The 72,089-nt window shown below is 37.5% G+C and overlaps 1 protein-coding gene across 1 annotated transcript; it reads right to left on the bottom strand.

Annotated features, from left to right (window-relative positions):
* Window positions 1–33,036: 33,036 nt before the first annotated feature.
* On the bottom strand, window positions 33,037–45,482 carry FGF20 (fibroblast growth factor 20). The gene is made up of 3 exons (XM_006893556.1): window positions 45,197–45,482; window positions 35,702–35,805; window positions 33,037–33,282 (listed from the first exon to the last, which is right to left on the bottom strand). The coding sequence occupies exons 1-3, from the start codon at window positions 45,480–45,482 to the stop codon at window positions 33,037–33,039; spliced, it is 636 nt and encodes a 211-aa protein (XP_006893618.1).
* Between the last annotated feature and the right edge of the window lie 26,607 nt (window positions 45,483–72,089).

Raw genomic sequence — 72,089 nt, 5'->3', positions numbered from 1 at the left:
CTTACCTGTGTGTAAAAAGACTAAAAATTCTTAATAAATTAGCTGTTATTGCCATGTGCCATCACTCTACTAAGTGATCTACCAGGATTATGTCATTTTATTTGAGTAACTCTCTTGAGAAGTGGATGTGGCATCTTTCCCATTTTACATACGAAGACTCAGGTAAGAAAAGGTGCAAAACTTTATATTTCTATATCTTAACACATCATACAGAGAGTCATTGTACCAAAAAGAATTGGTCGATAGTAAAACATTTCAGGAAGTAGAATATGATTAAGAACCAGCGGTAATGAAGGAAGATGTTCAAGCTGCACTGAAGGCTTAGGCAAAAATAAGGCCCCAGGAATTGATGGAACAGTAATTGACGTTTCAGTAAACAAATACAGCCCTTAATGTGCTAAACAGTCTATACTAAGAAATTTGGAAGGCATCTCCCTGGACAAGTGACTGGAAGACATCCCTATTTGCCTCCACTCCAAAAAAAGGTGATCTAACAGAAGGTGAACATTACTGGAAAATGTCATTAATATCACATGTACATAAAATCCTGATAAAAATAACTCAAAAATACCTGGACTAGTACTTCAACAGAAAACTGACAGATATTCAAGTTGTATTTAGTAGAGGTTGTGGCATCCACTTTGAGTTAACTATATCTAGACCTATTATTTTATATGCCTTCTCTGTAGTTATGTATAGTTGAATTTATAGTTAAACTTCTGCTCTGCATTCCTACTTCTTTCACAACTTTACTCTCCTTTTACTTAATCATTTTCCCTGATTATTGCTAGAAATCTACTAATAGTTAATGTATAATTTCATATGATTAATTTTTTAAGTCCACAAATATTTTTAAAAACGAATGCACATCCACAGAGAACTGCCGGAAATGCATGCTGAATTCAGAATAGAGTGTGGATGGAGGGTTATTCTTGTTGATGTCAGATGGATAATGGTTGAAAGCAAAGAATTCAAGAAAGATGTTTACTAGTATTATATTCAATTGCAATGCAACTGAACTGTGTGGATTATAATAAATCACTGATAATACTGCAAAAAATACACTTATAAATGTGAATTATGTGATAAAAAATTTTCATCTTCTATTACTATTAGTTGGACCACAAAGTACTATAACATACTTGAGAATGAGAAATGGCTTTGATGATAATAAAGCTTATTTGTGTTCAATTGTCTCATCCTCCTGACCATCTTCATGTTACTCCCAGGAAGTTTAAATTGCATTGTTGCAACAGGAGATGTTAAGTAACCTAGTAATGTTGAAGGATAGATGATCCAATATTTTAGTTTTTTACGTGATAGTTGGTTATTTTCCTTTCCACTGTGGGGTTTAGTATCCTAAAGAAGACTTGGATTTCCTTGACCCTATAGCTTTGTGACAAGTTAGCTCTGAATTGATGACTTTCTAGGGTTAGGACAATAGAGTTTCTTTAAAGGTTAATACTCCCCCCATTTTTATGACCCTCTCCTACCCTAATTTCTACTTCTCACCTTTCAGTTTTGTTTTCCCTATGTGCTCTCTGGCCTATCTACAAGAAATTTTGGGAACTTGTTTTTTTATAAGAAATATGTGTTTGAACAAAGTGAAGGTGGTCTACTAGCAATTTGTTAGTCTAGCTTAGAGTTCGGTTAGATGTGATGGAAGGTGTTACTCAATACAGCTCTCTGCTTTGCTGCTTTCCTAATTTATCAGACAATAATTCAACCTGTAATCACCTGATTTATCACCACCCAAAAGCATTCCTTGAAAGCAGCACTCAGGTGAATCTCCTTTTCAAATGGGTAGGAGCAAGAGTAAATCAGCTTGTGGGGTCTGCCACATAAAATAGCCGTACTTACAGTTGCCAAGTCTCCCCAAATGATCTTCTTTGTTTAAGGAACTCTGCTTAAAATACGTGGAAAAGTAAGAATCTTAAATGCAAATGACATTTCAACAATTTCTGTGATTCAGAAAGCACAGAAATCTTTATGTAAGCCCCAATAAATTTAGATTTGAGAATGAGAATTCATGAAAATCATTAATAGCCTGTCTTTGAGAATGGAATTATGTGTAAATAACAGTGACATTAGCTCAAATATATGGGTAAAATTACAAATTATCAATGATATGTCAGTTCATTATAGACTTAATTTCATTTGTTGTTGTTTAGAAGGTTACAATTTTTTCTATTCTTTTACCATTCAGTATTTAAGCAATTATATTTGCAGTATTCCTTAAGGAAATTATAAAAAAATAAAATTAAAATGAAGGAAGGTAATGATATTCTGGGATTCCTATTCGTCTCAATATTAGCAATAATTTTTTATGATCCACATAATTAAACACCTTTGCATAATCAAATGCATAGGAGTTGCACCGCCAGCCCAAAAAGCACATGGTTCGAATCCACCAGCTGCTCCAAAGGAGAAAGATGGGCACTCTCTGCCCATGTGATTACCTGTCTCTGAAAACCCAGAGGAAAGTCAGTTACGAGTTGGTTCTGACTTGAAAGTACGTAACTACAACAACAGTATGAAAAGATACTGGAAACAGTGGCATGCACCTGTAGTCCCTGCTGCCCAAGAAGCAGAGCCTAGAGAATGGCTTCTGTCCAGGAATTCTGGCCTGTCATACTCTATGCCAGCTTGGTGTCTGCACTAAATTCAGCATCAATATGGTGACCTCCTGGGAGCAGGGAACCACCTGGTTCCCAAAGGAGTATGAAAGGTTTTCTAACATATAGGATTAAAAATAAGTACAAAATCAGCAGATAAATATCTCCAATGGTAATTAAATAAAATGTCGTTTGAGAAGGACCTAATATATAAGCAATTGTTTTGGCTGCCTGTCCTGAGGGAACTTAGGAATAATACCCAAGAGGAGACTGGGGGGAGATTTTTACACTATGTGGGGTGTTTGTGACATTTTTTTAAATTTTATTTTATTAATTTTGATGAACATTTACAGAGATTTTGGATTTCCATTCATTCATTGTTGCACTTTTCTCCCTGCCCACCCCGCTCCCCACCCCGTTTGTGACATTTTAAGATTTTCCTTTAGGGAGATGAAACAGAAAACTTAGGGCTTTTAGTTTTTTAATTCAAAGCAGTTTAAAGTATTATATTTCATTTGCATGTTTCATGTTATAATTATTCACATATATAAGATGTATTCTGCATATGCTAGGTACTGCTCTAAGAATTTTAATTTTATTTATAATTTAATTATCTTAATATAAAATAGACATCATTATTATCCTTATGGAAATTAAATCTGTATGCAGAATCAATCATTGAAGAAATTGTACTATATGAAGAAGAATGTGGCATCAGGATCAGAGGAAGACTCATCAACAACCGGTGTTACACATAACCTTCCTTGCTAAATGCAGAACATTTGAAATACTTGCTGCAGAGGATCAAATGCTATAGCCTTTAATATGGATTAGATCTCAACATCAAGAGTGGGGGGAAACTCTCTCACCACTGGGCCAAAAAACAACAACATGACAGATGGAGAAAAGATAGAAATTTTCAATGATTTCACCTTGCTTGGATTCACAATAAACTTCCTTGGCACCAGTAGTCAGGAAATCAAAAGGTCTATTGTGTTGGGAGAATCTGCTGTCAGAGATTTCTCCAAAGTGTTGAAGAGCAAAATTGTCACTCTGAAGACTAAGGCACACCTGAGCCAAACTATAATCTTTTCAATTACTTTCTATGTCCTGAAAGTTGGACAGTGAATAAGGATGACAGGAGATGAATCTATACCTTTGAGTTTTGAAGTTGGAAAAGTGTGCTGAACATTCCAGGGACTGCAAAAGGACAAGCAAATGGATAAAGTCTTTAAAATGTACAGCCATGATGCTCCTGGGAGTCAAGGATAGAGAAACTTCATCTCACATAAGTTGGACATGTTGTGAGGCAGGACCAGTCCTTGGAAAGGATATCATACCTGGAAAACTGGAGGGTCAGCAAAGCAGGGTAAGACCTTCAAAGAGAAGGGTTGACATAGTGATTGTAATAGTGGGCTTGAGTATGTCAGAGATGATGAGGTTGGCAATGTTTAGATCCATTTTTCATAGGATTGCTGTGAGTTGTAGTTGACTCAGAGGCATTTAAAAGCAATAGTAACAATATGCAAATATAGTGTTTTGATAGGCTACTGGTAAGATGTTGCTTGTAATCCCAAAGGCATATGATTTGAATCTATTAGCTCCTCCACAGAAGAATGGGCAATCTCCTCCTGTGTAACTTACTGCCTCTGAAAACTTGAGGAGGATTAGCTTCAACCCCACAGTGTACAACTGACAGTGTACTCCATTCTGTGTTGCACTGTTAACCAACAAGTCAAGCATCTCTAGTAGTTTGAATCCACCAGTGCCTCCTTAGGAGAAAGATGAGCAGTCTTCTCCCATTATTGTGGGCAATCTCAAAATATTTAGTTTTACATATAGTGCTTTTGAATTTTGATCATAAACAGAAGGCAGCATTAAGTACTTTCATAGGTGAGGAAACTGGAGCAAAAAGCTAATGTGTCCTGCCAGATACACAATTAAATAAATAAATTTTGACAGATGTTATTGTTATTGTTATTGTTGTTATTGTTAGGTGCCATTAAGTTGACTATGACTCTTAGTGATCCTGTAAACACCAATCTGAACCTTGCTTTATTTGAACTTGCACCATCCTCACAAGCTCTGATATGTTCTATCACATTGTTTCAATCACTGTATTAATCCAACTTGTGGACAGTCTTCCTCTTTTTCTCTGACACTCCATTTATCCATGTAAGATTTTTTCCCCCAAGTGTTGGCTTCTCCTGGCAACATATCCAAAGTATATAAAATGAAATTTCACCATCCGTGCCTCCAAGGAGCATCCTGGTTGCATTTATTCCAAGGCAAACTTATTTGCTTTTTTGGCAGCCAACAGTATGTTCACTACTCTTCTCCAACACCTAACTCAAAGATCCAAAGTATGTAAAATGAAATTTCACCATATATGCCTCGAAGGAACAGCATGGTTGCATTTCTTCCAAGAGAAACTTACTGGTTCTTTTGGCAGTCCACAGTATCTTCACTGCTCTTCTCCAACACACAACTCAAGGGCATAAATGCTTCTACTGTCATCTTAATTTATTGGCCAACTTTCAGATGCATAGGAAATAACTGAAAAGACCATGGCTTGGATCAGTTGCACTTTAGTCTTTAAACTGACATCCTGACTCTTTAGAACATTGGAGAAGTCCTTGATAGAAGATTTTCCCAAATGTAAAATATCTTTTTATTTCCTGACTGCTTCACTTGTTATGCATCTGAGAACTGGATAATTAATAAGGATAACTGAAGAATCAACGCCTTTCAGTTGTGGTATTAGAGAACAAGAACTAAACATCCCATGGACTGGGGGGGGGGGAAACCCAAACCAAAACACCGCCAGATATGCCTTGGGAAAAGTACAGGCAGAGTGCTTTTTGGAGGCAAGGATGGCAAAAATTCCTCTCACCTATTTTTGGGTATGTTTCAGGGAGAGGTTATTCCTTGGAAAGCAATACTATGCTTGGAAAGGTAGAAGGTTAGTGAAATAAAGAAAAACCTTTAACAAGATAGAATGACACAGTGACTGCAGCAGTGGGATTAAGTGTGTCAGGTATGATTAGGATGCCATGTTCATAAGGTCTTTATGAGTCATACTCAAGTTGACCACACCTAACAACAATATCACAATCTTGAAGATTTCATTGACAACTTAAATATTTTATCTGTCTATTGTGCTGTTAGCTACTGTTCCAGTGGTAAATATTTTTATTATTGATGGAGTACCAATTAGCGTGTTTCAACAAATAGTTGCAGCCCTGAACATGCTTACTAGTCTATGCTAAGAAGAGAGCTACCTGACAAACTGACTAGAAGAGATCTATATTTGTTCCCATTTCAAAAAAAAGTAATCTAAAAGAGTGTAAAAGTTGTCAAACAATGTGCATGCAAGTAAAAATCTTGCTGAAGATTGTTCAATAATGACTAGAACAATTCATCAACAAGAACTGCCACAAATTCAGGCTAAATTCAGAAGAGGCCGTGGCACAAGGGATAGCATTGCTACTGTTGGATGGATCTTGGCTGAAAGCAGTGAATGCCTCAAAGATGTTTATTTGTAGTTCATTATCTATACAAAATCACTTGACTATGTGGATCATAACAAATTATGAATAACATTGAGAAGTATGGGAATCCCAGAACACTTAATTGTGCTCAAGTGAAACCTACACCTAGACCAAGAATCTGTTGTCCATTCAGAACTGGGGAACTCTGTATGGTTTAAAATCAGAAAGGGTGTGTGTCAGGGTTGTATCCTTTCTCCATATCTATCCAATCTTAATGCTGAGCAAATCATTCCAGAAGCTGGAACTTATAAAAATTAATGGGAAAGAATAGGATTGGAAGAAGATTCCGATCAACAACAAAGGTTATGCAGATGACAAAATCTTGCTTGCTGAAAGTGAAGAAAACTTGAGAAATTTGCTGCAGAAGATCAAAGACTACAGCTTCAATATGGATTACATCTCAACATCAAAAAAATCAAAAAATCTTCACCACTGGATCATTAGGCAGCATCATGATAAATGGAAACAAGACTGAATATGACACTGTTGTTTGTCCTAGTTAGCTACTCTGTATCTTCACAACATTGTGTATTTCTAACCATTAAACAAAATGAAATTGTAATACTCTACTAAAAATTGGCTTTCTGCCATGGTCTATTCAATATTTCTTTGATTGTCTTAGTTCCTTTCCTTTAGTCTAAATGTGAAATTACATGGTAATAAAATCCCTAGTTAAGGTTTCCTGAAGTGGTCAGTTATCAAATAGTTGAGCCACCTGCCTACAGTATTTTTAGGGACTGCTTATCATTCCAGTAGAATTGGCTTGGTAAAATCAACATTTAATCTTCATGTGTAACTGTTGGCTAAAAGCCAATGGAATCAAAAGGGCAGGTCTGAACAACACAGAAAGCAGACAAGTGGAGACCAGCACAGAAACAAAACCTTCCCTCGGTCGATGCAATAGAAAGTGCATTCTGTTCTCTAGGAAATAATCCTTGTTTAGTAAATCCCTGACTGTGTCTCCATGTACCTGACTTCAACCCTGAGAGTGTTAATTAATTTGACTAAGTAGTTTTTTATTGTTCTGATTTTAGCAAAAGTTTACAGGAGGGAAGTGTTTTCATTCATTCGCTGATACACATTTTCCTGCTTCCTCTTGTAATTCATTTTGTAATTCCTGTCTTGTTCCAGATTGTCAATTGCTATCCAGACAATGTCTAACCATCCATTCCCTTCAGGTATTACCTCCCTTCTCCCATTTCATCTATCCATTCTGTCTCTGCTCTCCCCTCTCCCATATTCACCCTTTTCTTTTAATAACAGTACTATGCCATATTTGTCTTTTTGTGACTGAGATATTTCACTCAGCATAGCATTGTACAGTGTCTTGCAAGTTCATTGTTTTTTTCAGGGCTATGTAATATTCCATTCTGTGGATGTACCACAGGGTTTTTTGTTTGTTTGTTGATAGGCTGTTGGACTGCTTCCATCTCTTGGCTATTGTGAATAATGCTTCAATAACCACAAGTGTACATAAGTCTGTCTACACCATGGCTCCACTTTCTTTAGAGTATATTCCCAGTAATGGGATATTTGGGTCAGATGTTATTTCTAATTCCAACCTTTAGAGAAAATTTCAGACTTCTTTCCGTAGTGATTGTACCATTTTATAGTCCTAGTAGTAATGAATTCTTACACATTTAATAAGCATTTGTTTTTTCCTGTCCTGTTGAACTTTGCTACTGTTGCTGGGGTGAGATAAAATCTCATTATTGTTTTAATTTGCATCTTTCTGACAACTAAGGCTTTTGAAAATTTTTTCATATGAATCTCTTTGGTGAAGTATGTATCCATTTTGTGATTGAGTTGTTTGCCTTTTTCTTATTGAGATAAACCCTATAAATTTTAGATTAGTCCCTTGTCAGATATGTCATTGACAAATATTTCTTTCCAATTTGGGGGTTTCCTTTTTACCCTGTTCAAGAAATTGTTTGATGTGCATGGGAATTTGATTTTGAGAACAACCCATTCATTTATTTTATCCTCTCCTGGCTGCAGGTTTTTCATTATTCTTGGAATAATTCTATTCACACCATAGAACTCTTATCAAACTCAGTGTTTTAGTGGTTAAAGTATTAAGCTGTTAGTAAGAGGTTGATGGCTTTAGTCCACAAGTCACTATATGAGAAGATGATGGAGTCTGCTTCTGTGTGGATTACAGCCTTGGCAACTGTAGAGACAGTTCTATTCTCTCATCCAAGGTCACAATGAGTTAGAATTGACTCAATAGTCGTGGATTTTAATCTTTGATGAATTAAATGAAAACATAAGAAAAAGTATACTTTACAAAGTTGTTAGCAGTTTAGTTGAAATATACATAGAATACATTTTACAGTGTCTTAATATGTAAAATAAGATATCTTGTTGGTGTTGCTATTTTGGATAGTAAAATTTTTCTCTATGCCTCTGGAAACTATGAATGTTGATGAACGATGATAGTTATAGAAAGGCTTCAGGCCTTTTGTCCATAGATTGCTATGAGTCATGTTCTACTTGATGGCAAGCAACAACAACAAAGTAACTGCCCATTATCAATACTGGGGTGTTGAAATAATAACCTCAAAACTATTCTGTTAACTATGATAATGTTTTATTTAGAATGCTAAAGTTATATTTAATCTAGACTAGGAGGGAGATATGGGTTCATATGTGTAAAATGCTCTCTTGGTATATGTGTTGTGAAGTTGGAACTGACTCATAGCTGACTCTCCAGGGGGTTCTCAAAGGCTATAAATCACATGGTAAGACAGTGCTTGTCTTTCTCCTGAGGAGCAACTTGTGGATTCAAACGGGTTGTCTTTGGGTTGGCCATGCAACTTCTTACCCCTAAGGCACCAGAACTCTTATTGTTGTTGTTGTTAGGTGCTTTTGAGTAGAGTATGACCCATAGTGACCTTATGAACAATACGTTTGAACCCTGTCCCGGCTTGTGCCATCCTTACACTTCCTGACATTCTAGGGCCTATTGTGGAAGTTACTGTGTCAATCCATCAGGTTGAAGGTCTTCTGCTGCTTAGCTAACCCTCTGCCTTTCCAAGAATGATGTCCCTCTCCAAGGACTAGCCTCTCCTAGCAACATGCCCAAAGTATGTTAAACAAAGCTTCAACATCTTAGCCTCCAAGGAGGACTCTGACTGTACTTTCACCAGGACATATATGTTTGCATCAGATCTGTTATTGTGATCTTATTCTTTGTTCTTTTGACAGTGCACAGAATGTTCAGTACTCACAGCTCAAAGGCATCAATTCTTCTTCAGTTATCCTTATTCATTGTCCAGCTCTTAGATGCAGAGCAAGTGATCAGAAAGACCATAGCCTGAATTAGACACACTTTAGCACTCAAGCTGACATCATTATTCCTCAATAATTTGGTGAAGTCTCTGACTGCAGACTTTCCCAGTGCAATACATCCCCTGATTTACTGTTGGTACCAACGGTGTTGATCATAGATCTAACTAAGATAATGTTGCTGACAGTTCTAAATCTTTCTCCATCAATCATGATGCAGTCCAGTGGTAAGAGTTTTTGTTTTCTTGATGTTGAGATGCAATCTATATTGAAAGCTGTATTCTCTGATCTTCTGCAACAAGTGTTTTACGTCCTCCTCATTTTCAGCAAGCAAAGTTGTGTCATCTGTATAATGTAGATTATTTATAACTTGATCTAGGATAAACCAATTGCCCTCTTCTCTAATGGTGTAGTCTGTAAGGAGTTTCATTACTAACTCAAAGGCTGAGTCTTCTCAACAAGTTCAAAGATGAGTAATCTCCTATTCTAATTACAGCCTCAGAAACCCATCAGAGGGTCAGCCATGGCTCAGTTCTTTATCTACAACAATGGTAAATGAAAGAGAAACCAATTACATATCAAGAAGAATAAGATCACAATAACAGATCTGATGCAAAGCATTACTGAGTGTTGTGGGTTCTTCCCTCCCTGTATCTTCTCTCTCTCTGGATGACTATTCCTCTTCTATTTGACCAGGTAGAACTTTCACGGCTTTTTCTCTGGTGGCCTAGTAGTAAGGAATTGTGTTGCCAACCCAAAGGCAGGTGGTTCAAATTCTCCAGCTGCTCCTCAGGAGAAAGATGGTCCTCCTGTGCTATCTATGACCTCTGAAAATCCACTGGAAGATCATTTATATGTTAGTTCTGAATTTACAGCACATAATAAATACTGCCATCTGGAAGTTTGTAATTACAAAATTGTATCTGTAGCTCAGATCTATGTGTTCAATTGCTTATTTAATCACTTGTTCTCTCTCTGATATCTCAAAACTCTTATATTCCCCAAAATTATTTCTTATTCATTCATCTTTTGTTTCAATAAATTATACATCATTCTGACAATTATCTCTAGCCAAAAATAAGTATATCTTATTACATCACGTTTATCTCATCATCTTCATTACTAGATCCACCTACAAATGATACAATGTGCACTAAACTCATCCAATACTTTCTATTTCCTGCCACCATCTTTCTAATCTGTTTTATGCAGTTTTTTCCTAACAATATCTTCTTCCACTATTGATCGAGTCCAACCTAATACCTACAACAAGCATCACTCTCTTTATTAAAATTAACTTCCATTGCACTTAAAATAGGACTGAAACAACTCACTGTGACCTATAAGACCCTGCAAGATGTGATTCATCCTGCCAACCTCTTCCTTTTTATCTCACACAACTATTCGCCTTACCAACTATATTCTAGTCATTTTGGTCTTCTTTTAGTTTCTTGAACAAATCACTCCCTTTCCAACTGAATAACCTCTTTCATATTGTTCTCACTGTCTGGATGCATACCATGCCTCCCACACACAAACTGCATAGATCCTTTGTCAGTCAAACACCTTTTCATTCTCAGATAATCCTTTTCTGGTAATGATAAATAAAGAAGATGTCTCATTGCTATTTCTTTTTTTTATTTTATTTTATTTTTTTTAATTTAGGTTGTTTATTCTTCATTTCAATATTTCTTTCTGTAATTTTGTTTTTACCATGACTTTAAAGAAAGCTTATAGAAAGGCTGGCTTTTCATTCATTCACTGTTGTATATTTTCCTCCCTCCCCCAGGCCACTTTGCAATGCACTCCTTGCTGTCATGCATACAATGCTAATCATGTACTCCTTTTGATAGTCTTTCTTACAGCACCTTTCTTGCTCTTTTCCATCACAGTGCTTACTACAATCTGTAATTCTGAAATTTATTTTTATTTTAAAAATAAATTACTAGTGTGTTCTCTACTTTACTTTCAAAGAAATGACCCATCTCATTCTCTGGGACCTATCTTTTCTAATAAAATTGTTTTCCCTTTCACCTTCAAAAATATAAATTATCAATTTATATGACTAGTAAATATGTTTAGCTGTTTAAATTGAGTGTGAATTTGAGTATTTATTAATTACATTACCTATTTGCTATGCATCAGAGAGCTGGACAATGACTAGGGATGATAGAAGGAGAATTGATGCCTTTGAGCTGTGGTGCTGGAGAAGAGTATTGAATATATACCATGGACTGCTAGGAGAACAAACAGTTTTGTCCTAGAGAGGGTGAAGCCAGGCTATTCCTTGGAGGCAAGGATTCTGAAGCTTCGTCTGACATAACATACTTTGGACAAGTTGCAAGGCAGGATCAGTCCTTGAAGAGGGACGTCATGCTTGGGAGGGTGGAAGGACAGCGCAGGAGAGGAAGAACCTCGATGACACGGATTGATTCAGTCACTGCGGTAATGAGGATATGTGTGTCAGAGACAATAAAATTGGCAGGGGATAGAATAGTGTTTAGGGCTGTTGTACATAGGGTCATTGTGAGTCGCAGGTGACTCGACAACACATAACAACTTGCATAGGGAGCTGTAGTGGCCTACTGGCAAGAAGCTGAGCTGCAATCCCTAATTGCAGTTTTAATTCAGCAACTGCTTCTTAAGAGAAGGATGGATAGTCTCCTCTCCTGTGATTAACTGCCTCTGAAAACCCCTCTGAGGGGTCAGCTATAGGTCAGTTCAGACTTACACAAAAACGTACTTGTATAGATTTTTCTGTTCTCTCTTTTTTTTTTTATTTTTCAGGGAACTATCCTTGGTGGCTAGTAAGCAAAGAGTTATGGTGCTGACTGAAAGGCCATGCCTCAGTGGCTCTTTGAATCCCCCAACAGCTCTGGAGAATGATGGACAATCTCCTCCCTGGGAATTTACAGTCTTCAAACACCTACTCGGGAATCAACTATAAATTTGTTTTGGCCCAACAGCAGTGAGAGAGGGAGAGAAAATTTTTATACCTAAAACTATTGTTGGCGAGCTCTGGTGGCCTAGTGGCAAGAAGCTGCACTGCAATCCCAGAGATGCGTGGTTCGAATCCACCAGATTATCTGCTAGAGGAGAGACAATCTCCTGTAACAGTCATATCCGATTTGACAGTACACACATAAAAAATAATTAAAATAATAACAATAATTTTTTTTTAAAACCAAGTAAACGGCTGTTGTTGTGTACCATAGAGTTGAACTGACCCAGAGCTGATCCTCTGGAGGATTTTCAGAGGCAGTTAATCGATCGGGAGGAGATTGCCCATCCTTCTCCTGTGGAGAAAATAACTAAACTCTTCTAATCCCTTTAGAGCTACTATTACAAGAAAGTACACATACAATATAAGAGTATGTAGAAGTTGTTTTAATTTGGAGGAATTATTTTTAAATTCTAAAATTAGCTCACATAACTAAAGGTTTCAATTAACTGCTTTTGTCTAACAAAACTCAGCCTCGATAAAACTTCATTCTTAAAAACATTTGATAATAAAAAAGAAAATACGAGCTCAATTTTCTCCAACTTCAAACTTCAGTATCATTGAAATGAGAAATCTCTAATCCATCTAAACCTATTTTATTTACCAACAAAAATACCTCTATGTACTTATGGACTTCTGTTTTACTTCTGATTGTAATTTATTAAAATGTATCAATTTATCAATGTTAATTATTTTATAACCAATAATATTAATAACATTTTGTCTTTAACTTCTAAAATAGGAAATCCCCATTAGTGCAATAAATAATATAACTGTGGCAGGGAATTGGCAAGCCACTGTAATCAGAAAACTTCCTGGCTGACAATCACACAAAATTGAGACCACAAAGCATATCTTACATGTTTCAGCACTTGGATTTTCCTAAATACTGTCTTTTAAGTTCTTTCTGAACAACTTGCACAAAGATCAAAACATGCTAATTTCATCATTCCTGGCCAACATCATAAAAAGAATCGCATGAAAGCATATGGACACATTTACTGACTTATAAACAACAAAAAGTTTCATGGCTTTATTGAAAATAGTCAATGACATAAAAGGTTTTCTTATTTTAAAAATTAAGAACTAAACAATGCATAGGAAATCTTCAAACTTTAAAAACTATAATCTTTCCTATTAGAATAAATAATATCTATTTTCCTCTTCCCACAATGAGAAGTAATGCATTTGTTGTTGTTAGGTACATTAAGCCGATTTTAACTCATAGCAACCCTATAAACAACTAATCAAAACCTAGCCTTATTCTGTACCACCTTCATGGTCAAGTCCATTAGTGTAGGCACTATACTAATCCATCTCATTGAGGTTCTTCCTTTCTTTTGTTGACTCTCTGCTTTTCACAACAATGAACAATAACAGTATATGTTATTTACATGTTTAGTCATATATAGATTTTCCTTTTATATTTATTAATGGGTTGTTACATTGAACTTGAATACTATGAGTAGAAGGCTCAATCTTGTTTCTTGAGAATTATAAGGGTAAATGTCCTTAGTGTTAACAAGCAGTCAGTTTAGTAGGCTAGGTAATATATCTATTATCTCCTTTTATGTTCTCTTCTCCAATTTCTCCACTGTTCTATTATACATATGTGTACATACATGTACACAACACTACTACAAGCATGTTCTTTGTGAATGTAACTATTTCTAATCTATAAATAAGGATCTTGGGTGTTATAAAAGGTCTGTGCTCAACTAATAACATAAAACATAATAGTTTGTCCTCAGTAGTACTACAGAAGAAAGTCCTCATAATCACCCTCTGTAAAGTTCACAGCCAAGAAAATCCTAGAGAAAAACTCCGTCCTGTAACACACATCTGGTCAGAATCAATTTGGCAGTGGTAAGTTTGGTTTGATCCTTGTTGTTGTTTGGCAGACTTTGTGGTCTGTTTTAATCTGTTTAGACCAACAGAAGATATTAAAAAAAGTGAAAACAACCACCCTTCAGGAATCCATCCATATGTTTCCCCCAACAGCTCAAGTAGAGCTGCAGCTCTGTGAAGAAACTATGTTCACACACTTGTGCATAGCCCTTGGAAATGGTGCTGAAAGTAACAGAGTTAAAATTAAAAAAGCAAAAAACAAACTTCTCCTATGCAAACAATTAATTGCCCAGGGCTGTCAGGCCCAAGTTAAACCTTTGGCATTTGAATCAGAGGTTTCAGTCATGGAAAAAGATACCAAAAAAAATTTACAGCCAATGCCCGGGGTAAAATCACACACAGAGAGTACTAAAGCAAGGTCATGTCATTTGCAATGTTTAGAATGTGTGTGTGTGTGTGTGTGTGTGTGTGTGTGTGTGTGTGTACAAAATTCGAATACATTGATTTTGAGAACAGATTCTTTCAATTTCCCTCACCCCACTCCCATCAAATCATACAACTCTGTGACTAATCCCCTCCTCCCACTGCACATCCTCTTCCCTCTCCTTCCACCCTCCCCCACTCCCCTTGGATCCTTATGCTCATTCTACAATAAATGGTCTTATATATTATTTGTCCTTGTGTGACTGAGTTCACTAAGCATAATGCTCTCCAGTATCTCCCAAGTTAAGGAAAAAGTTTACAAAATCATTGTTCCTGCGTGCTGCATAGTATTCCATTGTATGAATGTATCATAATTTCTCAATCCATTCATTTGTGGTTGGACTTTGGGATGTTTCCATGTTCTTGCGATGGTGAATAATGATGCTATGAACATTGGTGTACAAATCTCAATTTGTGCCTCAGTTCTTATTTTCTCAGGTTATATTTCAAGTAGTGGAATATCTGAGTCATATGGAATGTCTATGTTCAGTATTTTAAGGAAGCACCAAACTGCCTTCCAGAATAGTTAATACCATTTTACAATCCCACCGACAATGTTTAAGAGTTACTTTCTCGCCACATCCTCTCCAACATTTATTACTTGCTGTCGTGTTAAACGTTGCCACAGTTACTAGTGTGACATGTTACCTCATTGTGGTTTTGATTTGCATCTGTCTTATTACCAGTGATTTTGAGCTTTTCTTCATGTATCTGTTTGCCATTCGAATATCTTCCTCTTTGAAACTTTTGGCATGTTCCAGAGCTTGACTCCTGGACACTCAATGATTTTTGTGGCCAAAATTTCCCATCATGAGTTGTGTCCTATTCGCTCATCAGCTCACAAGAAGAACAGGTCCAGCCACTAGCCATCAAATGACAGAGAGGTACATCTAAAAGTAGATCAAAAGGCACAAGCAAGCTATATAAGCAAAGGCACAGACCTCCTTGCCATCTACCCTTGTGGTTTCAGTAACGCTTCCTCAGTATACCTGATGAAGAAGAAAAATGTCCCCAGACTAGTATACAGATTGGCCATCTCAGCATGTGAGTACAAGATACTCTAGCTTATTTCAGAGAACATCCTCACAAAAGGCATATTGTGTGTAGTGCATCACATCATCCACTTTGTTTTACAGAAGAAGTGACCTGAGATTAGCATTTACGCCTTTGGATTGTGATGCTATTGAGGAATATTGAGTACACCATGGACTGCAGAAAGAACAAGTAAATCTATCCAGAAAGAAGTGGAGTCATAGTGCTTCCTCAAAATACGGATGGTAAGACTTTTTCGAGGGGCCAGTGCCTAGAGGAAGACACAATGCTTAGTAAAGTAGAGGGTCTGCAAAAATTAGGAAGATTCTCAAGGCGATAAATTGACAATTGTTACAATAATGAGCTCAAACACCATGGTGATTGTGAGGATGGCAGAAAACAAGACAGTCATTAATTCTGTTGCACATCTGGTCACTACGAGTCAGAATCAGTTCAATAGCACCTAATAACAACTATGAGTCTGACAAATTTCCTGACCAGGTGATCAAAGTCCTAGAATAAGAAGATTGAAAATCAGAGACAAAGAAGTCTGGCAGAAACAAATATGTATGTATAAATGGGAGTTGGCATAAAGTGTGAAGACCTAGCCAGAGAGTATCCATGATGGAAGAGGGACCAAGCAACCAAGTACACAGAACGGCACAACTAGTTTACGTTGTTGTTGTTGTTATTATGTGCTATCGAGTCACTTCGACTCATAGCAACCCTATGTACAAGAGCTCTATACGCTCTTCTATCCTGTGCCAACCTAGCCATCTCAAACGCACTTATTCCCACCTCTCCAGTCACAGAATCAATCCATCTCATCAAAGGTCTTCCTCCCCTTCGCCACCCCTCCACTCTGCCAAACATGATGTCCCTCTCCAAGGACCAGTCCCTCCTTGCAACATGCCCAAAATATGTCAGACGAAGCTTCAGAATCCTTGACTCCTGGGAACATTCTGGCTTCACCCTCTCCAGGACAAACCTGTTTGTTCTCCTAGCAGTCCAACAGTATATTCAACACTTTTCCCCAGCACCACAGCTCAAAGGCATCAATTCTCTTTCTATCAACCCTATTCACTGTCCAACTCTCTGATGAATAGCACATAATTGCAAAGACTATAGCCTGGATCAGTTTTAACAGTTTTCATTTACTTGACTCCACAGTCAACACTCTTGGTAACACCAGCCAGGAAATCAAGAGATGAATTGTATTGGAAAAGTCGGCTGTGAGGCACCTCTCAAGAGTACTGAAGAGAGTTTGCGTTATCCAATCTCTATCACTGGGCCACAATAGCGCTAGCGCAACGGATACATTTTAAAAGTGGCCATGGTGACAGAGACAAAAATTAGACATCAGTATGGCAATATTGGAAGCAGGAGTGACATCCATTTAACATGCCTCTGGAAACTCTATGAACTTTGAGAAATGACGATAGTTATAGAAAGGCTTCAGGTATTTTGTTCATAGGGTTGCTATGAGTCATGTTCAACTCGACAGTAATCATCAACAATAACACGGCAATATGAACTCCTACTTGTCATGACCTATCTAATTATCGCTGTCCCTGAGAATCCAATCAGCCAGAAATGAAAGCAGCACTGCAAAACCAGTGTAACTGCGTAGTGGTGGTATCTGACCTCCACTAACTACACATATAGGAAGAGTCCACATCCATTACATCAACTGCACAAAAAACATACACTGAGAGGTCAGGCATGTCTCTACACTCAAAGTACCTCTTTCTATGAACTGTCTCTCCCAGGGCTTTTCTACTATTGGGTCTGCTCATTCATTGTAATGGACACACAGAACTCATAGACTATGCTCAAAATGATGAGGTTTATTAGGGAAGCGAACAGGTTGCAACTCAGGTTGAAAACAGTCAGTATGTACACACAACCAGCCAAACAAAAAATCCAACGGCAAACACTTTACCAGCAAAAAAAAAAAAAAAAAAAAAAAAAAAAAAAAAAAAAAAAAAAACAGTCAGTATGTAATTCTTTAGTCAGAATAGTTTCTGAGGCAAGGGCTCTCTGATCTTTAGCCTCGCAACTGTCAGTGTTAAAAAAGTCTTTAATTGTTATGTTCTGTCAAGGTGCTTGTGACTCGCGACTGTCAGTGTTAAAAAAGTCTTTAATTGTTATGTTCTGTCAAGGTGCTTGTGACTCATAGCGACCCTAGACACAACGGCTCTGAATCCTGCTCTATCTCTGAGACATCCTCACTGTCTCTGACACACATCCCAGTCACTGAGTCAATACATCTCATCTAGGCGTTTCCTCACTTATACCATCTCTAAAAGCATGATGTACATCTCCAAGGACTGGTCCCTTCTTGCAACATGCCCACAGTCTTTTAAATGGGGCTTCAGAATCCTTGCCTCCAAGGAGCAGCCTGGTTTCACCCTCTCTAGGATGAACCTCTTTATTCTCCCAGAAGTCCATGGTATAGTCAATACTCTTCTCTACCACCACAGCTTAAATGTATCAGTTCTCCTTCTATCATCTTTAGTCATTGTCCAGCTTTCTGATGCATAGCAGTTAATTGTGAAGACCATGGCCTGGATCAAGTACACCTTAGTCTCCAAACTGGCATTATTGCTCTTCGGTACTCTGCAGAATTTCATGAAACAACATATGATCAAGAGCCAGTGGTGATGAAGGAGGATGTTCAGGCTGCTCTGAAGGAATTGGCAAAAAAAAAAAATTCCCCAACAATGGATGACATACCAATCAGCATATTTCAAAAAACAGCCACTACCCTGGAAACACCAAGTTATGTCAAGAAATCTGGAGGACAACCACCTAGCCAACTGACTGGAGGAGATCCATGTTTGGTTCCCCTTCCAAAAGAAAAGATGGCCCAACAGAGTGCAGAAATTATCAAACAATATCATTAACATCACATGCAAGTAAGACTCTGTTGAAAAGTCCTTTATCACCTCCAGTAAGCCCGGGCAAAGACCATTGGCTCCAATTCCATTGGGCAATAGTTACAGTTCACCTCACTCAAGTCATTCTCTGGTTCTACACAGTCTCTGTTGTTGCTGGTGCTATTGCTGCCGGTAGTGATGATTTAAACCCATTTTGCCTAGAGGATAAGCTGCACTCTCCACCTTCTTTCTCAATGGTATTAAGATTTCCACTTTCTGCCTCTAAACCTTCTCAATTTAAGCTTGGGACAATGGCCAGACTAACTAATCCTCTCATAAGTAGTCTACACACCTTTTTTGCATGTTCTTACCTAAAAGCTTTTTAACTCGTTCACATTACTAATGCAGTTGTACTCATCTTTATGGCAAAAGTCAAAGCCAATGACTTAGAAAGCCGTTTTGAACAATCAATCTACTTCACTATGAATACTACGGTCCCATATAGTGTTCTTGAAGAGAAGTTATCTACACTGAACCCTTTCTATCCTTAAATATTCTATGTTTTATTCCAGCTATGTATTTGCTTTTCATTCCTACAGAATATCAGCTACTATCACTGTTCACGGTCTTGTTCCAGCTGTACAGGGTCCCATATATAGCAGAGTAAGTACAGGAGTAAGCTATATGGGAGGTACCATTCATATTCCGTGTCATCCGGAAGTTGTAATCCTGAATGTGTTGGAACAACCTAGTGAAGCCATTAATAAACACAAGCCCAGAGGCAATACTTTAAAACGATGGGTCACTACTTTTCAGAATGCAGCATATGTAACACAATTCAAACATTTCTAGATTGTGTTGGTTTCCAATAAGAAGGAACAAAAAAATACAAGTAAGTAAAGCCATGGCTCTACACAGATACCATCTTATTCAAACCCTGCCTCTTAAGCATATGTTTTCCAGCACTCTTGACATAGTAGCCGGAACATTTAGGAACTCATAAAGTAGTGTCACAGAGAGACTCAGAGCCCTATAGGAAGGACAATTCCCAGTTTCATGGTGAAGCAGTCAGAGCAGTTATCATACAAAACCTTAATGTATTTTAGGGGGTCAGTCCCTCCAGGGTGAGATGTTAGGTCAGAATTGGGTAAGTTAGACATAAAACAATGTTGAGTGGGAAGAATGTTACCACAGATTCCAATTAGATAAGAAAAGCCTGAAAAGTTATGTTAAAAGCCAACATGAGGCAAAGGTCAAACAAAATTAATAGAACCAAATCCTACCCAATTAGAACTGGGAAACAAACACCATTGGTTGCAAGCACCTCATCCTAAAAGGATGCCCCAGGAAGCAGTTAATTAGTGTTTTGGGCACAGAAGTGATGCCAAGAGCAACAGACTGGAATAAGAACCACTCATCAGGTTTTGAACTTACTGCAACATCATCCCATTAGCATAGACTGAAGCCCAGAAACACGCTCAAATGCACATGTAAACCAGGCATATGAATTCATGAAACATGTAGCACAATGTCTTTCTCCATTTCAGTTTTGGAGAAATTACTTGTCTGGAGAACAACCACTTGGCCAACTGACTGGAAGAGTTCTATATTTGTTCCCATCCCAAAGAAGGGTGACCCAACAGAGTGTGGAAACTATAGAACAATCTCATTAATTTCACATGCAAGCAAGATTCTACCGAAGATTATCCAAAAATGACTGGAACAACACATCAGCAGAGAACTGCCAGAAGTCCAGCCTGGATTTAGAAGGGGTTGTGGTACTAGGGATTTTGTAGCTAATGTTAGATGGATCTTGGCTGAAAACAGGGAATACCAGAGGAATGTATATCTGTGTTTCATTGACTATGTAAAGGCATTTGACTATGTGGATCATAACAAACTGTGGCTGACTCTGAGAAGAATGGGAATCCCAGAACACTTGAACATGCTAATGCGAAACCTATACTTGGACCAAGAGGCAGTCGTCAGAACAGAGCAAGGAAACACTGCGTGGTTCAAAATTGGGAAAGGCGTAAGCCAAGGATATGTCCTGTCTCCATACCGTTTCAAGATGTATGCAGAACAGATTATCTGGGAGGCTGAGCTCTATGAGGAGGAATGTGGGGTCATTGTTGGTGGACGATCTATCAACAACCTGCGTTATGCAGATGACACAACCCTGCTTGCTGAAACTGAGGAGGACCTGAAGCGCTTGCTGCAGAAGGTCAAGGACTGCAGCCTCCAATGTCGATTGAGGCTCAATGTCAAGAAGACAAAGATTCTCACCACTGGGCCAGTTGGCAGCATCAGGATGGATGGTGAAGAGATTGAGATTGTTCACAGCTTTAGTTTGCTTGGCTCCACAGTCAACACTCTTGGCACCAGTAGCCAGGAAATTAAAAGATGTATTGCCATGGGAAAGTCTGCTGTTAGGGAACTCTCCAAAGTACTGAAGAGCAATGGTGTCTCTCTGGAGACTAAGGTGCATCTGATACAGACCATGGTCTTTGCAATCACTTGTTATGCATCAGAGAGTTGGACAATGGCTAAGGAGGATAGAAGGACAATTGATGCCTTTGAGATTTGTTGCTGGAAAAGAGTATTGAGGATACCATGAACTGCTAGGAAAACAAACAGATTCATCCTGGAAAGGGTCAAACTGAGTGGCTCCTTGGAGGCAAGGATTCTGAAGCTTCGTCTAACATACATTGGACATGTTGCAAGGAGGGACCGGTCCTTGGAGAGGGACAGTATGCTTGGTAGGGTGGAGGGACAGCACAGGAGGGGAAGGTCCTCTATGAGGTGAATTGATTCAGTGACTAGGGTAATTGGGATGGGTGTATTGGACACGGTGTGATTGACACAAGACAGAGCAGAGTTTAGGGCTTTTGTACATAGGGTCGATATGAGTCACAAGTGACTCGATAGCACATAACAACAACAACGTTTTAGCATATATCTTTTCTAATTAAAATTCTCTTTACTTACACCTTTAAAAAAAAATAAGTGGACCCTCTACTTGGTCCATGTGAGCAACTTTTTTCAGTCCTTTAAAATTGAGAAAGCAAATAGACAAATTCAGCAACTTCAAGCTGAGAAAGGAAAGATGACCAAGGGCTTAGGCTCCTCAGTGTTGAGATGTGATTCTTACTAATCTTATCTACAGCATTGCCTGGTCTTGCACCAATTTCAAAATCTCCACTTTGTTCAAGACTATGTTGCAGTCACTGTGTAAATCCATGTCAGCGAGGCTTGCCTTCTCTTTTTGCTGACTCTTTATTTTTCCAAGTATAATGTCCCTTTCCAGGAACTGGACCATCCTGAAAACATGCCCCGAGTATGGCAGTAGTATGAAACTTCTCCAGGAGATAGTCTCACAATCCTTGCCTCCAAGAAGCATCCTGGCAGCAATTCTCCCAAGACAGATTTATTTGTTCTTTTGATAGTCTGTGATATATTCTACAGCTTTAACCAACAATTAAAAGGCTTCCATTTCTCTTTAGTTTTTCTTATTCATTGTCCAATTTTCACATAAATATAAAGCAATTGAAAATATCTTGACTTGGGTAAGGCACAACTTGGTCTTTAAACTGATATCCTTTCTCTTCAGTACTCTAAGGTGGTCTTTGACGGATTTTGCCAATACAAAATGTCTTTTGATTTCTTGGATGCTACTTCTATGAGCATGAATAAAATCACAGTAAGATACCACTATATACCTAGAATTTCTAAACTAAAACAACTACTATTCATAAAGCATATTAGAAGGAAAGAAACTCTTATAAAATGTGTTTGTTAATGTAAAAAGGCAAAATTAATTGGTAAAACTTGGAGATTTCTATTATATAATTCTCAGGAGTTTTATCTAAGAGGATTAAAAGCATCTCTTTCTCATCGCTGTTCAGTCTGAACTGAACCAGTATAACTCTATTGGATTTATGAGGCTGTAAATCACACAGAAGGAGATTGTACATCTTATTCCTCCGGAGGCACTGATAGAAATCACCAGACAGACACAGATTTAGGTTTAGCAACATGACTCCGTACATGCGGGGCCATCGGAGATCCCTAACTGAAAGCATATGCTCATGTTTAGAGATTGCTATAAAAGTTTTTAATTGTAATAGCCCTACACTGGAAACAACACAAATTTCTTTCAACTGTTGAATATGCAAATCGTAGCATACACTTAAAAGGGAGTTTGTTTTTCTCTTTGTTCGTTTGTTGTTGTTTTTTAATATGTTTTCCCTTTTCTGTTGCCTAGTTTCTTTTCTTTTCTTTTCTTTTCTTTTCTTTTCTTTTTTAAATTCCTTCCCCCTTGTTGTGTACTGCCGAATCAGATCAGACTGGCCCAAGAGATCCCAGTGCAGCATCTGGTGGACCCTAACCGTGAGCCTTCAGGATTGCAGCGCAGCCTCCTACCATCAGAACTCCAGTACGTGGTTGGTTTTGGTTTTAGGTGCTGTACTGATAACATGTCTGAGTATAAGAGACAAAGTCTCACCTTTTCCATTTTCTATGAAAATATAGCTGTATTCCTTGCGAGACAGGCTGGTTTGTTCTTCTGGAGCTCCATGGCGCTTCTTTGTCAACACCACAATTCGGAGATCAATTCATCTTCAGTTTTCCTTTCTCATTGCCTAGATTTCATATACATATAAGACAATTGAAAGTATCATGACTTGAGGTAGGTTCCCCCTTAATCTTCAAAGTGATGTCTTGGCTTTTTTTAAAAAAAAAAAACTTTTATACTGGTTTATTTACAAAATTCTAATACATTGTTTTTCACACCAGATCTTTCCCATTTCCTTCACCATCATCCCCTCCTGTCAAATTGGGCTACTCTATGATTAACCATTCCTCCCCCCTACCCCACCCCTGCCCATCTTCACTCCTCTGCTACCATCCCCCCATCCTCATATTCATCCTACAATAATGGTCTTACACATTATTTGTCTTTATGAGACTGAGTTAGTCCACTCAGCACAATGCTCTCCAGTCCCTCCCAAGTTCGATAGTAATGTACAAAATCATTGCTCCTATGTAGTGTGTAGTATTCCATCAGGTGAAAATGCCATAATTTCTCCATCTATTTGATTGTGGTTGTACTTTGGGGCTTTTTTCATATTCGTGTGATGGTGAATAATGCTGCTATGAACATTGGTATACAGGTCTCCATTTGTGCCTCAGTTCTCATTTCCTTGGGGTATATTCCAAACAGTGGAGTAGCTGATTCATATGGAATTTCTTTGTTCAGCTTTTACTTCTATGTCATGTTTCTATGTTATGTTTTACCTTCTAAAGATTAAATTCCTGTGCACATCAGATACATTTTCCAACAGAGTGAAAAGAAAAATCTACTAACTGGGTAAAAGCACTTGGTAATACCGTCTCAGACAAGGGTCTCATATAAAAAGTTTATAGAAGCTTACAGGGTCTCCACAGGAAAAAGACTGATTAACACAATTACAAAATGGCAAAAGACACAGGAAGAATTTCCACGGAGGAAGATTTTTGGATGTCCAACAGACACATGAATAAATGCTCAAAATCAATGGCAATGAAAGATTTGCAAATCAAAAACACAATTAGATACTATATCACCCCAGTAGCAGTGGCAAAGTTTAACAAGTCAGCAAGTAATAAAATATCGGAGAGATTATAATGAGATAGGAACTCTTATACATTGTTGATGTGATTGTAAAATGTTACAACCACTCTGGATGGCAGTTCGGCACTTCCTCAAAAAGCTGAACATCTTTGTATTTTAACACTTTAAAGATATTTTTTTGCAACAGATTTGCCTATTGCAACGTGTTATTTGCTTTTTTGATGACTGTTTCCGTAGGGAGATTGTACATATAAGTAGAAAGAAATCTTTGACAACTTCAATCTTTTATCTGTTTATCCTAAGATTGCTTATTGGTTCAAGTATGAGGATTTTTGTTTTCTTTATACCACGGTGGTAACATAATGTACTATGTGTTGGGTTGCTAACTACGTCTGTTTCCACTAACATTTATATCCTCAGAAATCTGATGGTGGGTCACCATGAGATACTCAACTAAATGGCAAAGAGTCTGGTTTTAATTTGGTTTGTCGGTTTGTTTAGTTTTGTGGTGTTTTTTCTTTTCTTTCTCTTTAAGGAAAGACGGGAGATTATGTTAAAGTTTAGTCTTCACCAAGGGCTGTCATCTTTGGTCTTCAACAGTAAGAGCTTCAAATCCTGTTTCTGTAACCACGGTTATGTCATCTGCATATTACAAGCTGTTGATGGGTCCTCCTCCAACTCTTCTTCATGTAGCCTAGATTCTTGGATTATTTCCTCAGCATAGAGACTGAATAAAAGAAAATGAAACAAGACAACCCTGATGCACGCTTTTCCTGACTTTAAACCATCTCCTTGTTCTGTTTCTTTGTCAATGGAGAGATTCTGTTTGGAGTTCACAGTCTTCACAAAGTCATCCATAATTTATTATGATATACTCTAACAAATGCCTTTGCATTATAAACAAAGCATCAGTAAACATTGGCTTTATATTCTCAGCTTTCAGCAAAAAACCATCTAACACAAGCAATGATACCTCTCATTCCCCGTTCTTTTCTGAATCCAGCTCAAATTTCTGTCCATTCCCTATTAATGTACTGCTTTAACTGTTCTTAATGATCTTCAGCAATATTTTGCTTGATTGTGATTTTAGTGACATTCTGATCTGATGTTCAGCAGATTTTCAGAGGCATTTAATTGCACAGGAAGAGATTGCCCGCAGAGTAGCTGGTGGATTTGAACCATTTACGTTTGGATTAACAGCACAATTCCTTACTACTGAACCATTAGAGCGCCTAAATTATTGTTGTAGTTGTTGTTATTATGTGCCATTGAGTTGGGATTGACTCATAGTTGATCCTCCAGAAGGTTTTCAGAGACAGTAAATCAATGGTACGAGAGGATATTGCCCATACTTCTCCTGTGGAGCAGCTGGTGGATTTGGACCACATGCCTTTGAGATAACAGAGAAGCTTCCTACCACTAGACCATTAGTAGTATTCTATAATTATTTCATTCTGTTGGGCTACCTTTCTGTAGAATGAGCAATAATTCCACTTAATTGACCTGATAACTGTCTTCCAAATTTCTTGGATAGATGATTAGAATCTCCAACATTGCATCTGTTATCTGTTGTTGAAACATCTCAGTAATTTGTCAGTTCCTGGAAATTTGCTTTCTGCCATTATCTCCAGTGAAGCTTATATATATATATAATCTTTCTTTAATGCCACTGACTCACATGCTTCTTCCTAAAATGGTTGGACATTAATGAATTATTTTTGGTACAAACATCTGAGTATTCCTTTCATCTTCTCTTGATTCAACCTGCCCCATTCAGTGTTTCACACAGAGAATCCTTCATTATCACTATTCAAGCCTTAAGTTTGTTCTTCATTTCTTCCTGATGGGAAATGCTGAACATATTTTTTCCTCTTGGTTTTATAAGCCCAAGTCTTTCCACATTTCACTATAATGCTTTACTTTCTTGAGCTGTCAATTGAATTTCCTGCTCATATGTTTTACTTCATTTTTCATTCACGTTAGCTACTCTAAGTTCAAGAGTAATCAGAATCTATTCTGACATTCATTTTGGTCCCTTTTCACATCCTTTAAATAATCTTTTCTTTCTTTATATGTAATGTTAGTGTCATCTTACAACTCATCGATCCTTGGTCATTAATGTTCAGTGCCTCAAATCTATCGAGATGTTCTCTAATCAAAGCAAGATATATTCATGGCCATACTTTGGCTTTTGTGCACTTGTTTTATTTTCTTAATATTCACCATAAACTCTTGTATGAGCATCTTTCACAGTCAGTTCTTGGCTCTGTTTTTACGGAAAATATTGAATTTATCCATTGTCTCTTTCAAAAGATATAGTAAATTTTATTTGTGTATATTCCATCTAGTAAGAAGAATATTCCATTTCTGTTATTGACAAATGTATTTCCCATGAATAAGTCAGTGCAATGGTATACTAAGTAATGAAGATGAAGAAACTCTTGGTTCATACAACAATATGAATGAATCAAAAAAAAAAAGAGTGAATGACCCTATTTATAGTATCTAGCAGGAAATGAAAACTAATCTACAGTGACAAGAAATAAATAAGTGGATTCCTACAGGTGAGAATGACAAAATGAGGAAATAAAAACTGGCCAAATTAAAACATAATATCACTGTAATGGTGATTACATGAATATATTTTTTATAAAAAAATCATCAAAGTCTACACTTCATTTATGTAGTAGTTCAGAAATATAGATTATACTTCAAAGCTATTTTTAAAATGAGAATATGTATATGTTTTAAAGGGCTATAGAGACACTCAATTGAAATCCACATTTTATTTCCATTGTGGTCCATATGGAGATGACTTTAACTGATTTGCCAAGCATAGGAATCTTGGTCACAAGTTATGGACTGAAGTGTGTCTTTAAATAAATAAATAAATAATAAACCCTTATTACTACTGAACATGGTCTTGTTTCAAAACGTTTTTTTTTTAAAAAAATCTTTTATTGCACTTTTTCCTTTACATTATCTGTTAACAAGAGGGCTTACTGGAGTAGGATAAGCCCAAAGATTTAAATGATCTCTTTATAAGAGAAGGAGAGATATGGAAATACAGAGAGAGAGAATATGGCCATTTGATAACACTTACGCTGCCATAATCCAAGGAACACATAATGTTGCCAGGTGCTGGGAGGGAAATAGAAAGGATCTTCCTCTAGCACTTTAGAGGGAACATGGTCCTGCCAATGTGCAGAATTTGGGCTGCAAATCTGGCCTACAAAAACACTTCACAGAAAACTGCTGACATTTAGAGCTGTCTACTTTGTGCTACTTTATTTCAGTGGCCTAATAAAACAAAATGGCATTACACTGAAAATGGATGAGCAAAGGATCAAGGATGTTGCAAAGGAGAAATTGTAAACAGCTGATGAAGAAGATAGGTGAATGAGACTATTCAGACACTTCTCTTCATGCCAAAATGCAAAGAAATTGGAATCTTATGTATGTATATTTCCACCGGTTTGTGTGTCTAGTCTCCCAAAAGCTTTTCACAGGAATTTGCTGGAGAAGTAGCTAATGAAAACATTTGGATTTGGATTATTCTCTTTACTGTCTTTACCACAATTTCTTTGTGGGCTAAGACACAAAAGGTCATTAAATGTGGAGTAATAGCCTTCATTGGAGGAGCACCAGCAGTAGCTAAAGTACAGAGGAGATCGATAGGACACAAGAATCAGTCAAGCTCAAAGGCACTGCAGCCATGGAAACAGCCTTGGCAAATCCTGCACATACAGAAAAAGCAAGCCACTTCAAAATCACTTGGACCTCAGCCAGAAGAGGAAAAACCCAGACAAGGAGTTCATAAATCTTAAGGATAAATGTTTCCCTGCACGTAAAAAACAAAAGGTAACTTATAAAGTACTTCCTTTGATTTCTCCTGATCTCTCTAACTTTAAGAAGTCTGCCCCTAAAATCTGGGGATCAGGCCCAGTTCTCTAAAAGGAAAGGACAAATTGCCTAAAGTCTTTAACGTTCCAGATCCATTAAAGTATTCCATCTGCCTAGAGAGATCCTAACCATTGAAACCAGTTTTGAACAAAAAATAATGTTGAAGAATCTCAGGGGCTTTTAGATACAAGGTCAAAGACTATTAATTCTGAAATATGGGGATATAAAGATGGAAATTTAGAATTTCATCCTTTTATTATGTCTGTTTAGTCTGTATTAGGGAGCTTTGGTGGCATAGTCTGTAGGGAGTCATACTGCTAATCCTGAAGCCATACCACTGTTAAACAAATAATCTGAGAAGCTGGACTACAAAATGAAGAAAGTGACATCAAGTTTATAGGAAAACTCATCAACAACCTGTGGTAGGGAGATGAGTCAACCTTTCAGAAAGTAAAGAGGACTTCAAGCAATTACTAGAGAAGATCAAAGACTGCAAAACGTATTCTTCTTCAACAACAACAAAAGCCTCACAACTTGTCCATTAAGCAACACTATGATAAAGGAAAACATTAAAATTCTCAAGTATTTAATTTTACTTGGATCTACCATCAATACCCATGGTAGCAGTAGACAAGAAATCAAGACTTATTGCATTAGGAAGATCTGCTATCAAGGACCTCTTTTAAATGCTAAAAATGCAAAGATGTCCGTTTAAAAACGAAAGTGCACCTGACCCAACACACTGTCATTTCAATTGCTTCAAGTTAGACAATGAATAGGAAGACCAAAAAAGAACTGATGCCTTTGAATTGTGGTGCTGGCAAAAAGTATTGAATTTTCCATGGATTGCCAAAAGAATAAGCAAATCTGTCTAAAAGAAGTTCACCCAGGCTGCTCCTTACAGGCAACAAAGGTGAAACTTCATCTCACTTACTTTGGGCATGTTCTCAGGAGGATTCCTAGAGAGAGACCTCAGGCTTGGAAAAGCAGAGGGTCCATGCAAAAGAGGAAGAATCAGATGGATTAACACAGAACTTTAAGCAATGGGCATAAGTACAGCAGAGATTATGAGAATGACATAGGATTGGGCAGGGCTTCATGCTGCTATGCATATTTGCTATGAGTTGAAGCCAGATTCCACAGTACTCAACAGTATCAGAAGTCCACAAGTTGATTATCTTCTATATATTACTTAGCCGGTAAATATGCATGGACAAAAACAAATAAATACCTACATACTTCCCCTGCCAGAGTTTAAATTCTATCATTATCAGAATTGGGTTGTTGGGGTGTTTTGTTTTGTTTTTTCCCTTTTGGTCATAAGTTTGAAAAGTAGTTCTGTTGGATAATGATTTGAAATCTTACTTCCCAACTTAGAGGGAACTCCTGTGGTGTAGTCCATAGGGAGTTGCCCTGATAACCCAAAGGCAAAGCCTCTGGTGGTTCAGGTCTACTGTCACTCTTCTCATGTGATTAAGAGCTTCTGAACCCCCATGGAAAGTCAGCTATGAGCTAATTTTGACCCAATGATAATGAGGATTTTAAGAAAGTATTTTAATAAACTGGTACTATAGTAAAGACGGTGTTCTTCAATATGGATTGTGACTTAACACCAAGAAAACAAAGACCAATTGGCCACCACCAGACCAATTGGCAGTATCATGTTAATGGAGAAGAGATTGAGGTTGTTAACAATTTCATCTTGCTCAGATCCACAATTATTGGCACCAGCAGTCAGGAAATCAAAAGATGAGTTGCTTTAGGAAAGCCTGCTGTCAGATAACTGTTTAGAGTGCTGAAGAGCAACAATATCGGTCTACAAACTAAGGCCCACCTGATACAGGCCATAGTCATCTCAATTCCTTGTTTTACATTAGAGAGCTGGACAATACATAAAGATGACAGAAGTGGAATCTAAGCTTTTGAATTGTAGGCTAGAGAAGAATATTGAACCATCGTTGAACTGCCAAGAGAATAAACACATCTGTCCTGGAGAAGGTGAAACCAGGCTGCTCCTTAAATGCAAGGATTTTTGAAACTTTTTCTCACATACTGTAGGCATGTTGATAGGAGGGACCAGTCCTTGGACAAGGACATCATGCTTAGAAGGGTAGAGAATCAGCACAAGAGTGTGAGACCTTGGATTAAATGAATTTACACAGTGACTGTGTCAATGGAGTCATGTGTGTCAGAACAGGACATTGGCTCAGGATAGGGCAGGGTTCAGAGCTATTGTTCATAGGGCTGCTTGCTATGAGTCACAATTACCTGAATGGCACATAACACTAACAAGTCAAGACGGCTTCCAAGGTAAGAATAACTAGTGGTTGTCCAGAGAGCAAACTATCTGAGCAAGCTTTGTTTAAAAGAAAATGTTTCATATGTTGTTAGGTACCATCAAATTGGAACCAACGCATAGCTGAACTCCCAGGAGGCTTTCAGAGACAGTAATCACATAGGTGGAGATGCCCCTTTTTCTTCCAGAAAGCAGTTGGTGGATTCAAACCCCATGTTTTTGGCTTGGCAGCACAACTACATGTATACTCTATGGTTAAAGAGATTACAAAAAAATCCAAGGAGTAACTGCTAAAACATTAACATCTTTGAAGGTATCAATGAGACCTACAAAAAGTGCACCAAAAGTTGAACTTTCTTGAAGGAATACAGAGTTTGTTAGTCAGCTTTTGGCCCTACTGTAATAGGCTTAATTCTACAACGGCTCTCCCAGGTTTTCTGCCTTGACATCCTAAGACTGTAAATGATGAGAAAATGATAATTATAGCCACAAAGGATTTTTAGATGTAATTATGGTTACTAATCAGTTGACCCTATAATTAAAGTTAATATAATCAGTTGCATTCAACAAATTAATCACATGTATACATTAAAAGTAAAGATTTCTCTGGTTAGCAGCAGAAGAGAAAGACAGAGATACTCAAAGTATTAAAATAAAATTAAAATAACATGGGTAACCTTTAATAGTAAAGAGCAGCCCTTTGGTAATAAGCAGCAGGGAAGTTGAAACTTCAGATACAAAGAGCTACAAAAATTAATTGCTCCAAAAACCTGAAAATTCTTAACAGATTCTCCCTCCAAACTTGTAGATATGAATCTAACCCAACCTGTAATTTGATTTGGGAGACCTTACTCAGAACTCGAAAAAGCCTTGTGGAAGCAGTAGTAAAGCTTACTACTGCTAATCAAAAGGTTGTTGGTTTGAACCCACTAGCCACTTCACAGGAGAGTGCAGCAATCTGCATCTGTGAAGAGTATACCTTGACCATCTTATGGTGAAGTTCTACTATATTCATCCTACAGGGTAACTATGAGAATCACCTTGATGCAATGAGAAACACCGACAAGTCTTCCTGAACTTCTTCCTGACAGACATGTGATATAATGAATGGTTTTAAACCTCTACTTGTGTGGAAATTTCTGTAGCAAATTCTGTAGCAAATGTAGCTAAGACGGTTCTAAACACATGCTCCTATAAGAATGAATATATTTGACTAATAGTCAGAACTTAATTGAAGAGAATAATGACATTTTATTATTGTCACTGGACAATTCTTTTTTAAAAAAAAATGTCAAATGGAAGCCAAATTTGCTGTAGAATCTTTCACCTACAACACAATAAAATATTTAAAAGAGAATAATCAAGGAACTTGGAAGATGAGATCTTAACATTGTTAATGGTGGTTCCACAAAGATGAATTCTTTTTATAATTGTAGCAGGTGAAAGAAATTACCTTTGTTACACTTAATGAAGGAAAAAAGTAGACAAGTTGGCTACAAATTGGTTAAAAACTCTATTTGTAATTTTCCACCTAAGACCTTTCCTAAATACCAAAGTGAATTTTCCCCTAGGGCTCTTAGATTTGTGAATTTAAAACATGTTATATAAGTGAAATAATTTTTATCTGAAAACTAATAAAACCAAAATATAAAATAAAAAATGTTTAATTCCATTTTGAATGTGTGCTAAATTCAGTACAAATTGATAAAGCATTTTTCCAGGTCAAAAGGAACCAATGTTACATTTAGAAGGCAATTGATTGTGCATAAAAAATATCATCTACATTCTATTTTTAAAGAAATTGAAGACATTATTCTATGCTTAATGTGTTGCAATAATGATGTCATCTTACAGCCCAAGACACAAGAACAAAGGAGTCATGCAATAAAGCATTTTCCCCCCCGTGTATTATTTTTATATACCAGTAAAAAATAAACTCTTTAATAAATAAATATATATATATAATAAATATTTGCAAATTGAAAATGTATAAATAGGTCCATCCTCAAAAAAAAAAAAAGTCCTGTCTTGATGTGACATGTTTTATGGTCCAAGTTTCACTCCACTTTTTAACATCTAATGCCATAACTTGTGAAAGTCTTATGGGTCTTCAGAATTCATGGAACATAAACTCTCTTCAACATGAAGTATCTATATTTAATGTAACTCCTTAAAGTAAACATAGTCCAGAGAGGTGAGGCACCAGCAGCAAACTAGGTGGTATTTCCATCATCCATAGATAAAGAAACTTTAAGCTTCGATCATCAGATAAAGACTGAGCCAAAATATCGAAGAGAATCTCATCTGTATATGAAGAGTGATCTTGTTCTACTTCAAGAGGGTGGTGGGGTTGGCTGTGGCAGCCAAACTCTTAGTGGTAATTTGACTCATTATTCATTCCAAATTCAGTCTCTCAGTGGAAAATAGACTCCATAACATTCTAGATGTCTTCCTAGACTTTTGCATTGAAAATTGTGGTAAAAAAAGAATGATTGTAGTTTGGTTTGCTTGTAAAGATACTATCATTCTTCAGCTGTATATCAGTAGGTCCTTGTACAGTTCTGGCACTCTTTCTGGATCCACTGGTCTAGGAAGGAAATGAGTAAATTTCTGGTGTCTTTTTGACCTGGCACCATCTCTTGGAGTTCCATCTTTGTTAAGTGCCACAAAATACCTGCGACCAGTGTCTCCGTGTTTATATATGTTGGATGAATAGGTATTATACCAGTTCTCTTCAAATTGCTCCCTAAAGATGCATTCAGAAGTCAGTTTTTCCTAAAAAAAAAACCAAACCGGAATATTATCATTAAAAAATGCTTTCAAGACAATTTCCTTAGAGTAGTCTAAACTATATTTTAATGTCTTTGCCTATAATAATATCCTTTTAAAGAAGTATTAATAGTACATTTCATTTGTTTTGTTTTGTTTTAGTTTATGTTACCTGGAATTCCTTACAGAGCTTAAGTGTCACATGGCGAGTCTCAATTTTAATATCAGCTACACAACAATGTGCATGTGGATCTTTCCCATAATCTGTATAATCTTGCTCCTACTGCCTTTATCAAAAGTCTATAAATTATCTTCTCATGTCAATAGATGTCAAAGTTCTACATGTCAATCTCTAGAATTACCTTGGAGCATTTCAAGATCTTGCTAAAATCTAAATTTCTAATCCAACAACATCACTTCATATTATATATCTTTCATTTATAAATTTATGGTTTGATGATACATTCTCCAGAATTACCCTGCTCTTTTTAAAGTGTATGTGGCACAAATTTGACAATTTGTCTTTTCCAAATGGATTAAATATTATCCTAAGAAACAGATGATAATTTTGTTTTGTTTTTGTTTCAACATGTTTGAACAAGGAAGACTGTAAGTGGTTCTCTTTCATTGTAAATATACTTATGATTATTAAACACAGCTTTATTTCTTTTTCTTCTCATCTAACAGTTTGAAAGAGAGATTTGACTTTACAAAGAACAAATATTATTCTGTCTCTCATTTGTTGCTGTTATGTTAATTCTGATCCATAGTACCCCTATGGGAGAGAGTAGAACTAGACTACAAAGACTGTAATCTTTCTGAAGAAAGCCAAAATGGCACAGTAGTTAAAGCACTCAACTGAAAGTTTAGAAGTTCAAACACACCAGTCTCTCCTCAGGAGAAAGATGTGACAATTCGCTTCCATAAAGACTACAGCTTTGGAAAATCTATGGTGCAATTCTACTGTCTTATAGGCTTATGATGAGTCAAAATTACCTCAATGGCAATGGAATGTGTGGGGAACCTTTATAGAAGCAGCTTGTCACATCTTCTCCTCTAGAGAAGCTGGTGGATTCAAACAATTATCTTCCAGGTAGCAACAGTTTTTAACCACTGAACCACCAGGGCTCCTTGTTGGTAATCTACGTACTACAATTTTATAATAAATGTTTCTTGATGTATATTGAGAGTCTAACTTTCTCTTAGTCTTTATTGAGATTTTGTTTTTTAAAAGTAAGAAACCAGACAGTACCCTCTACTAAATCATAGAAAGTAAATTTTTTCTATTAAAACAATTATGAAGACTTTGACAATGGGAAAAATTTTATATAAGAGGATTAATAGGATAATGACACACACTTATACCTTATAGATTTTCTTAAAATTATATAGCTAGCCATGAAAAAGAAAGAATTTTAATAGTGGAAGAGAAAAAACTTGAGTTTTATAGCATCCTGTTAATCTCTAGGGAGTGCTTGTGGTATAGTCAGTAGAAATAGAGCTATGCTAACTCAAGGGTCTAAGAGGTCAGAATGTACTAGCAGCTCCTTGGGGAAAATATGGGCAATTTCCTCCCAGTCAACATATTGCTATGTACTGTTGAGTCAGAAGTGACCTGTAGCTGACTCTCCCGTGGGTTTTTAAAGGTAGTAAATCACATGAGAGGATACGACCCATATTTCTCCTGTGCACCAGCCAGTGGATTCAAATAGCAAGCATTTAGGTTGGCAGTCCAATTTCTTACCCCTAAGCCACCAGTGCTCCCACCCAGGCAACTTAGAGCCTTGGAAACCTGACAGAGGGTCAGCAACAAGTTGATTCAGATTTGATAGCAGTGACTTGAGCTGAATTGTTACTCTAAAATTTTTCTGTTATTGTTGCTATGTCCTTCAAAAAGTATGTTTCTTACACTGATAAAGTACTAATCTGAAAATTTTATACTAAATCATATACCTAAAATATTCATAGTAGACTTATAGATATGTCATTATCCTCAGTGGCAAGTTAAAAATTATCCATTGTCAACTACCTGTAGCTACTATAGTTGTCAAGATATGATGGACTTGTACTGTTGTCATTTTATGTTATTGGGTACAATATTATAAAGGTTTACTCATGTCTAGATTGTATAAGAAAGTCAATAAGTAAATTTATATATATATATTTGGAAATGAGATGTAACACCAGTAAAAATACATTAAATTAGTGAAAAATAGGAGGCTAAAAGCAGTATCAATAATGGTTTGAAGTTAATGAAAGTAAAGTGGATTAATATACTACTATTGCCCAGAAACATGGACATTTAATTATACTTTATATAATTCTTCTAACATGCACTATCCTTTTTGTAACATGCACTATTGATAGGCATTTTAAATTTATTTTGTAAAATAATCATTTTTTTAAAAAAATAAAAGACACATACTGAGCCATAGAGTTCTCCTTTGTCATTCATTCCAAGGTAAAGACCACTGTCCACACCTCTAATACTGACCAGTCCCACGGCCACACTGATAAATTCCAGGATACCTGAATTTAAAAGACAAAACATTGCATTTATTAGTGAACATGACTAATAAAACTCTTCCAAATAGTAGTAGCATATCCAAAAGTGAAAAATACAACAATGCATAAAGAAGGTCTCTCAAAACTAAGAAGTGATATGCAATTTTTTTAACTATTATGATCCCTCTTACAGATGGAAAAGAAAGCAAAAAATATTCATCATGACATAATTTGAAAGTGTGAAATCTTAAACTACATTGACCTACATTTAATATTCAGTCTACTAACTCACTAACTAAGCTGACTAGGTGAGACATTCTCTTCTTTGAACTTGAAAGTACTCATATTTTTAAAAATGGGAGAAATGCATCTCTACAGGAGAGTGGTGATGACTGACACATACCAAGCATACAACAGACAGAACCTTTTATTATTAAAAATTATGTTTGCAGTGTTCTTAATTTATCATAATGCTAAAGCTATTTATTTTGTTCACAAAAAAATCAATGTCAGCATTATTTTTAACAACAAAAGGAATATAACTTATATGGGTATATCAGTGTTTTATAGTTAATAAGAAGATTCTAGTTATATGTCCTTATCTGGTCCTAAAGATAATTCCATTAAGACAAAAAAATGAAGCATGATATTCTCACTCTACTGAGGCTCAGAGACGTTCATAGACTTAGCTAAGAGTACTTATGCTTTTGACTACTTCTTTCCATTTGACTCTTTACTTCATAAGTAGAGACACATTTCTACTATTAAAATTGTCCTAAAGAGTTTTCTATTAAGTCATTAAGCCGTTATCAATGAGGGCCTTTGACTAGTAACTGAATCTGCTGCCCATGATACTATGATCGGTGGAGCTCCCACTGTTCTTGTTGTTGGGTGCTAGTGAGTCAAATACAACTCATAGCAACCGTATGAATAGCCAACCTGAAACGTGCCTTCTCCTGAGCAATTCTCCTCAGCACACTGCTGAAGTCACAATGTCAGTCTATCTTGTTGGGGGTCTTTCCTTCACTGATCATCGTTATAAGCATGATATATCTTTAAAAAAATAGCCTTGCCTAGCTACATGTCCAAAATATGAAAGACCAAGCTTCATCATCCGTGCCTCCAAGAAATACTCCAGCCACATCCTTTCCATAACATATCTGTTTGGTTTTTTGGCAGTCCATGGGATGTTCAGTACTCTTCTCCAGCACCACAAGTCAATGTCATCAATTCTTATGTCATCATTATTCATTGTCCAGGTCTCTGATGTGTAGCAGGTGATTGACAAGATCATGACCTGAATCAGGCATATTTATTCTTCAAACTGACATCATGACTCTTCAGTATTTTGAAGATGCCCCTCACAGCAGGCTTGTCTAATGCAATATGTCTCTTGATTTCCTGACCGCTATTACCAAGAGTGTTGATTTTTGATACAAGGAAGATGAAATCATTAACAGCTTCAATCTTTTCTCCATTTATCATAATGTTGACTGTGACAAGGACCTGTGTCTTCTTGATGGTGAGATTTAATCCATTTCAAAGTCTGTAGTTCTTGATCTTCTGCAGCGAATGTTTCATATTCTCCTCACTTTCAGCAAGCAAACTTGTATCAACAACAGAATACAGGTTGTTGATAGGTTTTCCACCAAACTTAATGCTAAACTCCCCTTCAATTAAAATATTGTTGACGATCATTCCAAAGTAGCTAAAACAGTACACTGATAGGGAGCTACCAGAAGTACAAGCTGGTATTAGAAGAGGCCACAGTCCCAGAGGCATTGCTGACATCATTTGGATCCTAGCTAAAAGCAGAGAATACCAGAAAGTATTTTTGCTCTATTGACTATGCAAAGGCATTTGACTGCATGACCATAACAAATTATTGCTCACAGTGAGAAGAATGGGAATCCCAGAAGTTGTACTCATCCATAATCTATACCAAGACCAAGAAGTTGTTATATAAACAGAGCAAAGGAACACTGCATGGTTTAAGATCAGGAAAGGTGTGCATCAGGAAGCTCCGCTGAGTCAGCATTTTGAATCCCTCAGCTTCTTGGAGAGACAAAGATGGGCAAACTCTTCTCATAAAGATTTATGGCCTTGGAAACCAGACGGAGGGTCACTATAAACAGGAATCCACTCGACAGCAGTCTGGTTTGGATTTAGGAAAGGATGGGATCAAGGAAACAGATAGATATATCCTGTTTTTAAAAATGGCAGTAGATATGCTGCTTTAACGTGTGTTCTTCTCCAGAGACCTGTCAATATTCTGATCTCCTACATAAGGTTCCTCAAAACTTAAAGGAAGAAGAACTGTGGCAGAACCATTGGAAGCAACACCCAGTCAAAGTAGTGGTGCCAGTCACCATCACTGAGATGGGTGTAGCTCTTTGCTTCCTATCGGAATCAAAATACCAAACAAATAATGAACTATTTTAAACTGATTGGTGGAAGTCTTACTTTCTAAGTTTTTCCTTCACCCCATCTTAAACTCCCAAAGTAGCTAAAGTTTGTATTTTCACATTGTTTAGCATGATTCTTGCTCTTAAGTAATTTCTTGATTTGTTTTACGAGTTTCTGACAAGATACAAAAAATGAAACCCACTACTAACAAGTCAATCCTAACTCATAGGGACCCTCCATTGGTTTCCAAGTGTGTATATCTTTATGGGAGGATACTGCTCATCTTCTTCCCACAGACAAACTAGTGGATTTGAACTGCTGACCTCTTTATTAATAGCATAACACTTAATGTACTATGCCTCAGAATTCCTTAAGAGTATATATATATACACACACACACACACTGGCCATTACATAGAAGAGTCTATTCTGCCCACAGCCTAACTCACTCTTTGGCAGCAACAGATTCATAGAGAGACAAATTAGTTCTATCAGACTACTAGGAGATTATGTAGAACACTGGTGTTATCAAGGATCTTACAGCAACAATACAGGACTAAATACTTTGTAAATGGCTTGAAACAGTTATTGAGCTTCCCTAATTGAACTTAAGGTAGAGAGATGATAGATACCGCAGAGAAGATCCTAACTCCCTAAGACTATCATCATGATGCAAGAATACAGGTGAAAAGTAAACAAATATTAATCACCAAGCTCATTAATGAGCAGTTTCTGATAGAAACAAAAACACAGGCCTAGAACAGAAACAGAAAAAAAAATCCTTATTAATGGAATTTTATTCAGGATATAAAATATATATTATGGGTGGATATATTAAACAGTATATTCAAATTGAAAAGTGTATTATGGTTGACAGATAATTTCATTCCTTTATAAGTATGATTCACATTAAGATGCCTTTGACTTTTAAAAAACAGGAATTGCTTAACTGATTAAAAGGTAAAACAGAAATAGTTTTTAAGCACAATAAAATATAAGCTTAATTTCCCTGCAAACAAATTTTATACTAAGTACCAAGAAGATTCTATTTTTCTTGGAAAATTAACTGATAAACTACTTATATTTCAATGCTCATCCTAGAATAATGCTATCATTTTGTTAAAATTATGTAGCTCTAGAAAGTAAAAATATTAAATTATTATTAATTGTTAGATTCAATGGGTTCAACTTTAGTTTTTATTCATTTGTTTACACTCATATACATTGTATTTTATATAATTATTACTGATCTATGCCTATTATCCCCCTTTTTCTATGAGTCCACATACAATCTTTCCTATTCTTTCACACACACCCTCTACCATTGACCTTTGTGATTATCCTAGAGATTTCCCCCATTCCCTTTCTTTGGCTCCCCATATCTTCTTCCCCAATAATTTCAACTTTTTATTCAATAACCTCTAAAATCTGATATATAACGAGGCATAAATAATTTTGTAATGGCTCATAGGGGCTGATGGGGGAAAAGGTGAGGTGTTTTTTGTGTTCTTCTTAAAGATTTTAGCCACACTGTTTAATTCTGATCCTTTTTCTCCTCATTGAAATAGTATACTACATAGTAATTTGTAATCATTTGATTCTTAAATGTGATTTGACAAGTCTTTCTTATTTATAAAATGAGGTGGTAACTAAGCTAATTCCTTTACAAAGAGTAGACATGAAAAACTTTCCTTAAGAGGTAATCACAGATTTTAGATAGATTTTCTAATGCCCAGTGTCCCATAAAAAGACTTGGAGGTACTTTGTCTTTCTGGTATCATTTTCAAAGCCAGCCTTCTTAAAAATCATAATAAACAGGTGAGTCAACCCACAATGCAACCACATCAGACAAATCTATGGAGAATAGGGAAGAATAAAAGGAAAGCCTTTAAAAGAGTATGTTTGATCTCAGGCTACACATTTTTTTAAAGTAATGATTCCATGTTTACATATTAGGTAAATTCTTACTACTATACTACTGTGCAGAAAAATCTCATTATAAATATAACTCATATAGGAAATTATATTTTACCCTCAGTGGAATAATTTTGTTTATAGCCTATTGATGTGGTCTGAAGATTTACAAATACAGCATTCTGAGGGAGTTTATTCAATAATGGTGAGATTAGAATAAAATTATTAAAAATATGTATTTAATATCTCAAGTAGTCATTCTTGAGTTTTCCCAAAATTCTTACTTCAATGGCACAGAAACAAGTTTAAAAGAAAACATAGCAACATAATTTCAGAATTAATGATTGAAGTACTAGAAAAAGCAAGCAAGCATAGAGAAAGCATATATATATATATACTTTTCTATGAACTTGTTTTTTCCCTTGCAGATGGCTAAACTATCAGAGACCACTAGGATGCAGTATAGTTCATTGTAAAGAGACCTTTCACTACTTCAGACTAACAGTCTAATAAAGAAAACTTCACCTTTGCTAACAGTGAATATTTTGTTCAGATGTGCAGTGTATCACAAAAAGACTTACCACCCCAAATTCTAACCCACTACCACTGAGTTGATTCTGACTCATAGAGACCCTATGCATGTAGTTTCACTTCTAATTCAAAGGCAATAGTACTTGGTTGGTGGTTCAAATCTACTTGCAGCTCCAAGGAGAAAAATGGGCAATATCCTCTCATGCAATTTACAGCCTCCAAAAACTCATTGGAGTGTCAGCTCTGAGTCCCCTAGACTAAGCGGCAGTGAGGATTTTGAGTCAAAGGGTCTAGAGGAATAGTTCATAGTGAGATGTTAACCCAAACACTGCACATCTCTAGAGGTTCACCTCTACCAGCGGTTCTGATTGTGACTTACAGCCTCAGGAACTGATGTAGTCGTAATGAAACCTATGACTGTTTGGAGGTGTTATGTTTTGAGTTTGGGGTTTCCCCCCAAGGATTTTCAAGGTTGCAAATCTTTACAGAGTAGACTACTGCCATGTTTTCCCTAAGGAGCTGTTAGATTTGAACAGCTGACTTTTGGGTTACCAGTGGAGCAGCTTTAAACATTACATCATCAGGGATCTTTATTGTGACTTAAAGCAGTATAAATAAAATCAGCCTAAGTCAAGCAGTGGCATATTTTAATGGAGGTATTGTGGCCTAATGGATAAGGAATTGCACTATCAACCCAAAAGCATGATGTTTTAACCCACCACTTGTTGTTGTCAAACCTAGTACAACTCATAGTGACCTTATGAACAAAAGATCTGAACCCTGTTCTATCCTGTGCCATCCTCACACTTCCTGACACACAAGAGTCCTTTGTGGCAGTCACCATGTCAGTCTACCTTGTTGAGGGTCTTTCTATCTTTCGCCATCCCTCCACCCTTCCCAGCATCATGTCCCTCTCCAAGGAATACAGCACGCTAGCAACATACCCAAAGTATCATCATTCTTGCCTTCAAAAAGCACTCCAGCTGCACTTTCTCCAAGACATATATGTTTGTTCTCTTGACTATTCATGTGATGTTCAGTAATCTTCACCAAAGCTTAAAGGCATCAATTCTTCTGTCATCTTTATTCATTGTCCAGGTCTCAGATGCATAGCAAGTAACTGGAAAGACTATGGCCTGAATCAGATACACCTTAGTCCTCAAACTGGCATTATTTCTCCTCAATAATTTGGAGAGGTCCCTAACTACATATTTTTACAGTGCAATGTGTCTCCTCATTTCCTCACTGCTCACACCAAGGGTGTTAATTGCGGATCCAAGCAAGATGATGCTGTTGACAGTTTTAATCTCTTCTCCATTATGATGTTGCCTATCAGTCCAGTGGTAAGAAACTTTGTGTTCATGACATTGAGATTCAATCCATACCAAAGGCTCCTTGATCTTCTGCAACCAGTTCTTCAAGTCCTCTTCATTTTTAGCAAGCACAGTTGTGTCATCTGCATAATACAGGTATTGATGAGTCATTCTCCCTCCAACCCTGATGCCACACTTTTCCTCATAAAGTTTAGCTTCTCGGGTAATTTGCTCAGCTAAACAGGTATATAGAGAGAATACAACCCTGGTGCAATCCCTTCCCAATTTACAGCTCCTGAAAATCCACTGTTGTTATTGCTGTGTGTCATCGAGTCAGACCCACACATAGCAGAACCTCTGGTGGGCTTTCCAGAGAAAGTAAATCCCACAGGAAGAGAATGTCCATCTTTCTACTGCAGAGCAGATGGTGAATTCTAACCAAGTCTCTCAGATTGCAACACACTTTCTTACCACTAGGCCACCAGAACTTCCTTAAAAACCAGGAAACTCACTGGAAAGTCAATTATGAGTTCAATTTGACTGTACGGCAATGAAAAAGAATTTTGAGGAGAACTGAGGCCTTTGTGGGTCTGACGTCATCAGCTACCCTAAATGTGAACACTTGGAATCCACCAACCTTTCTGTAGAAGAAAAGTTGAGTTTGCTGCCTTGTTGTTGTTGTGTACCGTCAAGTCAGAACCTCCCCAGAGCTGACCCTCACATGGGAAGAGATTGCCCATTCTTCTCCCACAGAGCAGTTGGTGTCCTCAAACTCCATGTCTTTGGAATTGCAGTGCAGCTTTTTGCCACTAGGCTACCAGAGCTCCCTAGTAAGCTTAGAAACCTGATGTAAGAGCTCCATAAGTTGGAATCAATTTGGCAGCAGTGCATTTGGCTTATACAAATTTTATCAAGAACTTGTGCAAGTAAGATGGTAATTTTGATGATGTTGTTGTTTTTGTTATGTGCCATCGAACAGCCTTTAACTCATAGAGACCCGATGTATGATAGCTCTGAACCCTGCCCTATCCTAAGCCAGTCTCACTGACTCTGATACACCTCTTCCCATTACCCCAGCTACTGTTTAGTAATTTTTATGAGTAATATTCATTTCTAAAGGTACTAATTTGAATATTAAGTGAAAGAACATTATTAAATCCACAAGTATTCACTAATCTCTTCCCATAGAATGGCTGTGGCATTTCATCAAGTCGGAGCTGACCCATAGCTGACCCCCAGCAGATTTTCAGAGGCAGTTAATCACACCAAAGATTGTCCTTCTTTTCCCACGAGTAGCTGCTGGATTCAAACTGCATCCCTTCAGGATTGCAGCGCAATTTCTTACCACTAGGCCACCAGAGCTTCCTTCCCACAGAATTAGTCTTATAAAAAAGACTCAAAGCTTAAGAAACCGTTTCAGTCATTGGTGAGATTACTGCAGGATTATAAAATGTCTTTAAAGCAGCATTTCCAATGCTACACTGTTGTTCCACTGCTGCTGTGTTGGGAGCAGGGTGGGGAGACAACCTTAGCTTTCTACCTATAGGCATTACCACATGTGTTTTTACGCCTACATTCTCTGACAGCTGCAGGATCCCCACAAGGGTAGGATAGCCATTTGCAAAAACAAGACCTGATGTCTGAAAAGAGCCACCTGGTGTCAGCAAAGTTCCTTAGAATCAGAATCTCAGTTATCCTCAATTTAAAGGCATTTTCCAAAAGTGGCCCCAGCCTGGAACACTAGGTCATGACATTCTCAACTCATAGTCAATGCGAATTTGGAAGAGGTCAGTGGAAGCCGCAAACATATGGGTTTATAAACGTTAATTTTCTAAGCCTTTAAGTGCTGCCAAATGACCACCACATGCTCATTTCTACATCTAGAGTTTAAAATGCCCATCAAACTGAGATTTACACATCTCCAAAGTTTTAATGAGTCTTACAACTGGGGAAAAAAAAAAGAAATGAAAGCAGAAGAAGGAGGGGTAAGGACAAGATAAGAGAGGGGCATTCAGAGAAGACATTCCCAAGGAATTCCAGAGTGCTATGGAAGGGAAATGAAAACCAATACTGGGGTGCACCCCTTCACATTGCTGCTCACAAGAAATCATCTTTAAATTCACGTCTCCAATGATGCAACAAGTTTCACAGTCTAAACCATTTGACAGTGGTAGTAGGTTAACACTAATAACTAGTTATTCAGAAAATGGGAAGTTAGAAGGAAAAGTCATTTCAAGTGCTCACCTAAGTTAATCATACAGACAAGAAATAAAAACTCTTATTTGTGAGGACTTGCTTGTTACACAGCTAGTTAAGGAATAATTAATAGCAGAGGCCTTACAAATTTTCAATTTAGTGTCTAAAGTAGACAACGGCTTAAAACGTCTTTATTTCTTTTAACCCCTTAGATTCCCTGGCACTGATTGAGACACTCGTAATGAGGCTCCTGTGTGTTCCCACCCATATCTCCTTTCACTTCCCCATTTCCTCCTACTGATGGTCAATACCAAAACCTTGGTTTTCAGGTTTCACAATTTCTAAAGAGGAGCTTGGCCAAAAGACTGAGCATGCTCAGTAGCAGTGTAATCTTTCTTTGCTCCCCTCCTCCTTTTCTCCTTTTATCACCCAAACAGAACTCTAGGACCACAAAGAAGTGCCGCCAGGTGAAGCAAAGGGTTTCGACGGTACCCACAGAAAAGTTAATCTGTTACTAGGAAAGGTGAACGTTTACAGTTCTCTACACAGGCGCTCGCATCCAATGAAAGGGCGGCCCTCAAACACAAGCCATGGATGCAGAATCAAGTTTAGCTGCATTATCTTTAGTGAACATTGAAAGACAGAAACTATAACATTTCCTGTGATGACTTTTTTTGGCAAGTGGATGGTACTAAGGGAAATGTGAAAAGCAGGAGGAGAAACTAATAGTAGCGTCTAAAAACAAAACAAAACTCCGTCTGGGAGGTAAGACAGGGAGGGAAACGTGAGTTCTAGATCTGGTTTGGATGGATGTCTTACGTTGTAGATAAGGTAGAATTTCTTGGTTGGCAACGTCCTTTCTTCTCCCTCCCCCAGACCCACAGGAGACCTCAGAGCACGCCAGTGGGACAAGTCATGTCTGCTGCTGCCCCAGGTCATGTTTCGCCCCGAGGATCCCAGGGGGCCCAAGGTGGTGCGCCGGAGAGGAAGGCGGTGCAGGGGAGGAGGGAGGCGAGGCGGGAAGGGAGCGGGGCGTGAGGGATGCCAGTACGTACCGAAGAGGCTGTGGTCCTGCCGGGTGCCCTGCACGCTGCCGTCGGGCAGGATCTGCAGGTGGAAGCCGGTGCGGCAGTAGAGCTGGCGGCGGCGCAGGATGCCGTGCAGGTGCGCCAGCTCCGCCGCCCCCGGCCCGCCGCGCGCCCCGCGCTCTGCCGCGCCCCTGCGCTCGCCCAGCAACGGCGGCCGCTCCCCCGCCGGAGGCAGAAGGAAGTGCGAGCCCACCTGCTGGCCCAAGCCCTCTAGGCCTCCCAGGAAGCCGCCAACCTCGGCCAGGGGAGCCATGGAGACGTCAGCGGGGGGCAAGGAGGATCGGGGGCGGGGGAGGCACTCCTCACACACACCCCAAAAAAAAGTAGCTAAAAAAGGGTAGGGGGCTGCGGATGAAAAAATTCTAGCAAAACAAATGCAGGAAATTGAAGGCAGATTACTCCTGTGTGGTCGCTGAATGGACGTGGCACTGAGATGTCAGGGAAGCATCCACTGTCTTGGAGGGATCTTCTCTCCTCAGATAGGTGAGAGTTGGCTGCACGCTGCGCAAAAACATCTATACCTGCGGCTGCCAATACTGGGCCAGGGGCTCAGGTTCCAACTCCGCAAACTGATCAGATCAGAGTCCTGTGTACATACACACCGAGTATATATGCAAGTCCTCTTGACATATGCTAATCAAGTCCTTTCGTGCGCGCTGGGGAGGTTCTGTTTGAAATCTTAAACCGGTCTCTTCTCAACACGTTTTTGCTCTTCGGAAGTGACCAAAAGAGACCCTTGACAGTTCTCTATCCATGTAGTCACAAAAATCATTCCCACACTTGGGAAAAGCTAGCCAGCAACTTCAGGGAGGTGCGATCCAGGCCCCTTTTTTGGGGTTGTCTTTGGAGCAGCAGCGATGCTATTTCGGCTGCTTCTGCTCAATTGCCTTTGATGTGTGCTCCTTTGCAGTGATAGATCGCCACTAAAAGGAACCCAGTTTGGCAAGCACACAGAAAAGGGGGCGGTGAGTGGGAGAGGAAAAAGGAGGGGACAGAGATGAGGAAGAAAAAGGAGAGAGAAGAGGAGGAGAATTGAACTCCTTAGTAGCTGCTTGGGAGCCTGCAGTGGACAGGTGCAAAGAAAGGTAAGAGGCAGAAGGAAAAAGGGCGTTACCTGAGGCTTAGACCTGCCCAGACACACATGAAAGGAAAATCAAAGCTTTGACAGTTTAACTCACTAATTTTAAAACACTAATAAAATGTACAAGCATTACTCTCTTCTTTTATCATTTAGATGGGGGATTTTCTTTACATAATCAAGTTGGGCTAGGAGCACCCCTCCCCCTCTTCCAAGTTCTCTTTAATGTTTATCTTTACTTAGTTAGCACACGATATAATCAAGATGGCTTTATATCTGCAAGGAAGTTTTAAATCGTACGCTAAAGTCTTGGTCTTTTAATTATCATAAAGTAGTTACATAAAACAAACCAGAACTTGATGATTAAGAGTAAATTCAAATGGGTAGAAAAGAAATGACTGATATTCTTTTCTTTTGGGAAGAACAGAAAATGAGTATCTGGAGGAGTATCATAAATGATGAAGAGACTCTGAGGCCCTTATCCAAAGATCATTTTCGTTAAGCCTAGATTTTTGGGATCACACTTTAATTATACAATCTAAAAATAACTACACAGAAAATAGTGTTGATTCTTATTGTGTTCTAAGACACAGGTGAAAATTTAAGTGTGTCTGTGCCTATGTGTAAAATAAAAAGCTACAAATACGAGCAAGTTAGATACATGTCTATTTAAACTTTGAAACTTTGATATTCAACTATTACCAGTTACATTCAAGATCTTGCCATTAAAATTTTTCAGTGGCAGAAGACTGGAGAATCTGGCGGATTTATGCTTCCTCTCAGAAAAAGTTTTAGGGAATTGCTGAAGATTTGTTTTTCAGTCTTGCTTCATGGAGTGTTCAGTCAAAGCCTAAACCTGGGAGCTCAAATGGATTTCATTGGTTTATTTTTCTTGTTCTGGAGGGGGTTTGCTAATTAATTATCAGGTGCTTTAAAGTAGGTAAAGTTACACCTTTTCATCACTGCAGCCTTAAGTACTGACCCTTGTGTGACTAAGTTATAAAAGAGTCCTTAAAACAAGTGATTTACTGTTGATAGATATGAAATAAAACAAAAACACTGGCTAAAAACAATAAACAGATAAATCACTTTAGAAGTGTATATTGCAAAGCCTGTTTTAAAGGTTATATCAGGTAAGTGTCATATTATTTTACCTTTCAAATAACAGGAGCCTGTCTTGTGGTAGGACCCCCAAATCCACCATAATCAAGGTTTCAAAGCACATCTGTGTAAACATTATCACATCAGTGTAAAACATCAACCAATAAGCTTTTACTTTGAACAAAATCTCCTTAATTGCAGTGTTAAATCAAAGAAAGTTAGATCAAAGTTGTGTGATTCGCATAGCGGGATATCTAAAGTAGCCTGTTACATACATTGATCACTTGAAGAAGGGATATTTAAAGGTTTAAAACTTAGATCAAGTACCTTTAATGAGGCTTGGTTCAAGGTCTAAATTCTGTTAATTATTTCACAATGGGTATATATCACTGTCACCTGCTGCTACAGGTACTAGTTTAGTCTATAAAATATTTCCCCATATAAGCACTTCTAGTCCTGTTATGTGATCTATAGTTAATACAGTTTTTAAAACACTTGTGCTACTTATACACTAAATGTTCTAAAGTATGGGAAGTTGTATTTTCATACCACCCCAAAGCTCAAATGTTTTAATGATAGAACAATCTATTATTTGAATAACTTTAACATTATCATGTGCATTACTTTATTTGATCATGAAAATAAATGTACCAGGACACATCTCACTTTGCAGAGAAGAAAACTGCCCTAGATTCCTGCTCAGGGTTCATTTAAGAAACATGGGAGCCAGAGCAAATTCTGTAAACTCTAACTCCTCTTTTGTAAAATAATAATAATAAATTCCTGCCTACTTCACTATGCCTAAATTTCTGAAAGACTTAAATGTCCAGATACATAGGAAAGTGATTTTAAAGTGTAAAGATTTTCATGCATTTCGTGTGTTAAACACCTTCAGGAACTAGGGTAATAACTTTTGCTTTATAATTTAGCCAGTTTGTTTGAAATGTAAAATAGACTTTTTAATTTATTTTCTTTCAAACTGAACCTTTAATGTGTACATTTTGAATGGTGCTTAATGCCATTTTATAAAGGACCAGAATAGAAACAAAAAGATAAGGATTGCTTTTGTTTGCACTAGTCATGTGACAGGAAAAGATAACACTAAAGATTTTTTTTTTCACATGCTGTGATGATATCATGGGAAGTTAAATAATTTTGAAGAGTGTTTTACAAGAGTGCATTATTCAACATTTAAGTATACACTGCAATCTAATCAACTTTACCTATACTTCCTAGAGACCACACTTGCCATGATGTTATACAAATATATGGTACAATTTCTACTTCCACTAAAAGTAGTTAGAGTTTCCAGACTATAATTCCTGTATAGCTTTTCAGCCAGGATTTTGCTATGAATCTTAACCATGAAAAAGAGTTAATACTTCTGCATGCTTAATTTTGGGGAAAAATAATTTACTCAAAAGTTGTGATTTATATCACCAATAAAACAAAAATGCATACACTTATTATTACAGTCTTGTTTCTAATTGTAAAATATTGGCAGCAATATGACTATCTATACATAGGAAACTGTTTGAATAAATTAGATTACATTAACATAATGGCTACAATACAGCAGAGGGAGAGAATAAAGAGAATAATGAAAAATGTCCCTATGAGCTAGTAATATTTAAATTCTATGTAATTGCTAAGTAAAAATGGGCAGTTTACAAAACAAGTATGAAAGAATACTTTGTTGTGTGCTTTCAAGTCAGAACTGACTCACAGTAGATTTTCCAACAGGTTTTCAGGAACAGTAAATGGCATAGGAGGAGATTGCTTATACTTCTCCCATAAAACAGCAGATAGTGGATTTGAACTGTGTGCCCTGGGATTGTAGCACAATTTCTTATGACTAGGCCACCAATCTACATATGTTTGTGTATACACACACACACACACACACACACGCAAACACACTTATTTTAAATAGTCATATATATATGTATATATATAGTCATATATATATGTCTGTGTGTGTGTGTGTATATATATATATATATATATATATATGGATTTTTCTAGTTTTCATTCTTAAAAAAAGTAGCATTCTTTTATACTCATTTTGTACAATGCTTTCTCCTTAGCAATGTATCCTAGAAATATTACATATTATTAGTTCATAGGGACCTATATCATTACTTTTTCCCCAGCAGTATTGTACACATTTTGTGAACATAGCACTAGTAGCACCAATTTATATCACCAGTTTCCTATGTATAGATAGTTATGTTGCTGCCAGTATTTTATGATTTGAAATAATATTGTAATAAATGTTGTCATTGTTATTGTTGTTGTTGTTGTTGTTATGTGCCATAGAGTTGTTTGCGACTCACAGTGAACCTATGTACAAGAGCCCTAACTGCCATTCTATCCTGTGCCAACCTCACTGTCTCAAACACATTCATTCCCACCACTCCACTCACAGAACCAATCCATCTTATCAAGGGTCTTCCTCTCCTCCGCCATCCCTCCACTCTCCCAAACATGATGTCCCTCTCCAAGGACCGGTCTCTCCTTGCAACATGCCCAAAGTATGTCAGATGAAGCTTCAGAATCCTTGACTCCAGGGAACATTCTGGCTTCACCCTCTCCAGGGCAAAGCTGTTTATTCTTCTAGCAGTCCATGGTATATTCAACACTCTTCTCCAGCACCACAACTCAAAGGCACCCATCCCTATTCACTGTCCAACTCTCCGATGCATAGCACGTAATTGCAAAGACTATAGCCTGGATCAGGCGCACCTTAGTCTCTGGCCTGATGTTGTTGCATGGAATGTGAGAAGCATGAATGTAGGAAAATTGGACACTGTTAAGAAAGAAATGGAATGTATAAATATTAACATACTAAGTATTGGCGAAATGAAATGGCTTGGCATGGGACACTTTGAATTAGATGATTGTATGATTTACTATGCTGGGGATGAAAAGGTGAGAAAAAAATGGGGTTGGTTTCATAATTAAAAAAATCATTTCTAGATCTATCCTGAAATACAATGTGGTGAGCCACAGTATAATATCCATATGCATACAAAGAAGTCAAATGAATACCACTATCATTCAAATATATGCACCAACAACTAGAGCGAAAGAAGAGGAAATGGAAGACTTTTGCCAACTTTTGCAGTCAGAAATTGATCAAACATGCAATCAAGATGTATTAATAATAATGGGTGATTGGAATGCAAAAGTTGGGAACAGGGAAGAAGGATCAGTAGCTGGAAAACATGGGCTCAGTGAGAGAAATGAGGCTGGAGATAGAATGATAGAGTTCTGCACATTCAATGGTTTATTCATTGCAAATAGCTTTTATAAGAAACATAAATGCAGGCTATACACATAGATCTCCCTGAATGGTATTCATAGGAATCAAATCGATTACATTTGTGGAAAGACTTGCTGGAGAAGCTCAATATCAGCAGTAAAAACTAGGCCGGGTGCTGATTGTGGGACAGACAACCAACTACTCATATGCAAATTCAAGCTGAAGTTGAGGAAAATTAAGTCAAGTCCACGGGAACCAAGATTTGACCTTAAGTCTGTCCCACTCGAATTTCAAAACCATCTGAGGAGCAGATTTGAGGCCTTAAGCACCAATGAGCGTAGACCAAATGAGCTCTGGGGGAATATCAAGAAAATCATCCATGAAGAATACAAAAGATCATTACAAAGGCTAAAGAAGAAGAAAAGACCAAGATGGATGTCAGATGAGACTCTGAGTATAGAATTAGAGCACCAAGAAGGCAAAGCTAAAGGAAGAAATCAAGAAATCAAAGAGATGAATAGAAAATTTCAAAAGGCAGCTTGGGATGACAAAGCAAGATACTATAATGAAATGTGCAGAGAGCTGGAGAATGTTATTTTTGTTGTCATGTGCCGTTGAGTCGCTTGAGGCGCATAGTGACCCTATGTACAACAGCTCTAAACTCTGCTCTGTCCTGTGCCAATCCCATTGCCTCCGAGACACTCATCCTGATTGCCCCAGTCACCGAATCAATCCATCTCCCAGAGGGCCTTCCCCTCCTGCACCTGCCTTCCACCCTCCCAAGAATGATGTCCCTCTCCAAGGACCGGTCTCTCCTTACAACATGACCAAAGCATGTCAGACAAAGCCTCAGAATCCTTGCCTCCAAGGAACAGCCCGGTTTAACCCTCTCTAGGATGAATCTGTTTGTTCTCTTAGCAGTCCATGGCACCTTCAGCACTCTTCTCCAACACCAAAGCTCAAAAGCATCAATTCTCCTTCTATTCTCCTTCATCATTGTCCAGCTCTCTGATGAATAACAAGTGATTGCAAAGACCATGGCCTGTACCAGACCACCTTTGTTATTGTTAGGTACTGTAAAATTTAGTATGACTAGTAACAACGTCGTGACCAACAGATCTGAATCCTGTTCTATCCTGTGCCATCATCATCATCTCTAATACACTTGAGCCCAGTGCTGTAATAATGTTGCATAAAATCAGGAAAAGTGTTAGATTGAAACCTTTCTCCATACTCATTAAATCTGTAGACTAAGCAAATGCTTCAAGAAACTGGCCTATTGAAGAAGAATGAAGTATCAGGATTGGAGGATGACTCATAAACAGTCAGAATTATGCAGATGACACACCTTGCTTGCAGAAAGTGAAGAAGACTTGAAGCACTTACTGCAGAAGATCAAAGACTACAGTCTTCAATATGGATTACATCTCAATATCAAGAAAACACAAATCCTCACTATTATGCCAATAAGCAATATCATAATAGATGGAGAAAAGATTGTCAATAATTTCATTTTACAAATGCTCATCTTTGTTCCATGAAGCTGATTAGGAATTTGAATTAAGAAAGGTGCCACCTAGGGTTAGCAGTAAACTCCCTAAGTATGACACCATTAGAAATAGCCAGATAAATAAATGGGGAAGAAGGGGAAACTCTTCCACATAGAGAATTACAGAAAATACCAACTAATAAATATTGAAGAAATTATAGAATTGAAAAACTATCATTTTGACTTGTTATAATATTAACCAACCTAGACAAAAAATCAGGTGTTAAAACTAATGGGTAAAACTTAGTGAAGACGCTATATACGTAGAGACAAGATATTCCATCAACATCAAAGAAACAAAGGTTCTCATTACTGAGCAAATTGACAGCACCATGACAGATGGAGAAGAATTAAGATTATTGACAATTTCAGCTTGCTTAGTTCTACAATCAACACTCTTGGCACTAGCAGTCAGAATATTAAAAGACAAATTGCACATCACCAAAATAGAAAACTATAGACCAATATCTCTCATGAACATAGATGCAAAAAATCCTCAATAAAATCCTGGCTGAGAGAATTCAACAGTATATTAAAAAAATAATTCTTCATCATCAAGTGGGATTCATTGGTATGCAAGGATGGTTCAATTTAAGAAAAACAACTAAGGTAATTCATCACATTAACAAAGTAAAGAATAAGAGCCACATAATCCTATCAATTGATGCAGAAAAGGCCTTTGACAAAAATCCAACAGCTCTTCTTGATTAAAATACTCAATAAAATAGGAATAAAGGGAAATATCTTCTCTATTTCACTATCTAAACTAGTGAAAAGTATATATGCAAAAGCAAGAACCAACATCATTTTCAGCGCAGATAAATTAAAGGCATGTCCCTTGATCACAGGAACTAGGCCCACTATCACCTCCCCTATTCAATATAGTCCTGGAAGTATTAGCAAGAACAATAAAACAAGACAAGGAAATAAGAGGTATACAAATTGGCAAAGAGGAGGTAAAACTATCTCTATATGCAGATGATATTATAGTATATTTAGAAAAATCCTAAAGATTCATCAAGGAAACTTGGACATAGTGGACCAGTTGAGCAAAGTAGCAGGGTATAAGATCAACAAACAAAACTCAGATGGATTTCTCTACAGTGAAAAGGAAAATATAGAAACGGAGCTAAGAAAAACAATACTAAACAAATAGCTAACTACAAAATGAAATTCTTGAGAATAAATCTAACTAGAGACATCAGAGAGTTGGACCATGACTAGGAAGGACAGAAGGAGAATTGCTGCCTTTGAGCTGTGGTGCTGGAGAAGAGTATTGAATGTACCATGGACTGCCAAGAAAACAAACAGATTCATCCTGGAGAGGGTTAAACCAGGCTGCTTCTTGGAGGCAAGGATTCTGGGGCTTCGTCTGACATACTTTGGACATGTTGTAAGGAGGGACAGGTTCTTGGAGAGGAACATCATGCTTGAGAGGGTGGAGTGATGGCACAAGAGGGGAAGACCCTCTATGAGGTGGATTGATTCAGTGAGTGGAGTAGTGGGCATGGGGGTGTCAGAGACAGTGAGATTGGCATAGGACAGAGCAGGGTTTAGGGCTGTTGTACATAGGGTCGCTATGAGTCGCAAGCAACTCAATGGCACATAACAACAACAGACACATAAAAGACCTATGCACAGAAAACTACAAAATATTCCTACAAGAAACAAAGATATTTAGAGAAGTGGAAAAATATACCACGTTCATGGATAAGAAGACTCAGTATCATGAAGATAACAATTCTATCAAAATCAGTCTACAAATTCAACATAATCTCAATACAGACACCAATTCCATTCTTCAAAAGATGGAAGAGGCAATTTCCAACTTTATTTGGAGTAGAATAAGCAAAACACTACTGGAAAAGAGAAAAAAGGTGGCATCTGAAATCCTACTACTCAGCTGTGGTTGTCAAAAGAGCATGGTAGGCTGCAGCAACCAGAGTACACTGGTTCTGTATTTGCCTTGGGCCTCAGTAAGGGTCACAATGTATATAAGAATGTGAGCAAGCCGAGGCACAGTCTCCTCACCTCACCAAGCACACCAAGTTCTTGTGGGACATGATCCAAGAGGTATGTGGCTTTGCACTCTATGAGTGTAGCACCATGAAACTGCTCAAAGTCTCCAAGGACAAGCTGGCCCTCAAGTTTATCAAGAAAACGGTTGGGACACACATCTGTGCCAAGAGGAACCAAGAAGAACTCAGCAATGTCCTGGCCGCCATGAGGAAGGCAGTTGCCAAGAAAGACTGAGTACACTCCCCTCTCCCCAAAGCCCACACCCATCTGATGTAATAAAATGTAAGAAATAAATATTTTTTTAAAAGACAGCATGGGAAATACTGCATAATACCACTGTTATAAAACAGGACTGACATGGGGGTTGGAGGAAAACTAAGAAAAGAGGAGATAAATAATGTACGCTGTGAGCGAAAGAACAGCTTAAAAGGAATATATGATTAGGTATTATTTGCATGACAACAATTCAGAATAAGAGCTGAATAGTAAGGTGAACTGGGGGGAGATTGTACAACAATGAAAGAATTTTTTTTTTCCCAAAAAGAAAAGATAGCAAAATGCGCAACAATTAATGAATGGAAATCCAAGTTCTCTATAAACTTTCATTAAAATCTCAATTAAAAAAGACAGCTTGGTACTGATACAGCAATAGACACATAGATAAATGGAATAGAATTGAGAACCCTGAAATCAGCTCAGCCACCTATGTTCACCGGATCTTTGACAATGAGATGGAATGAGTGAGTCGGGAAAGCACAGTCTCTTTAACAAATGGTGTTGGCACAAGTGGAAAACCATCTGCAGAAAAAAGCAAAACCCACACTTCACATCTTATACAAAAAAACAACGCAAGGTGTATGAGGGACCTAGGAAAAACCAAACACTATAAAATTCATCAGAGAAAAGCTAGAAAGAACTCTAGAAACCCTAATCCACTTGTATGAACAGTCTTCCAACCATAATGAAAAACAACCAGGAGAGAATATAATAGGCCAATGGGACCTTCTAGGAATCAAATCCCAATGCACATCAAAAAACTTCTCTAATAGGGTAAAAAGGAAACCCACAGACTGGAAAAAATATTAGGCAATGACATATCTGATAAGGGACCTATATCTAAAATCTATAGAATATTCCAGAACCTCAATAAGAAATATGTAAACAATCCGATCACAAAATGGGCACAGGATATGAACAGGCACTTCACCAAAGAGGACATTTAGATGGCAAACAGACACATGAGAAAATGTTCAAAATCCCTAGCTATTAGAGAGATGCAAAATAAAACAACTATGAGATATCATCTCACCCCGGTAACAATAGCAAAGTTCAACAGGACTGCAAACAAAAAATGCTAGCGAGGTTGTGGAAAGATTGGAACTTTTATTCACTGCTGGTGGGAATGTAATGATACGATGACTATGGAAGGTGGTCTGCTGGTGCTTTCTCAAAAAGTTGGAAATAGAAGTATCATTTGACCCAACAATTCCACTACTAGGAATATTCCAGAGCAAACATTTGTATGCACACCCATGTTTATTGCTGTGTTATTCACAATAGCAAAGAGATCGAAGCAACCCAAATATTCATCAACAAATGAATGGATAGAAAAGTATGATATATTCACACAATGTATTACTACGTAACACTGAGAAACAAGGAACTCATAAAATATTAATACAACATGGATGACCCTGGAGGACATTATGTTGAGTTAAATATCTCAATCACAAAAGACAAATGCTGCATAACACTACTGTTATAAAACAAAACAGACATAAGAGTTGGGGGGGGTAACTAAGAAGAGAGGGGATAAATAACACTGCATTACAGCAGATTAAGAAAAGAACTGTCTAAAAGGAATATATGATTAAGCATTATTTGTATGACAGTAGTCCAGAATGAGAGGTGTATAGCGAAGTGAAGGGAAAGAAGGAAGAATGGAGGAAACTATGTAATAATGAATGATTTTTTTTTTTTTAATCAATGGGGCTAGGGGTAGGGAGGAAAATGCAACCATGAATGAATGAAAACTTCTCTATAAACTTTTGTTAAAATCACAATTTTAAAAAAGGAAAAAAGAAAAATATATCAATTAATAAAATATGCATGATAATGTACATTTTTTAAAAAGACAAATTGCATTAGGGAAATCTTCTGTCAGGGACCTCTCCAGAGTGCTGAATCTAAAGACAGTGTCAATCTAGAGACTAAGGTACACAATTGCTTGCTAGAAGAATAATCAGTGCCTTTGAGTTGTGCTGGAGAAGAGAAAGGAGCATGTCCTGAGAGGGTGAAACCAAGTGTCTCCTTGGAGACAAGGATCCTGAAGCTCCGTTTCATGTACTTAGGGTATGTTGCAAGGAAGGCCCAGTCCTTGGAGAAGGACATCATGCTTGGAGGGGTAGAGAAACAGTGCAGGAGAGGAAGACTCTGGATGAGATGGATTGACATACTAACTGGGGAAAAGACAGTGAGATTGGCTCAGGATAGGCCAGGGTTTAGAGCTATTGTGCATAGAGTCATTAAGAGATGCAGTTGAAGGCACATAACAATCACAGAAACAAACTAGTACATTTATATTGGGTTAATTTAGTCAGTGTAAACTAAGCAGTAAACAATGGGGAAAATTAATACGTGTTTCTTGCTAACATGAGAACAATATCACTAACAGGATTTTCTTGTCAATGTGTAACTTAAATTTAATAATGAAGAAACAAAAGAAGAACAAATTCATAGTCACTCTAAAAATAACTGGTCTGTAATTTCTTAATTGACAAAGTCAAGAAAAACAAGAAAAGGTCAAGGAATCATTCCAGAATAAAAGAAATTTAAGCAGCCGAAATTAAAGAAATAAAAAGTAAATGGGACACGTGATCTCAGCATAGAGCCTAGATTTGAAAGTAAAACCCTAAAACCATGAAGGACATAATTGGATCAACTGGCAAATTTTAGACCCCAATCACTGCCACTGAGTAGATACTAACTTGTTATTGTAGTTGTTAGGTGCCCTTGAGTCAAATATGACTCATAATGACCCTATGAACAACAGACCTGAATCCTGTCCTATCTTGTGCTGTGCAGATCATCTCTGACACAACTGAGCCCAGGGCTACTACAGTCACCATGTCAAATCATCTCCCCGAGATCTTCCTCTTTCCCTGATTCTCTAGATTTCCAAGCATGATGTCACTTTCTAAGGAACAGCCAAGCCTAGCAATGTTTCCAAAGTGTGAAAGATGAAGCTTATTCATCATTACCTCCAAGGAGCACTCTGGCTGCACATAATGTAAGACGTACATGTTCATGGGATATTCCGTACTCTTCTACAGCACTAAAACTCAAAGGCATCACTTCTTTTGTCATCCTTATTCATTGTCCAGTTCTCTGACTGATCATGGCCTCAATCAGGCACACCTCAGTTTTCAAATTGACATCCTTGCTCTTAATGCATTAGTAACTCTTTATCAGACTTCCAAGATGGAAGGAGACTGCCCATCTTTCAACCCAATGACTTTTAGTTTACAAATTCAACACATAACACTATGCCACTAAAACCCCAAAATTTTGGATTGTAAATTAGACATAATGGACTTGTATCTGAGTTAAATTTCCTGGTTGTATAGTGTGTAATCAACTAATAAGGTCAGCAGTTCAAATAGCATAAAAAAAGATGGGAAGTCTCTTCACCTAAAGAGTCACAGCTTTGGAAACCTCATGGAGAGTCACCATGAGTTGGACCTGATTCAACAGCAGTGAGTGTTGAGATTAAAGCTATGTTGGAAAAATATCTAAATTAGGAAATATAAAATTAAGTTATGGATAAAGAGATGTAATAGATGCAAAATCACACTTAAAAGTTAAAAAACTTGTATGCCCACTTATATAAAAAAATAGAAGAAATTAACATAGCAGATGGGGTAAAATGTGTTTAAAAAGTGGAGCTTTGCAATTTTTCTTATAAATATATTGTTGTTGTTGTTGTTGTTATGTGCTGTTGAGTCGTTTGTGACTCATAGTGACACTGTGTACAACAGCTCTAAACCCTGCTCTATCCTGAGCCAACCTGATTGTCTCCAACACGTCTACCCTCTCACCCATTATTCCAGTCACTGAGTCAATCCATCTCATTCATCAAGATCTTCCCCTCCTGTTCTGTCTCTCCACCCTCCCAAGCATATCGTCCCTCTCCAGTGACTGGACTGATCCCTCCTTGCAACGTGCCCAAAGTATGTCAGACGGAGCTTCAGAATCCTTGCCTGCAAGGAGCTGCCTGCTTTTACCCTCTCCAAACGAACCTGTTTGTTCTCTTAACATTCCATGGTGTATAAAACAGTGTTCTCCAGCACCACAGCTCAAAGGCATCAATTCTCCTTCTATTATCCCTAGTCATTGTCTAGCTTTCTGATACATAGCATGAAATTGTGAAGACTATGGCCTGAATTAGGCATACCTTAGTCTCCAGACTGACATCGTTGTTCTTCAGTACTCTGGAGATATTCCTGACAACAAATTTTTCCAATACAATTTGCCTTTTGATTTCCTGGTGGCTAGTACCAGGAGTGTTGATTGTGGAGTCAAGCAAACTAAAGCTATTAACAATCTCAATTCTTCACCATCTATCATGATACTGCTAATCGGCCCAGTGGTGAGAATCTTTGTTTTCTTGATGTTGAACCTTCTATATTGAACACTACAGTCCTTTTCCCTCTACAGCAAGAGCTTCAGGTCCTCCTCAGTTTCAGCAAGCAAGGTTGTGTCATCTGCGTAACGCAGGTTGGCTTTAAGTATTCCTCCAATCCTGATGCCACATTTCTTCTCATAGAGCTCAGCTTCCAGATAATCTGTTCTGCACATAGATTGAAACAGTATAGAGATAGGACATATCCCTGGTATACACCCTTAAAATGAAATATTTTAATGTAAATTTTAAAATATGAACTTTATATGTAAACCAGTAAAAAAAATTTTTAAAGGTTATAACTTGGCTGTTGTCGTTGTTTTTAGATGCCGTGGCGTCAAGTACGACTCATAGCAATGCTATGAATGACAAATCTAACCCTGTGCCATCCTAACAATCTCTGACACACTTGAACCCATTGCTGCAGTTACTGTGCCAATCCACCTTGTTAAAGGTCTTTCTCTCTTTCATGATCTTCCACTTTCCCAAGCATGTTTTCCCTTTTCAAGGAACAGCTTCTCCAAACAACTTGCCCAAAGTGAGATGAAGATTTATCACATTTACCTCCAGGGATCACTCTGTCTGTATCTTCTCCATCACATATCTGTTTTTACTTTTTGGAGCCCAGGGGATATTCAATACTCTTGTCCAGAACCTCAACTCAAATACTTCACTTCTTCTTCTGTCATCTTTATTCATTGTCCAGCTCTCAGCAGCATAGCAAGTGATTGTTGTTGTTGTTGCTGTGTGCCGTCGAGTCGTTTTCGACTCATAGCAACCCTATGTACAACAGCCCTAAACCCTGCTCTATCCTGTGCCAATCTCACTGCCTCTGACACACCCATCCCAATTACCCCAGTCACTGAACGAATCCACCTCATAGAGGGTCTTCCCCTTCTGCGCTGTCCCTCCACCCTCCCAAACATGATGTCCCTCTCCAAGGACCTGTCTCTCCTTACATGTCCAGAGTATGTCAGACGAAGCCCCAGAATCCTTGCCTCTAAGGAGTAGCCTGGTTTAACCCTCTCTAGGATGAATCTGTTTGTTTTCTTGGCAGTCCGTGGTACATTCAACATTCTTCTCCAGCACCACAGCAAGTGATTAAGTCATTTTATTCTAGGGGGGAAAAGATCTAAATTCAGTACTTATTATTGGATAACAGTATGGATAGTTATGTGAACAGTATTGAGTCCATGTTAAAAAAAATTAATTGACCATTAAGGTATAATATTTGGGAACCAAATTCAATCAGGATAGATTTTTTTAAAAAAATTGGACATCTTGATTATTGCTTGATTATTTCAGGATAGAAAAGTGATATACTTAGTAATGCTCCAGGACTACTCTGGCTTAACACTACCCCTAGCCCTGAACATCATTAACTGTAACAACAGTAGTAAATTATTAGATCATTTTTTGCAGGTTTTTTTTCCTTTTTTCTTTTTGTACTCACAAAGTATAAACAGGATACTGGTATCAAATAGTTCTAGAATCTTGGGAAAATTATGTCACCTCCATGGACCTTGCTTTTTTCCCTTTAAAAAATTGAAATAATAAAACAAATTTTGCCTTATTTACATAAGTATTACAATAATCATTTGCACAAATGTGCATGAAAATCCATTAGTGCTACAGTATGTAAATGATTATTTAATGAAGATTATAATCACATTTTCCTGGGGGTTTGTAGCATTTAAAATTTCATGTTATGCTTTAGTTTATTAAAAGATAATAACAGTTTAAGGGGTTTATGGTAACCTTGAAACTAGTAATCTTCTTTATTTGAAGATCAGAAGAAATCATTTTTATGCTTCTTTCTAGGAAAGATTTAATTACTAATTAAATAACCTAATATAATTTTACAATAAAATGTCATTTTAAAGTAGACTTTTACAACATTAGGTTAAAACACACAATTCATTAGTACAGCATATGATCCATCACTATAGGTTAAATAATTATTTAGAAATTATAATGTGAAAGTATTTTAATTTTTTAATCGTGTGGAAGGAATTTAACAACTCTCCATAATCAAACACCTTCACTTTACAGATGAGAAGATGAATTAAAATAAAAAGTCACCTCTTTTTTTATGTCACCTCTTATTATTATTAAGTACCAATCAAGTGAATTCCAATTTATGTCAACCCTACACAGAAAATATGAAGACCTTGCCTGGTGTTGCTATATCCTTACAATCTATGCTGTGCTTTAAGCCAATTTTTGCAGTGTGACTATGTCAACACTGAAGGTCTTCCTGTCTTCTGTCTTCCATTTATCTTATACATTTACAAACATGATACCGTTTTCCAGAGACTAGTCCCTCCAAACAAACCCAAAATGTGTGAGACTAAGTCTCAACACCCTTGCTTCTAAGAATCCCCCTGGCTAAACACCTTCCACGATATATTTGTTTGTTCTGTAGGCAGTCCATGGTATACTCAATATTCTCTACCAACATCACAATTCAAAGGCATCAGTTAATCTTTGGTCTTCCTTATTCATTGTCCAACCTTCAGATGCATACAAAGCAACAGGAAATGTAATGGCTTGAATCGGGTACATCGTTGTCTTTAAACCAATATCCATCCTTCTGTTTAGTACTTTAAGGAGTCTTTTGACAGCTGATTTGCTTAATGTGACAAGTCTTTTGATGTCTTGACTGCTGGTATTATAGGTATTAATTGTATATCCAAGTAAAATTACATCCTTGCCCTTCAGCATTGGAGAGGTCTTTGACAGCAGATTTTTCCAATGCAACTCATCTTTCATTATTATTTCTTGACTGCTGTTTTCATGAGTGTTGATTGTGGATCCAACTAAAATGAAATTTTAACAACTTCAAGATTTTCTCTTTCATTTCTTCATCTATCTATAAGTAAAAACCTATTGAGTGAGAGGTAACTATTTTTGGTTTCTTGATAGTGAGATGTAATTTACATAGAAGGCTGTAGTCTTTGATCTTCTTTTAAAAAACTTGCTGCTGAAGCACTTCAAGTAAATGGTTCAAGTCTTCTTCACTTTTCTACAAGAAGATTGTGTCATATGCATAACGCAGGTTGTTAATGACTCTTCCTCCAGTCCTGATAGCACCTTTTCTTCATATTGTCCAGCTTTTCGGATTATTTGCTCAGCATACAGATTGAACCAGTGTGTTGAAAGTATACAACGCTGTTGCACAGTTTTTCTGATTTTAAACTTAGTAGAAAAATAATAATCCAAATTAAACTAATGCTGTTCCCATTGAATATTAGAACAAATATACAGTTAATGATAAAAGTTGAGCCAAAATAATACTGTTCCAATAAACATATGGTATTTAGGAAGTAATTAGATTTTTAAATTAAATTCATTTTTAATTAAATTAAATCCATTGTCTTTTCCAAAAATTAGCTAGAATTTTTTAAGTGGCACTGTTATTAATAAAATGGGGCTCTGGTGGTGTAGTCCAAAGGGAGCTGAACCGCTAATACAAAGGTGATGATGCTTTAGCTGGTAGAATCCACTAGCCACTCTGCCAAAGACAGGCTATCTCCACCCTGGCAATTTATAGGTTCTAAAATACCACTGGAAGATCATCTATGAATTGGTTCCAACTCGATGGCAATGAGTCTTATGAAATGACAAAAACAAATGTTTAGCTGTCTTACAATAAGGAAGAGATGAACTGCACACTCTTCAAAAGTCAGAAAATCAATTCTTTCCAAAAGTACTTTAAAATTTGTATAATTTTCATCTGACTTTAAGTAATAGAAAAATAAATGTTTATTATTGAAGTTGTGAGAATTTTTTGTTGTTGCTGTTTTCTTGAGGTTGAATTGTAAGCCATATTAATGTCTACAGTCCTTAAGTCTCATTACATGAGCTTTCTTAACAAAGGTAAGAGAAGAATAATGAACAAATCTGATTTTGAAGAAATATAGTCTATATGCCCTTTTAAAAATGAGGATGGTGAAACTTCATCTTACTTATTTTGGACAAAGTATCAGAAAGGATTAGTCTGTGAAGAAGGACACTCTGCTTTATAAAATAAAAGCTGTCTTTCAAATTTCATAGCCCAGAGGAGGGGTTTTTGTTGTTATTATTGCTGTTGTAGATACCTCTGTTAGTTTGTTGAATCATTTCAATTGATATTTCTTCAATTCCTGAAGCCTTATTTTTCATCAATGACTTTAGTGTATCCTGAATTTCTTCCTTCAATCCTGTTTGTTCTTGACTTCATGCTATCTCGTCAAATGATTTCGCATCTCTTGTAGCCTAGTGCTAAGAAATTACACTGCAATCCCAAAGGCTAGCAGTTCCAGTCCAACAGGTGCTCCGAGGGAGGATGGACAATCTCCTCTCCTGTGAGTTGTTGTTGTTGTGTGCCATTGAGTTGGAACCAACCCATAGCTGACTCTTCAACGAATTTTCCAGAGCAGTAAATTGCCAGGCAGGAGATTTTCATCCTTCTTCCACGGAGTATCTGGTAGAATTGAATGCATGCCTTTGTAATGGAGTGCAGCTTCTTACCACCCACTACAGGTGGTGAGAACTCCTACCTAATGACACAACAACAATTCCTTTTGTAGAGCGCTCTGGTGGCTTAATGGTAAGAAGTTGTGCTGCCAACTCAAAGGTATGCAGTTAAAATCCACCAGCTGCTCCACAGGAGGAAGATGGGTATCTCCTCCCCTGTGATTTACTACCTCTGAAAACCTGCTGGAAGGTCAGCTATGTGTCAAGTGTGACTTGTCAGTAAACAACCATATTTTTTGGTAGTGTGACTCTGAATATTTCTCCCATCTTCTTTTACTGCTTCCTGTATAATTCATTGTTGATGCCATAGAACTCTTCACTGTTGCAATTTGAGGCTTAAAGTTTTTCTTCTGTTCTTTCAATTGAGAAATGGAGTGGTTTTCCATTCTTGTTTTCTAATTGTTTGTACCTTGTGTTGTAATATTTTGCTTTGTCTTCTTAAGATGCCTTTTGAAAATTTCAGGTTAGCTCTCTTCATCATTTTTTTCCCCTTACACTTGAGTATCTTTATCTTCAAGTGCACATTTTAAGTCTGTATTACATTCATTTTACTCTGTTTCTTTATTTCCTGTTTAGTGTCTTTTTGCTTTCTTCCTGTATGGATATCTCTGATGCCATCCCACAGCTTACCTAGTTTTTGGTAATTACTATTCAATGCATTAAATCTAATTCTGAGCTGGTCACTAAATTTAGGTGAAATATACTTAAGGTCTTATTTTTGCTTGAGCAAATTTGCTTTAATGTTCTTTAGCTATAATTTGAATTTGTAAATGAGCAATTGATAATCTGTTCCTCACTTGACCACTGTCCTTATTCTGACAGCTATTATTGAGCTTCTCTACTTTCTCTTTCCACACATGGGAGGTCTGCTCAAGGATGTGGCTTTAAAATTGATAATGAGGGATTATTTAAAATTGATAATGATGGTTCTGTGGGCTGGCCTGGGGCTGTAGAGTATCCCTCCACTCTAGAAGTTGGCTGGCTGGCTAGCTAGCATATTGATGATGGTCTCATCTTGATGGCAATCACATAAGGGAAGTTTCTGGAGTCATGTTTGTTGTGTGTTACACACCCCTGCTGCCTCAGAAGTGGGTGGCCTGCTCGAGGGTGTGGCTTTAAAATCCTGTAGGGCCCCTGGGCCTGCAGCCCTCAAGCCAAATTTGTTCATTTTAGAATGAATGTTCTTTAAAAGACACAGCAATCATTTGTCTATTAGCTGTACTGAACAACATGGAGTTGTTGTGATGCTGAACACTGTTCCATAGTCATGTCAAATACCATAACGGTTACCTGTATGTATAATGTTTGGATGAGTGACCAGATTGATTCATGCTGGGAAGAAGGAATGTTATCCACTTCCTAAATTAGATGCTTCTGGAAACTCTACAAACTCTCTTATAAATGTACAAAAATTGTGTTCTATAATTAGAACAGAGTTCTATAGAACAGTCATTGTACCATTACCGTGCTGTCTTAACTACCACGGCAGTATAGTAGGATTTGAAATCAGGGAGTGAGATGCCTACTACCTTTCTTCTATTTTTAAGGAGTGCTTTGCTTATATGGGGCTTCTTTCCATTCCAAATGAAACTGGAGATTGTCTTTTCCATTTCATTGAGAATGGGATTGGTATTTGTATTGGGATTGCATTAAGCATGTAAATTATCTTTGGTAGTATTGCCATTTTCACAATGTTGAGTCTTCCTATCCATGAGCAAGGGATATTCTTCACTTCTCCAGGTCTTTTTTTGTTTCTTGTAGTAATGTTTTGTAATTTCCTTTGAATAGATCCTGTGCTTCTGGTTACGTTTACTCCCAAGTATTTTATCTTGTGATTAGCTATTGAACCACTGTGGTATGATGCTTTCTCAAAAAGTTGCAAATAGAGATACCATTTGACCCAGAAATTCCACTACTGGGAATATACCCCAAAGAGACCATAACTGACACCTAAGCAGATATATGCACACCTGTGTTTATCAAGGATTTTTTCACAATAGCAAAGAACTGGAAGCAACCTAAATGCCCATCAACAAACGAATGGATAGAGAAGCTGTGGTATATTCACACAATGGAGTACTATGCTGCATTGAAAAACAAGGAACTCATGCAATATTATTCAAAATGGGTGACCCTGGAGGACATTGTGCTGAGTGAAGTGTCTCAGTCACAAAAGAATACTGCATAGTGCCACTGTTATAAAACAGGACTGACATCGGGGTTGGGGGGAGACTGACTGAGAAAGATTAGTTTAATAATGTATACTACATTGAAAGAGATGAGGGAGAAAACTGTTTAAAAAGGGTATGTGATTAGGTATTTTTGTCATGATGGGAGTCCAGAGCGAAGGCTACATAGTGGAGTGGACCTGGGGGAAGGGATTGTGAAACAATGAAAGAATTTTTCTTTTCCTTTCCCCAGAGGGTAGTGTACTGGGGGGAGGGTTGAGAGGGGAGAAAAGTGCAACAATGAATGAATGGAAATCCAAAGTCTCTGTAATTTTCATTGAAATTAATAATAAATTTAAAAAATCAAAATATTGTTAAAATAGAAGAAGAAAACAAAAGATAAGACACATACCAATTACTGAATATTAGGGGTTGTTACTGTTGTTAAGTGCCATCAAGTCCCTTGAGTGTCGTAGCAACCCTACGTACAACAGCTCTGAATTCTGCTTTCTCCTGAGCCAGGATCATCATCTCTGACACACTCACCTTCGTCACTGACTCCATTCATGTCATCCAGGGTCTTCCTCTTCTGTGCTGTCCTTCCACTCTCCCAAATATGATGTCCCTTTCCAAGGACTGATCCCTTCTTGCAGCATGCCCAAAATATGTCAGATGGAGCTTCAGAATCCTGCCTTCAAGGAGCAGCCCGTTCTCACTCTTTCTAGGATGAACCTGTTTTTTCACCTAGCAGTCCACAGTATATCAATTCAACTCAAAGGTATCAATTTTCCTTCTATCATCTCTAGTCATTGTCTAGATCTTTGATGTATAGCAAGTAACTGTGAAGATCAGGGCCTGGAACAGGCGAATCTTAATCTCCATACTGACATCATTGCTCTTCAGTACTCTGGAGAGGTCTCTGACAGCAGATTTTCCCAACGTAATTCATCTTTTGATTTCCTGACTGCTGGTACCAAGAATGTTGTTGGCTTGGTGCTAAGCAAACTGAAAGTGTTAACAATCTCAACTTCTTCACCATCTATCATGATGCTGCCATCAGCCCAGTGTTAGGGATACATAGTTACTGGAAAATATCACATGTAAAAGAAACCTAATTTGAATGCTAATATACAAAGAAATATAGCTTCAGTACTATCGTCTTTCTGCTAGAACAGTTCTATGTGGCCTAGGATCTTTGTCCATTTTGTTCATTAATGTATACCAAGCAAATAATGCAGTGTTTGGCATATTTTAAGTTCTCATTAAATGTCTGTTTGTTGATTGGAATACATTTTAAAAAATTTTTAAAAACCTATAGTATTTGCAATAATAACTAAAATTTTTCTCTAAAAAAAGTGGTTCTAAGTCATAAAGCATCTATTCAAAGAGACAACAAGAATATATGTGCTTAACGTGAAAAAATATCCTTCACCTTAAAAAAAATAACCCTGAGCATAAGTCATGTACTGAAAAGGACAGTCTTGCCACAATGGCCGAAGGTTGGTGGTCTTCCATGGGGTCAGCCAATAGAGGACCAAGTGGCTGTGAGTATAACCAGGCTCTTGATATGATCAAGTGAGACCTTGGTAGGCAGGAATGAATGCTGCCGAGTTTCACTTGTTCAATTCCTACTTCTACTGTTGGTGAAATCTTCATATATATTCCTCTTCCAGAGACAAAAAGATCACAGATAAGCAATCATAATGAGCAGGTCATTGGCAAATACAAAAGTCAGAGAAAAATTGAGAAAATGCCACTAATCTTGAAGAGGAATACAGTGCGGGTCATCAGATACCGTGCAGCTGTCAGAACACTGCTAAAGTGTTGACACTGAAAATATTTGACTTGAGCTATTCCTGCGAACAAGGCTCTAAGTTTCTAGCTGGCAATGAAGTTGTGAAATGAGCTCAGCACAAGAAGCTGAGTCAAGCAAATGAAATGGCAAAGAGATGAATGTCTTTTGCTACCATGCAATACAAATAAAAGGAGCACTTCCTCAAGTATTACCCACAAAACATGACCACTGAAAATCTACAAGAGGGTACAGTTAATAACGGCAAACTAATTATTTGTGGATATTAAAAAAAAAAAAAACAAAAAACCAACAACCCACCAAAACAGGAAATTAAAGATTCAGATAGGTTTTTATGATTGATTTTACTACAGTCGTATCTACTAATATTTCTTCATAGTTATCAAGTATTTCTCATTACAATTGGCATTTACTTTGCAGAAGAGTCTTATTTTAATCTAATAAAATGTCCGCTTAATTTTCTAAATTCTGAGAAATAATTTAATCCATGTCTTTTTATGTGTACTCCATAAGGAGTCATGCAGTTAACCCAAATGCCCTACCTCTCTGGTGGTTCAAATCCAGCAGTGGCTCTGTGGAATGAAGATAGTTCTCCCGTTCCAGTGCCCTTACAGAGTGGGAAATCCAACAGAAGGCCAGCTACCAGTAGGTTCCAGCTTTATGACAATGAGCTTGAAGGTTCATTTGGTTATGAGTTTAACTTTGTTTCTCATCCTAAAGCAAGAATTTATACTCATTTTAATTTGCATAAACATTAATTTTATTTTTTAAAAATTGATGTCCAATAAAAAATACAAATCCAGAATTAACAAGCATTATTAAAAGATAAAACAAAATTTCTACATGCCTGACACACTCTAGGTGTGGGGAGTTGTGGTGGTGGTTGTTGTTAGGTGCCATCAAGTCAAGTATAACTCATAGCAACCCTATGAACAACAGATCTGAATTCTGTCTTATCTTGTGCCATCTTCACAATCTCTGACACACTTGAGCCCATTGCTGCAGTCACTGTGTCATCCTCCTCATTGAGGGTCTTTCTTGTTTTTCTCCAAGGATAGATAGCCTCGCCTACCAATGTGCCCAGAGTATGTAAGACAGAGCTTTGCCATCCTTGCCTCCAGGGAGCCCTCTGGCTGTGTCTTGTCCAAGACAGATCTATGAGAGAAATAGGCATGTAACTGAGCATGTTACACTACATTGCAGTGATGGTGCACTGATGGGGGATGCTAAAGTACTTCTTTGAAAGAAGGCTGCAGGGTTGTGCTATCAAATCAACTATGATTCATAGCAACTAAGAACAATGGCTCCGAATTCTGCCCTATCCTGAGCCAACCTCACTATCTCTGACACGCCTAGCCTTATTGCCACAATCACTTTGTTAATCCATTTTATCTAGGCTTTTCCTCTTCTGAGCTGACTCTTCACTTTCCAAAAATTACATTCTTCTCCAAAAACTGGTTCCTCCTGACAGAATACCCAAAGTATGTGAGAAGAAGCTTCAAAATTCTAACATCCAAGAAGCATTATGGTTTCTCCCTCTCTAGATAGACTGTTCTCTTGGCAAGCCTCTTCTCCAGCATCACACCCAGTGGTGGCTAGAGAAAGGCATTTTGGAAGTTCCATCATATAGTTCTTTTATAGAGCAACAGAGAATAGAGGGGAAAGTAGATTGAAGCTACATCAGAAAACTTCTCTCAGTAAGGTTTAATCCATTAAATGTCTTCTTCCATAAAACAGTTTTATACTAGGCTAGTTTTAGACTAGGCTATGTCTATTATCCCTTTCAAATGTAACATTATATGGTTCTTTATCCAAATTTCAATGTAAAATTTAATAGAAAAATAGAAGTCAGTAACTTTGCTTCACAAACTAATTTTCATATACCTATCTCTTCAAAATATTTTTTCTACTACTGTCGAAATCAGAGTTTTAAAGAAGAAACAGAAAATTCTAATTATACAATATAATTGTCTATCATTTATTTGAAAAATTCCCAACTACTGGTGTCAAGAGTGTTGTTAATTGTGGACCCAAGCAAGCTGTAATTGTTAACAATCTCAGTCAATCTCTGCTCTATCTGTCATGATGCTGCCGATTGGCCTGGTGATGGAAATCTTTGGGGTTGGTTTTTTTGTTGTTGTTTCTTGTTTTCTGGGGTTGTGTTGTTGTGTTTTTTTATGTTGATCCACAATCCATATTGAAGACTACAGTCCTTGACCTACTTCAGTAAACACCTTGGGTCTTCTTCAGTTTCAGCAAACATAGCATAACATAGGTTGTTGAGGAGTCTTCCTCCAATACCAGGTGAGCTGGGAATTCTGACTGACAGAGGGCAACCAGTCACTCATTCTGGCCCCAACTCCCAGTTTCCATGAGATTCTGGTTTCTGTGGTTAGCTCTTGATGCTACCACAAAAGCAAACATTGCACCCTCCTGTGAAAAAGAGAAGGCAAATGAGGAAGAAGAGCCAGTTCACTCTTTCTTTGGGTAGAATGCAAATAATACCCATCTAAAATTGATTTTAACAACAATTGATTTTAATCAATAGAGCTCTTTGGTCCAAAATTTGATTGTTTTAAAATCACGCACAAGATGATCTGTTCTGCATATAGATTGAAAAGGTATGGAGACAGAACGCATCCCTGGCATAAACCCTTCCTGATTGTGAACCATGAAGTGTTTCCTTACTATGTTCTGATGACTATGTCCTGGTCCAAGTACAGATTTTGCATGAGCACAATCAAGTGTTCTGGGATTCCTATTCTGCTCAAGGTTAGCCAAAATTTGTTGTAACCCACACAGTCAAATGCCTTTGCCTAGTCAATGAAACACAGTTAGACATTCCTCTGTTATTCTTTGCTTTCAGCAAAGATCCATCTGTCATTGGCTATGATTTCCCTAATGCTGTGGCCTCTTCTATACCCAGGTTGCACTTCTGGTAGTTCTCTGTTGATGTTCCAGCCATTTTTTTATAATCTCAGCAGAAATTTGCTTGCATGTGATATTAGTCATATTGTTTGATAATTTCCACACTCTGTGGGTTCACCTTTTCTTGGAATAGGAATACATTTGGATCTCTTCCAGTGAGTTGTCAAGTAGTTGTCCTCCAGATTTCTTGGCATAACCTGGTAAGTATGTCCATCCAGGGAAGCATCTGTTTCTTGAAATATGCCAATTGGTCTGCTATCAATTCCTGAGGCCTTGTTTTGTTTTTTTTTTTTTGTTTTTGTTTTGTTTTGTTTCAGAGCAGTCTGAACTTCCTCCTTCATCACCATTGCCTCTTGGTCATATGTAATTTCATGAAATTCTTCTGTGTCAGCCAAATCTTTTTGGTACAGTGACTCTGTGAACTTCTTCCATCTTCTTTTGATGTTTCCTGGGTTATTCAGTCTGCCCACAGCATTCTTAAGTATTGGAACTCAATGCTTGAATTTGTTCTTCAGTTCTTTCAGCTTAAGAAATCCTGAGTGAATTCATCTTTTTTTTTTAAATTTATTTTCTGACTCCAGCTCCTTGTACATTTCATCATAATACTTTGCTTTGTCTTCCTATGTTGACCTTTGTAATCTTCTATCCAGCTCCTTACTGTCTTAATTTCTTCCCTTTGCTTTGGCTCTTCAGAGCTCTAGTACAATATTCAGTCTCTTCAGATATTTTTTATATCCTCCTGGAGAAGAGTATTGAGGGTACCATGGACTGCTAGGAAAACAAACAGATTCATCCTGGAAAGGGTTAAACCGGGCAACTCCTTGGAGGCAAGGATTCTGAGGCTCTGTCTAACATACTTTGGACATGTTGTAAGAAGGGACCAGTCCTTGGAGAGGGACATCATGCTTGGGAGGGTGGAGGAACAGCGCAGGAGGTGAAGGCCCTCTATGAGATGGATTGATTCAGTGACGGGTAATCGGGATGGGTGTATTGGAGACAGTGTGATTGGCACAGGACAGAGCAGAGTTTAGAGCTGTTGTACATAGGGTCGCTATGAGTCGCAAGCTACTCGATGGCACATAACAACAACAGCATAGCTTATCTGATCTTCATTCATTAGTGTTCAAGACCTCAAACCTGTTCCTGAGATGGTCTTTAAATTCAAGCAGGATAGATTCAATTGCATTGGGAAAATCTGCTGTCAGAGACTTTTCCAAAGTATTAAAGAGCAATGATGTCAGTGTACAGTCTTAGGTGCACCTGATCCAAGCTATGATTTTCACAACTACATGCTATGCATCAGAGAGGAGGACAATGACTAAGGATGATAGAAAGAGAATCAATGCTTTTGAATTATGCTGCTGGAGAAGAGTATTGAACATACCATGGACTGCTAAGAGAACAAATAATTATGTCCTAGAGAGGGTAAAACTAAGCTGCTCTTTGAAGGCAAGAATTTTGAAACTCTGTCTCACGTATTCTAGGCATATTGCCAAGAGGGAACCAGTCCTTGGAGAAGGCTATCATTCTTGGAAGGGTGGAGGCACATAGCAAAAGAGGAAGAGCCTACGAGAGATGGATTGACTCAATAACTGGGGTAATGTAGGAAACAGTGAAATTAGCTCAGGATAAGGCAGGGTTCAGGGTTATTGCACATAAGATCCCTATAAGTCATAGTCAACTCAACAGTACATAACAACAACATTTAAAAATAAGGTAATGTATTTATATGTATATACA

Source organism: Elephantulus edwardii, unplaced genomic scaffold (genome assembly GCF_000299155.1).
Source record: "Elephantulus edwardii isolate Elephantulus edwardi_28Jun2011 unplaced genomic scaffold, EleEdw1.0 scaffold00128, whole genome shotgun sequence".
Classification (NCBI taxonomy): domain Eukaryota; kingdom Metazoa; phylum Chordata; class Mammalia; order Macroscelidea; family Macroscelididae; genus Elephantulus; species Elephantulus edwardii.
The sequence above is the reverse complement of the archived record's forward strand: the minus strand, read 5'-3'. Positions and strand labels throughout refer to the sequence as shown.

Excerpts from the sequence above, each read along its gene's own strand:
- FGF20 (XM_006893556.1), bottom strand. The coding sequence starts at position 45,482 with ATGGCTCCCCTGGCCGAGGTTGGCGGCTTCCTGGGAGGCCTAGAGGGC. Across the intron at positions 35,806-45,196 it reads GCAGGACCACAGCCTCTTCG|GTATCCTGGAATTTATCAGT; the intron begins GTACGTACTGGC and ends TTTTAAATTCAG. Across the intron at positions 33,283-35,701 it reads AAGGAGAACTCTATGGCTCA|GAAAAACTGACTTCTGAATG; the intron begins GTATGTGTCTTT and ends TTTTTTTTTTAG.